Source organism: Pyrus communis, chromosome 2, assembly GCF_963583255.1.
Source record: "Pyrus communis chromosome 2, drPyrComm1.1, whole genome shotgun sequence".
Lineage (NCBI taxonomy): Eukaryota > Viridiplantae > Streptophyta > Magnoliopsida > Rosales > Rosaceae > Pyrus > Pyrus communis.
In genome coordinates, this window is record NC_084804.1 from 28,476,701 (window position 1) to 28,546,776 (window position 70,076).

At 36.4% G+C, this 70,076-nt stretch overlaps 5 protein-coding genes and 1 pseudogene across 6 annotated transcripts; 4 read left to right on the forward strand and 2 right to left on the reverse strand.

Moving 5' to 3' along the window:
• Positions 1 to 779: 779 nt before the first annotated feature.
• Positions 780 to 2,171, reverse strand: LOC137725003 (uncharacterized). Its single transcript, XM_068463622.1, has one exon. It carries the CDS (start codon positions 2,169 to 2,171, stop codon positions 780 to 782), a length of 1,392 nt encoding a protein of 463 aa, XP_068319723.1.
• An 11,522-nt stretch (positions 2,172 to 13,693) lies between these two features.
• On the forward strand, positions 13,694 to 21,429 carry LOC137725195 (fatty acid amide hydrolase). Its single transcript, XM_068463795.1, has 20 exons — positions 13,694 to 13,991; positions 14,115 to 14,224; positions 14,356 to 14,416; positions 14,540 to 14,730; positions 14,805 to 14,934; positions 15,039 to 15,116; positions 15,195 to 15,342; positions 15,697 to 15,809; positions 15,901 to 15,976; positions 16,394 to 16,465; positions 16,666 to 16,717; positions 17,114 to 17,194; positions 17,270 to 17,353; positions 17,476 to 17,579; positions 18,303 to 18,395; positions 19,130 to 19,198; positions 19,831 to 19,895; positions 20,194 to 20,255; positions 20,744 to 20,839; positions 20,973 to 21,429. The coding sequence occupies exons 1-20, from the start codon at positions 13,913 to 13,915 to the stop codon at positions 21,030 to 21,032; spliced, it is 1,824 nt and encodes a 607-aa protein (XP_068319896.1). The 5' UTR covers positions 13,694 to 13,912; the 3' UTR covers positions 21,033 to 21,429.
• A 130-nt stretch (positions 21,430 to 21,559) lies between these two features.
• LOC137725196 (phosphoglycerate mutase-like protein 1) lies at positions 21,560 to 26,724 on the reverse strand. Of its 2 annotated transcripts, none has more exons than XM_068463797.1 (10): positions 26,562 to 26,724; positions 24,922 to 24,989; positions 24,668 to 24,775; positions 24,436 to 24,515; positions 23,346 to 23,508; positions 22,812 to 22,886; positions 22,566 to 22,654; positions 22,227 to 22,346; positions 22,054 to 22,098; positions 21,560 to 21,971 (listed from the first exon to the last, which is right to left on the reverse strand). In XM_068463797.1, exons 2-10 carry the CDS (start codon positions 24,979 to 24,981, stop codon positions 21,854 to 21,856), a joined length of 858 nt encoding a protein of 285 aa, XP_068319898.1. In that variant the 5' UTR covers positions 24,982 to 24,989; positions 26,562 to 26,724; the 3' UTR covers positions 21,560 to 21,853. The 2 variants fall into 2 exon arrangements, with proteins under 2 accessions (XP_068319898.1, XP_068319897.1); XM_068463796.1 differs by having other exon boundaries at positions 21,563 to 21,971; positions 24,922 to 24,983.
• Positions 26,725 to 30,248: 3,524 nt separating this feature from the next.
• LOC137725004 (protein trichome birefringence-like 12) lies at positions 30,249 to 38,120 on the forward strand (annotated as a pseudogene).
• Positions 38,121 to 46,021: 7,901 nt separating this feature from the next.
• On the forward strand, positions 46,022 to 57,481 carry LOC137725282 (K(+) efflux antiporter 3, chloroplastic-like). The gene is made up of 19 exons (XM_068463917.1): positions 46,022 to 46,362; positions 46,800 to 47,183; positions 47,283 to 47,384; positions 48,327 to 48,407; positions 49,166 to 49,267; positions 50,181 to 50,258; positions 51,408 to 51,476; positions 51,651 to 51,701; positions 52,330 to 52,443; positions 52,523 to 52,624; positions 52,712 to 52,846; positions 53,330 to 53,511; positions 53,615 to 53,750; positions 54,074 to 54,145; positions 54,261 to 54,362; positions 55,081 to 55,242; positions 56,040 to 56,129; positions 56,232 to 56,390; positions 56,887 to 57,481. The coding sequence occupies exons 1-19, from the start codon at positions 46,327 to 46,329 to the stop codon at positions 57,163 to 57,165; spliced, it is 2,436 nt and encodes an 811-aa protein (XP_068320018.1). The 5' UTR covers positions 46,022 to 46,326; the 3' UTR covers positions 57,166 to 57,481.
• A 7,202-nt stretch (positions 57,482 to 64,683) lies between these two features.
• Positions 64,684 to 68,615, forward strand: LOC137726416 (putative disease resistance protein RGA1). Its single transcript, XM_068465343.1, has one exon. The coding sequence runs from the start codon at positions 64,791 to 64,793 to the stop codon at positions 68,319 to 68,321; it is 3,531 nt and encodes a 1,176-aa protein (XP_068321444.1). The 5' UTR covers positions 64,684 to 64,790; the 3' UTR covers positions 68,322 to 68,615.
• Positions 68,616 to 70,076: the final 1,461 nt, after the last annotated feature.

Genomic DNA, 70,076 nt, shown 5'->3' on the forward strand with positions numbered 1-70,076 from the left:
ATATGATTGTTACATCTTTCGTCTTTGTAGTAGATTTGTACTGGCGGTGCTTATTCTAATGTGTGTGCACTTGTGTAGCCAATTAGGAGATTATTATTACTGCTTGTTTTTGCGAATTATATCCAGATCAAAGATTTGGCACCGGAGATTGTACCCATTTGACAATTCTTGTAATTGTTATGGTTTAGTAATAGAAAATCGCTATCGTTTCTTGCCATAAAAAAAAAAAAGGAAAAGAAGAAGAAACTCTTAACAATAATATCGTTTGTTCAAAAAAAAAAAAAAAGCTATCATTTCGTTTCAAAAAATTAATAAAACTAAAAACTTAATAATTAAAGAGAGTTTAGCATTATATTTTCGCTTCTCAGATTTTCAAGATTGTAAATAATAGACTAGAGAGAGCTACAAAGTTGAAAAGGAACATGATCAATAACATTTTTCTACTAACTTCATTACCAAAGTTTTCATTGTCTCAAAAAAGAAAAAAGCTGTAATTTTCATAAACATGAGTACTTCGAATTCAAATTACTAACTAAAAATTAGACACGTAATAGTTTTTTTTTGTCAAAATTCGAAGATATCTCGAGTTCAAATTCTTTGAATTCAAAAGTAAACTTCTAAAGCTAATTACTGGCAACAAGACTTAAACAAACACACAAAGCATAAGGCCATTAATCTCTCTCTAGTAAAGCAAGAAATTAACTTTCAAATTTATGTCGTCATATATAATATCAAGATGATATTGTATATAATAAAAGAAGCTTCTAAATAATTAATAATCACACTGAAGCTTGAGGGAGCTTTGAACCCACCACCTTACCCTCCTGACCCAACGCGCCAGCCGCTCGCATTTCTCCGCCCACCGCTGCGGGGCCCACGGCTTGATACGCCTGCTGCTGTTGCTGCACAACCCCTCCCGGCGCACTATAGTATACCTGCCTCCCCGTCGTGCTATCGTACGCCACCTGTGCATACGGTGTTGTGTCGGCGTACGTCGCCACGTATTTTGGCGGCTGTGGTGGGAGAGTACTCGGCTGCTGCTGCTGCAGTTGTGGCACTACATTGTACCTCGGCGGCTGTTCCCGGTAAATTTCAGACCCCACTCGCTGCTGCACGTGATAGTACTCTTGACCCGGTGGCCCGTTTACCGGTCGTACCATCGGTGGCTGTGCGTGGTACACTGCCCCGCCTCCTGGAGCGGATGTAAACATGTACATCGGCTGTTCCGGAGCTCCTATCCCCGGAAACCCACCGCTAGTAATCTCCGGCCAGTAGCCAGCTGGCGGCGCAGCCGTCACCGGAGGAGCCTTCTCCGGCATCTTCTGTACGTAATAATCTCCAGAGCCGCTATAGCCTCCAACGAGATTGTCGTCGTTCTTTCTCCCGTACATAGCTTGCTGATCTTGTTCTCCGATTTGTAGCCTCTGCAATTGCCTTTGGAACTCCACCGGACTCACCACCGGATCCGATCCGATAACCCGTTCTGTGTGGCCCGATCTGACAAAGTCAGGCGGCGGCGCAACTTGTTGCGGTATCGGCTCTGGAGGAGGAGGAGGAGGCGCCACGGCAGCAGGGACGACACCCTTTTCCATGCCGCAGAGAAATTCCACATTATTTTGGACCGGAGGCTTGGAATTTAGGCAGGGCGCCTGGGTGGGACCCGAATTAAGAGCCTCGACGAACCGATCCTTATTGGACCTTCCATCATCCGACCCGAATCCACCGTTGGGGCTCGCATTAAAGAGGAACAATCTCATGCGGGCGGGCCTAGTGGAAGCCCGGTAGAGGCGATCGTACTCGTGCATCATGTGCTCCAAGTCGTCGTCGTTGGTAACGGAGATCAAGGCGTCGAGGTCTTCGCCGGGGAGTTGGTACTTGAACGACACGTCGTACTCGGAGAGGGAGGAGAGCTTGGAAATGATGGCGGCGAACTTGATGTTGCGATCGACGGAGAAAATCTTGGTCTCACCGCCGACGTAGCAGAGCTGGTTGTCGTGCGGGCGAGGGAGGATCTTTCCGCCGTAGCTGCACATGAACTTGGCCTTGTAGCTTTGGGTCTGAGAATTGGCTGCGTCGACCTCCCATGGCGGAGTGTTCTCGAAATCGATATCTCGGGACCGTGGGGACGAGTTACCGGACTCGGGATAGGAGTTGTATGAGTAGTTTTCCATTGTTATGGCGATAAGAGCTTGGGCCGCTAGAGAGGGGAGAGAGAGAGAGAGAGAGAGAGAGAGAGAGAGAGAGAGTGGGAGAGAGGTCACTTGGTTTCTGAGTCCATGAGGAGAAAGGGCCAAGGAGGTTGGAGACGACTTAGTAGATTTTTCCTTTTTTTTTTTTTTTTTTTTTTGTTTTTTTGTAAATAAAGAGACTTGCGTAAACTAATGAATAATAATGTTAGTAGATTAAACTAAAGAGTTAATTGTAGTTATAGTCCTTTAACTTTAACTCAATTGGAGCAATGATTTCTCAACTAAAAATCAATTATTATTGGTCCCTCAACTTATCAAAACGTGCAGATATGGTCCCTCAACTAAAAATTCATTACCATTGGTCCCTCAACTTTAATTCAACTAGAGAAATGATCCATTAACTTTAATACAATTGTAGCAATGGTCCTTCTAACATAACTCGTTTTGACAAAATTTTTGACGTAGTTGACAAAAAGGACCATAATTACACACTTTAATGAGTTGAGAGATCCTAATTATATAAATGATTATTTCAACATAACTTATTTTGACAAAATTTTGACGAAATTGATGAAAAAGACTATAGCTACACATTTTGATAAGTTGAGGGACCAATGGTAATGGATTTTTAGTTGAGGGACCATTGCTCCAATTTGATTAAAGTTAAGGGACCATTGCTACAATTTACTCTAAACTAAACTGTCATTTGTAAATTAAACGACATGTTATTAATAATAAGAAATGCACATGTTAATCAATACTTAATTAATAATTCAACACCGCCACTTAATACTACAGTCTAGTAGTATTAATCTTCACTTATAAGTGAGAGGTTTTAGGTTTGAGTCTCATCAAAGACGAAATAAAACCATATTATTGCTAGACTATTGTGAGACTTAACTCTCCACCCATTAGTATTGATAAGATCATTTGATCCAAAAAAATATATATATTAATAATAATAATTCATCACCACCATCATGTCTTTTAATATATAAAATTTAATCTTTCTAACTTGTCCAATAAAAATATTACAATAGTATTAATCTTGTAATACTATGGAATGATCTGACAGTCGCACGCTTAGAAGGAAAATTATTTGGAGTGCGGTGGTTGCAAGACTTATGAGGTTGGGGGTGGGGCCACTCAGCGTGGAGTTGGGAAGCCGAGATAGAGAAGGGATAGGAGAGTGATGGGTTGACTGGGATTGGATTAATAAATTTGCATATGCCAATTGAAGTGAAGTGAACCAGCAAAAACAAAAGAAACCACGACTCATTCTAAGCATTTTGTATCGCAGGTTGTTCTGAAATTTATTTTAATTTGTGCTTAGTTTATCTCATCTCTGTCTTTTATGTCTCGTTTTTCTTTAAATATCGATCATTATCGTGAATCCTCAACCATTTACTATTGTTGTTCATTTCATCGGATGTCTCATCCGAAGGCGCAGAGGTTGGTAACATTTGAAGTGCAATTTGCACTATTTGGTAGGATTATGAGAATGCTCTCAGCACGGGTAGCTTGCCTACTCCTATTTTTCGTTCATCCTTTTAGTTCTTTGGCCCTTCTTCCAGGTGGTGGCTACGGATTTGCGGTGGTGGTGCGGCTGATTTGGTGGAGGTGTCTGCTTTAAATTTTCATGTCTAAGTTTTTCAGTTTATAAGTTGCTATAGGTTGCTCACTTTGGGCCTATTTCATTGTAAATTTCTTTTGTAGAGCGGACTTTTACTTGGTTATCTTGGATTCTCTCTTTTAGTTCTTCTTACCTTATATTAACTTTTTCTTTCCATAAATTTTACTTTGATTGAAAAAAAAACCTCCAGTGATTGTTTGAGTAGGTGCAAAGTCATACTCAACGTACCCCAATTTATAAGGCAGGTGAAATCCAAAATTCAATTAAAAAATATGGTCTAAAAACGTAATGTGGCTAGCATTTTTCTTATTCAAATGTTGTTTTGTCAATTGTTGTTAAGCATAATTGGTTTAGTAATTACTTGGTACCAAATATGTCGAATGTTTTGGGAAGCGATTCCTACACAGTTTTTATTCTTCTATATACTTAATAATTTGAACTTTTAAATTAATGAAATTGAAAGAAATTCAAGAATGAAAATAAACAGGAGTTTGTAGAATGAGGAAAAATGTGTGTTGAAACCATTTTTCAATTTTGATATGATTAAACGTAAACCGTATATGTTGCAAAACTGTCAATAGCAACCACACATGTATAATATGGGTGTATCAATGTGAGACGAAAGAATTTAGAAGAGGCAGGACAATGATATGCTTTCAATTATTTTGGGTGCGTGTCCAAAATATGGGAAATTAAGTCGACAAAGGTACTACAATCTCCCACGCAAACGCAACTCTTCGACGTGACCGCTATATATATATAAACAAGCTTCCAAAATTCAAATTTTCATCACAATCTCTAACCATGTCTCGTTTCTCTTTAAAAATCGTTCCTTACCGTGAATCCTCAACCATCTACCCTTGCTACTCATTTCATTGGATACCTCCTTCAAAGGCGCACTTTGGTGGTTGGTAGCATTTGAATTGCAATTTGCCCTATTTAATAGGATTATGAGAGTGCTCTCAGCGCGAGTAGCTTGCGTACTCCCATTTTTCATTCATCCTTTTAGTTCTTTGGCCCTTCTTCCAGGTGGTGGCTACGGCTAATTTGGTGGAGGTGTCTGCTTTACATTTTCATGTCTAAGTTTTTCTGTTTATATGTTGCTATGGGTTGCTCAGTTTGGACCTATTTCATTGTAAATTTCTTTTGTGGAATAGGCTTTTACTTGGCTATCTTGAACTCTCTTTTTGAGTTCTCCTTACCTTATACTAGCTTTTTCTTTCAATAAATTTTACTTTGATTGATAAAAATAAAAATAAAAAATAAAAAAACCTCCAGTGATTATTGGGAAGCGAAAAAATAATATTTTAACGAAAAATCATATTTTTACATTAAACATTACCCTTTATTTTGTCTTTATCGTTAAAACTCAAAGTTTTTAAATCATTTTCATTAGTTTTCCTTAAAAAAATATGGTTTAAAAATGTAGTGTCGCTAGCATTTTTCTTATTTAAATATTGTTTTGTCAATTGTTGTTCAAGCATAATCGGTTTAGTAATTATTTGGTACCAAATATATCGAATGCTTTGGGAAGCGATTCCTACACAGTTTTTATTCTTCTATATACTTAATAATTTCAACTTTTAAATTGATGAAACTGAAAGAAATTCAAGAATAAAAATACACAGGAGTTTGTAGAATGAGAAAAAATATGTGCTGAAATCATTTTTTAATTTTGATCCAATTAAAGGTCAAGCATATATGTTGCAAAATTGTCAATAGCAACCACACATGTATATGCTTTCAATTCATCCTTTTAGAAGAGGCATAGTAATGATATGCTTTCAATTATTTTGTGTGTCCAAAATATGGGAAATTATTTCGACAAAGGTACTACAATCTCCCACGCAAAAGCAACTCTTGGACGTGACCACTATATTTATAAAAAACAAGCTTCCAAAATTCAAAATTTCATCACAATCTCTGACCATGTGGAGCCATGTTGTGGAACATTTTTTTTTTTTCAATTCAAAAGTGTTAGTAATAGCTTTCGAAATAATTAACTTGAGTTACTTCGTGTTCAGATTCATAACTATATTGGTCTAAGTTATATGAAGATGTATGAAAAATGAGAACAAAAGACGACCGCTCAAGTCAGCTGACAGATTTGACAGCTTTCTGGTACGAAGTTTCAAGCACATGAATGTCCAAGCGTCAACTCCAAACCACATGTTGATTATTAATATGACAAAAAAAAAAAAAAAAGTCTATGCAAGGGTATAAGTACCGTTAGGCCCAGCCCTCGGGTAAAGTATTTTTCAACCACAATTTAATGAGCGTAAGCGCTCGAAACACGTCAAACCTGTGAAATCATGCAATTAGCTCTATGTAAATGTTACTTCCTATCCACGTGTGGGGTGAATAATGGAGAAATAGCTTATAGATCGTATCTATGTGTTTGTCCCGTTGAATGATAGGATGGAGGGAAATAGCTTATGGGTCATACTTAATCTATATTCATATTCTTCCCATTCATTATGCATACGCTGTATTACTATACTAGCTACTTCAGAATCTATCTCACGTGTTTAAACTAAGGACCATAAAACATACAGTCAAAGGACCTACGTACATATATGTGTGTTTTTTTGGGTCAAATTTTTTCTGAATGCTAAGTATTTAGCCTCAAAAGTCTCCAGTCAGTAAGTAGAAAAACTTTGAAAGTTTTGAGAGAAGTACCAAATCTTCTTTCATTTGAAATTTTCTCTCTTTCACACACGCACACAATGCGAGCGTATCTAGTCCTATCGAGAAACATACTATCGTAAACCACAACAAGTGGTCCAATGATAAGGGTGCGGACTGCGGTTCTCCAATAAACAAAAAAATGCGGAAGGTTTCGGATTCGATACTTCGAGCTGGTGAGTCTACTTGACTTTGGTCATGAGCATGGTGAAATCCCTTATAGCCTCTTCGAACCCGAAATAAGTAAATAATCGTAACTTGACACCAGTTAGTCATATTTTTCTAAAGAAAAAAAAAAAAAAAAGAAACATACTATCGTACACCTTCAGTAATATGAGAAAAGAGAGAGACATTAGAAGTGCACGTTCACTATATGTAAGTTTTAATAAGTCCTAATATATGTCTAAATTTAATGCGCCAAGTCAACCCCACATTTAGGGTCAAGTCCATTCAAGAAGAAAAAGGCCGGCCAATTCTTATCTTAGTTTGCCAAGATTTCAAAGTGGGACAAGTGGAAGGAAATTTCTTTCAAACACATTTATTTATTTATAGAAAAAGACTTCATTAAAGAGAAAAGCCAATAGGCTAACTAATCTGGGTGCAATTTAAGAGGAAGGCCTGACGGGCTTTCAAAAGAAGAGTTCTATCCCAAACATGAAAATTAGTGACCGAATAACCCACACTAGTTATAGCATTTACCAGAACATTGGCTTCCCTAAAGACATGCTTCCAGCAAATATCCTCAAAAGAACCAGCAAGCTAGCGAATATCCTCCAGGATGAACTTCAATCTCCAAGGGGGATTATAGGCTCCACTGATAGATTCAATCACCAGCTTTGAATCACCCTTCACCACAATGCGAGCCTAGCCTTTGGCCTTAGCCATCCACAGGTCATCCCGCAACACTAGGCATTCCGTAACCGAAATAGTATTTTGACCAATACATCTAGTCCCCGCAACAATAGATTCTCCTTTCTTATTTCTAATCACAAACCCAGCAGCTGCACCTTGATTCACCACTAAGCCATCGAAGTTAAGTTTAACAAAACCAGCATTCACAGGAGACCACCGGATAGAAGATGGCGGGGAGGACCTGCTACCAGTGCAAACCACATGATTTATACCATTGGCATCTATGAACTCCTTTCCGAGATTGAGGGCAGACTTAACGATCGATGTAGGGTTTGGAACTTTATTTTGGAATACCACTAGATTCCTCTCCTTCCAAATTTGCCAACAAACTAGTAAAACTTTACTAAGATCACACAAACCTGCATCATTCTTAACAGTTAATTCATTGAGCCAATCATTAAAAGGGAGAGATTGATTTAATCTTATGTTGTTAGAGATAGCTTGACAATTCCAAACTAGCCTCGTAAAATTACAATTTATAAATAAGTGAGATCTGTTCTCATCCTCTAAATTACACATAGGGTAGGTGGACGGGATATTATTGACATATCTTGATAATCTGTCTCTTGTATGAAGCCTTCCAATTATGAGAATCCAACTAAAAATTGTAACTTTATTAGGGAGTTTAAGCTTCCACATTTTCTTAAGAAGCTCTCTTAATTCTCATTGTTATTATCGCTATTTTGTATCCAAGTTGCCGACTTAACTGAGAACTTACCATTAGCATTAGGCCCCCATTAGCATTACTACAAATTTTATTCACAATGTCTTCATCAACTAGCGATCGAAGATGATCTCTATCCCATTGTACATTAATAATGAATTGACTCACTTTTACGTTTAGATTGATATCATTAAGACTGGGAGAAATAAAGTTGGATGGGTCCAGAAGGGGATACTCTCCTCTCTCTTCAAATATTTATTCTTAACAATTTGTACCAACCAATTTTGGTTATCCGTTACGACTTTCCAAGCCAAGTTTTGCTAAACAAGCATTATTAAAGTGATCACTTTTCCTAATGCCCAATCCCCCATTTCCCTTAGAGCTGCAAACTCTATCTCAAGCCACAAGGACAAGTTTTGCTAAACAAGCATTATTAAAGTGATCACTTTTCCTAATGCCCAATCCCCCATTTTCCTTAGAGCTGCAAACTCTATCTCAAGCCACAAGGACAAGTTTGCAATCTTTTCCCCAAAAAAAATTTCCTACTTTCTCTATCTATAGTATTTGTGATTTTCTCAGGACACTTAAAACAAACACATAGTATGATTGAGGACACATATGAGGTTAGCCCTAATAAGAGTTAGTCTTCCAGCTTTAGAAAGGGAATTTGCCTTCCAACCAACTAGTTTATTTTTTATCTTGATAATTAGTTCCTTTGCATTAGTTTGATCCTTCCAGAAAATAATATTGTGTATGCCTAGATACCTACCAATGGTGGTTTTATGTTGGATAGCAAGAATATTAACAATATCAATTCAGGTATGGTTAGGAGTGTTCTACTTCCAAATACTTTGTGTGCAAGTATCAGGCTATCACCAATGGAGGATGGGAAACCAAAGAAAAAAATTCATAAAATTTGGGCCCAGAACCTCTATGAGAGGTGTATTTTATGGTGGAATATTTGGGATTGTTTCCCACTCCAGATGGGTAAGATTGCAAGTGTGTTGGGGGGGGGGGGGGGGGGGGGGGGGGGTGGGCACGTGAGACCAATAGCAGCAAGCCAACCCATGTGAAGACAACCCACATGGGCTTGTGCAAGTTAGCTGACTGGAAGATAGCAATTGGTTAGGGTGACTGCACCAGCATCACGGTTTCTACGATGCAGATTGGTGTGTCGTTGCCATCTAATGGTCATCGCGTCTCCTGGGTTTTGATCCAGTGTGGCGCTTACATCATTTTTAAATCCAACGACTCAAATTCCATTTAATCAATTTTAACAGTAATAAAAAAAAATCCAACGGCTCAAATTTAAATTCAACTGTCAAATGATACCAAACTCTATAAATACACATCCATTTGTTCGCTAATCCATACAAAAATTCAATTTTCTCAACAATTTTTTTGTTCAGAATTTGAATTTTTATTTACATAAAAATGTTCGCAAAAATAAAGCAAGATAGATTATACAAAAACTAATTCCAAAATTATTAGCACAAAAAAAAAAAAAATCAACGAAATACAAAAGTTTAAAAAAATAATAAAGTTGGTTGGGAATTCTATGTCCCTTACCATTGGAGGAAAAAGACGCCTAACCTCATACATATAGATAAATAGTGGAAAATACGGGACTAAATGTAAGATCCCAAATCGCCCATGAGAGTGATCCTTGTATGTATATTCTCATCCCTACCTAGCACAAGGCCTTTTGGGAGCCCACTAGCTTCAGATTCCGTGGGAACTCCAAAGTTAAGCGAGTAGCGCGCGATAGCACTCCCATTATGGGTGACCCACTGAGAAGTTCTTGTGTGAGTTCCTAGAAAGAAAACCATGAGGGCGTGGTCGGGGTCCAAAGTGGACAATATCGTGCTACGGTAGTGGAACAGACCCGGAATGTGACACTAAATATTGGAATTTGAGCCCTTTAGGTTAGAAATAGCCTAATTAAAAGGGATAAGTTGGTATAAATAAGAATAAGGTGGTACAAAAGAGTACAATTACGTACAATATTACCTCAAGTAATAATTCAACTAATTCAAATGGTTTAAACAAACTTAAGAAATTTTAAAATAGAATTAGGATCTAAGTTAAGTAGATCTACCTAGAACCTCAATGGTGTTGAATACAAACAAACTCTTTGATGATTTCTACAAAATATGATAGTACAAGGCGCATCACACAAACAAAATTTAATAAAGTAAATTTATGGGCCATTTGATAACTATTTTTTTAATTATTAATTACTAATTTTTATTTTATTGAAAGTATAAAACTTGTCTGATAACTATTTTTAGTTTTTAGAAGAAAAAAGAAACTAGAAACTAAAAACTAAAAGTTAAATTTTGAAATGACACATCTCGACCCGGATTGTCCACTAGGACTTCGAATCGAGTTCTGCTGGCCGACACCTGGAAAGTGACGAAGCCATAAAGTATAGTGATGTAGAATATGTGAATAAATTTAAACCTAAAAGTGCCTAAATACGAGAGTACGCTATGAGCGGAAATGAACTCATTTCACATGTGACGTCAGAACATAAGTAAAGTACAGTAGAGTGGATTGAAAATCATACATTCGAAGGTAATCTCCAATACCAAGATTTGCCACAAATCCTCGTTGATACAAAAACTCTATTACTAGAACATGGAGGGATAAAAAACAAGAGTGAGTAGGCCTGAAAATAACGCTTTAATAAAGACCTTCTAAACGTTATAGTCCCTCGCTGTGATACCTGTATAGTTTCCAGGAAATCATAATACGTATAAGTATGAAATCAAATGTAAATCAATAGTTAATCCAGGAATATTTCAAATCACTACATATCAGCAGCAGTATATAAAAAATCAAATGCTCATCAATCTATGATAACACACGATTTAGAGTTGCCTAACACAACCTGTATGACTCATAAATCAATCTATGATAACACATAAGTTGGAGTTATCTAATGCAACATGTATGACTTATAGGCAACTTGTACGACAGTGTCGGAGTTGCCTAGCATTGCAACCTGTACGACAGTGTCGGAGTTGCCTATTATTGCAACCTGTGTGACAGTGTCGAAGTTGCCTATCGCAACCTGTACTACAATGTCGGAGTTGCCTATTATTGCAACCTGTACTACAATGTCGGAGTTGCCTATTATTGCAACCTGTACTACAATGTCGGAGTTGCCTATTATTGCAACCTGTATGACAGTGTCAAAGTTGCCTATCGCAACATGTACTACAATGTCGAAGTTGTCTATTATTGCAACCTGTACGACAGTGTCGAAGTTGCCTATCGCAACCTATACGATAGTGTCGGAGTTGCATAAAACATAAATACAGTCAAGCCATAACTCAATCATTTCAAATAACACCATAAACTCACTTGAACTTGCATGCGCGTCCTGCGTTCACCTTAGCACCTCCAAGCATTCATAACAATTATATGCAGGTAATATGCATATGGATATGCCATGATGCAATCTAAAAAGGAAAAGACCCACTCACTTGAGGTCCGCGCCACGATTCCCTAGAACGAATATCGTGACGTCACGAATGATCATCACCTAGAACAAATATTCAATCACGTCTCAGAACTCTTATCAATAAAACACGTAACTTTCATAAAACACATCCCAAGGACGTTCTAGAATGATTTGAGACCCATTGACCAAAAGTCAACATTGTCGGTCAAATATCAATGTTAGGGTCCACAACCCTATGTAACTTGATCCGGAAGATCCATACCTAGGATTTCCGATCCGTAACTTCTAAAGATCCACATTATGCTTCTAGAACAACATCCTAAAGTTTCGAAACGATCCAACGGTTGGATCTCCGCTAATTGCTAAAATTAAGTGGTAGCTGATGTTTTATTTTACGAACTTACAAATTTGATTCGGAAAGATTCATACGTCAGATTCCCAATCCGTAAGTTCCTATGGTTTTCAAATATACGTACTATAAGGTACTAATGTTTGGTAACGATGCAACGATCAGATATCGTCAATTCATGCAAAGAGCCCGTGACGACCAACTAGGTGGTCAACTACAAAACTACATTAAAACATCGTAATTTCACTAAACAAATGTCAAATATAGAATTGGAGCATCCAAATTAGCCAAACATGGTTAGATGGGGTCTCGGCCCACGCGCCGCTGCACGCGGTGGTTGGTCGCCACTGTTCGCCGGAAAAATTCAACTATTTCTAAAAATTCTCAAATTTCACAAAAATGAAGATCTCAAAGAGAGGAACAACTTTCATACTGGCCACCAAGTCCAAAAGTGGACGGAAGATGGTCAATTTTGCCCACAAAGCGGGCGAGTGCCTAAAGCTTCCCGACGTCGATTCATCGTCTACAATGGTCCAACGGGGTCAAGGTTGGTTGGGATTTTCTCCTGGGATGATGGGCTACAAAGCCCAAGTGGTGGCATCGGCCATCGCCTTGCCGATTTGCCGAAAAATTGAAAAGAGTGGCCGGAGCACTATTGATTTTCGTCAACTTTAGTGGCCTCAAATCGCCACATACTGTGTAATCAAGGTGGTTCTTGAGTGGGTTTTGTAGAGGGGAATGAGAGCTTCAAGATGGTGGTGGTGGCGTCGAAAAACTCCACTGGAGTTGGCCGGAATCGGCCTTGGAAAATGGGAGGTCGAACTAGGTTATGTGGTGTGCACGGGTTGAAAGGGAAAGGGATGAGGTTTTCTCTCCTCTCCTTCCTGATTAGTTGATCTTTCTCTCTAATTTCTGATTGGTCCACCTTCTAACATATCTAATTGGTCACTTAAACAAAATAGCTGATTGGTCCCCTTATTCTTGCTTAAAATCTGATTGGTTTCTTTCCCACAAGATGGGAGTTCAATTTATTTCTAGCTAAACTTTAAATAATCAATTTCAAATGCCCGTAATTATAATGTTATAATCCGAAGTCGCAAATGGCTTTCGCCTATGTGTTCGTGGCAATGATTACTACGCAAATACTCCAAAAGAATGACTCATACATCTCTCTAAATAATGGCCAACGAAAGTCAAAATCCTTGCCTCTAGGGTATTTTCGTCAATTCATGCTTTTAAAATTTATAAAACGTAAAATTAGGGACGAATTATCACATGAAAACTCAAGAAAGCTAAACTTTTAATTTAAGGATTGTGCTATATGTGAGTAATAGATTGTACCATTGAGTTTGGGAAGTTAAACTAACTCAAACTTAAGTAAATTGAACTACAACAACAACATGACACTTGCATGAAAGTTGTTACATGTGTTCAAAGTATAACAGAGCAACACGAATCGCTTTGAAACGATTTAGACTTTGAAAGTATCATGCTCGAGGTTCAAAAACGAGCTTTTCAAATTGAAACTTGGTAATTGATTTTTAAGAGAAAGAATTTGGTTTGGATATTACGTCAACTGGCAATCATACTATAGAATTGTAGAACAATGAAAATCCAATTTGAATGTCTTGAAAAATGCTTCAAAACATTGTTAAGCTTGGTCCATACAATATTATTTCTTGAGTTGGACTTTTTTTTATTGATAGAACAATTTCAAACAATATCCTAAAATATTACTTTTTCTTGTTCGAATTGGTCTCTCAGAATTTTAAATGTATTTACTGGTTCTGGCGTACAATTCAATGCAGCAAGAGAAAAAGGGGTTATAATTTAGATGACCGAGTCCTGCATTACCTCATTACAATATCAGGGACGGCAGCACAAATTCAAAATCTAAAAAGTAGCTCGCTCTCTCTGTCTCCCAACCACCTTCACCGTCTCTCTCTCTACCACTGCTCAAACTACTCCAAATTTGTTTGACTTTCCGCCGAACTTGTTCCTGCCGGTAAAAATGGGGAAGAGGCGGGTGATGGTGGCCGCCGAGGACGTCGACTTGTCCGCCGTCAAATACGAGCAAGAAGAAATCAAGGGTCAGTCAGCCAATAGCAATACACGCACTCATATGATCATTTCGAATTATGAATTTATAGATGAATTCATTGATTGTTGTTGAGTTTGATGATTTGGGCTTTGTTGGGTTTTTGGATTGGCAGCTCCACATTTGACTGGCTTGATTTTCAAGCTGTCTGTGAGGATTGTTGAGGCCCCCATCGTAGGTTCTTTCATAGTCTCAGCTATGAAGAAGCAGAACAAGATGACTCAGGTCTTTCAAAATTCTGTGTTGCTTTCTTTTTTAGTAATTCAATTACTTGTTGAAATGTTCTACTGTGTTCGAGATTTTCGATTCGAATTAGAAGAGGCTGAAAATAAATTATCTGTTATTGCAATCCACAGTTGTTGAGGAATACACTGATACCAGAGGGACCCATGTTCAAACCTGAATTTCCCCCTCAAGGTTTTTTGGGTTTGATTTTTATTAATTTGGGTCTCAAAAGGTTTTATCTTTTGTTGTACTCCATTGTTTTAATGGAATTGGATGTAAGGATCACTGACCTGGTGAATGTGATGTGAAAATTAGAACTAGAAGCCGCGGTGGTTGTTCTTGATGAAGATGGAAAACCAGAAGACAGAGTTGAAGTGGCTTTGAAATGCCTTCCACAGTATGATCCTGCTAGCTGCTGGAATGGGAATTCAATTCAATCTTTTCGGTACTGGAAGATACGTGATTATGCTTATGCTTATCGTTCCAAGCTTGCAACCCCATCAATGGTAAGTTGATACTATCTTATGACTCGGTTCACCTCAAATTGATTTTTTTTATGAGTTTATTTTCTTATTCACAGGTCGCGGAGCATATAATTTCAGTTATAGATGAATTCAGTAATAAGAAACCGCCACAACCTCTGTTGATTACTTTCAACCCTGAAGATGTCAGGAGCCAAGCTGCAGCTTCGACAAAGAGGTTTGAGGAAGGTATTAATAGAAGGATAATTGGCTGTAATGATTGTCTTGGCAATTAACCTATGGTAGAGTGTCCCAGTAGTAAGCTTTGATGCCCTTTTGTTTTGGTTGTGTAGGGAATCCCTTATCTATCTTAGACGGGATTTTTGTGGCAATCAAGGATGATATAGACTGCTGTCCCCATCCATCTAAGGGTAAATAATCGTCACTATTGTGTTTAGAATATATGTTAAACATTTGACCCTACTTAACTAATCACTCTATGGTGACAGGTGGAACAACATGGATACATGAGGTTCGCACTGTCAAGAAGGATGCAGTTTGTGTTTCGAGATTACGTAGTTGTGGTGTGATTTTCATTGGGAAGGCAAATATGCATGAGTTGGGCATGGGTACAACCGGAAATAATTCGAACTATGGGTAAACAATCCTTTCTCAGCAACCATGTGATGGATTTTGTATGTGCAGTGTTTTTCATAGACACAATGCGTCTAACATGTCAAAGTCATAGTTGTACAATTTGATCCTTTGATTTAAATACGGTGCATTTTTCCTGTGTGCTTAGGTTTAAACTGTAAACTTGATAACCTCAAACGCTCAAGTTGTTAGGATGTGGGTCAACTACCACTCTTGTACTGTGACAAAACTTTATGCAGTATTTTTTTCCTATGTGAGAGATACATACAAGTAGAGTTTCTTTTGTTACACAATTAGCATGGTTTTCTCACTTGAGTCTTATATTACTGATTTTTTTCCCCAATTTTGTTTCATTAGAACAACAAGAAATCCCCATGCACCAGAAAGGTATACTGGTGGATCTTCCTCGGGCCCTGCGGCACTTGTAGCTTCTGGACTGTGCTCTGCAGCGCTTGGAACTGATGGTGGAGGTTGTGCAAAAAATAGTTATGAAAGGCTTAATATTGTTTCTTACTTTCCTTTATACTAATTTTGGATGCTTAAATCAATGTAAAAGGGCAGGTTCAGTCCGTATTCCTTCTTCTCTGTGTGGTGTAGTGGGCTTGAAGACAACATATGGACGGACAGATATAGGAGGGTGAGTTGGTACTTTGAAAGGGGGATCCTTTTCTTTCTAGGACCTACCACATTACTCTCAGTTTTTTAGAGAACTATATTAAAAGCATATAAATCATCTAAATAGGAAAAACAGCTTTGACTGTAGATTTTTCTCATGTAACACAAAATTTATTAATGGACAAGATTGTTTCATGTTTTAGTTTTAATATATGCTTGCTTTCTCTCTCTCTCTCTCTCTCTCTCTCTCTCTCTCTCTCTCTCTAACTTTTATAGGATGGCTTATACGTTTAACCCTATCGAAGGAGTATGATAATTGATAACTCATAAAATTTTGACACATGCAATCATGTAGACAAGCAACAAGCATCAGACTGGGATATTGTGACATGTGCTTCATGCCAAATTGATTTACAGTTTGTGCACTTTTACATCACAGATCATTATGTGAGGATGGGACTGTGGAAATTATTGGACCAATTGCTTCTACAGTGGAGGATGTCATGTTAGTGTAAGTAACTCATACTTGTGAACATGTATTCCATTACTTTTGCTGGTGTTTGCTTCCATCCTTCTCAGGATGTGCCATGTGACTCATGTGTGATCAACTTTTCCTACTTAAACCTAATTATTTTCAGTCTTATGTTTGGTGCATTGGCCAAAGACCTCCAGTATTTCTAATGTTTTCTGACCAAAATAATAATTTATCAGGTACTCGGCAATTTTGGGCACCTCTCTTGCAGATAGAATTAGTTTGAAACCGGTAAGCGTTTATTACTGGCTTAAATGGTACACCAAAATAGATTCATAATTCCCCTTTACTCTTATTCTATTTTCCTTCTTAAGTCATTTGAACAGAGATCTCGTTCTTGACCGGTAAAGGGAAGTCTATTTCCTGGAAGAAAGAAACTTAGTGCATGTAATATAATAAGATTGTTTTTTGATAGTGGATTAAAAAAATGTAATATCTTCTCTGTAGTTAAATTTTAAATGTAGTTATAAATTAATTTATTGCTGAGATGATTTGTTCAGTGTGTGTGAAATGGTAAGACGGGTGTTTGTTTCATTCAATTTTACAAGCAGTTTTACATATATAAGGTGTGAACCCTCTTAGTTTCTTCCATATCTGACACCTGTTTCTGTTCACTATTTTTTGTAGTCCCCACCTTCTGTGCCAAATTTGTCATTGTATGACAGTTTGAATACTCTGGGATCCTTGCGACTGGGGAAGTATACAGCGGTAATTACCCTTTCTATGGTCATTTCAATTAGATGTTACATGACTTCTTATGAATATACAAACGTTCTCCTGCAGTGGTTTAATGACGTACATTCGACTGATATCTCTGATATGTGTGAGGATGTTCTTAGTCTTCTATCGAAAACCCATGGTTGTGAAGTAAGTCATCATCATTGTCATGTACTTTGTATCTTTTTGAAACTCATTCTTGTTTCTTAAGTTGAGGAATAACTTCTTTGATGTTAGCTGAGACTCTGCATGTCCATGTCCATTTATCGTAGATGGTGGAGATTGTTGTACCTGAGCTCCATGAAATGCGTACTGCTCATCTCGTTTCAATTGGATCTGAGTTTCTCAATGCAATAAATCCATATTGTGAGGATGGGTATGTTTCTGTTTGGGTTATCTATACTGGCAGGGGGAGGAATATACTTTTAGGTGTTTTTTTTTTTTTTTTTTTGGGGGGGGGGGGGGGGGGGGCGGGGGGGGGGGGGTGTTTCAGCGAACTTATATAACGTAAAAGCGAAAGAAAACATAGACGTAATATGCACAAAAACTTCAATATCTTGAGAATATTTTTCTATATTATGTGTATAATTGTCTGTTGTTTCAAACTTTTGAAGTATCTCACTATAACTTCAATGCTAAAATCTTTAAATGTCTTCAATTTCCTTCAGTATTAAAAAGCTGCTACTAAGCACGTATAAAGGACTACGATTTTTGAATTGATCGAGTATCTACATTGGAAGTTTCTTTTTGAATGAACTTGAGTAAGGTGAATAAATTATGTTTTTTTTTTCCAAAGCAGGCAGCGTACGAGATCACTTGAAAAATTAGATCTGCTACAAAAGAAGCAACTCAAGTGTAATTCATACACTTAAATATAGGAGCAAAAGACACTCGAGATAAAGTTTAGAAAAAGAAAAAAAAACCAATTTTATTATTGAAAAAACAAAACCAGAGACTTTATTTATAGAAAATTCAAGAAATGGTGTGAAGTTGACATATGAAAGAATGTTCCTGTTCCTTTTATGATCCTATTTCTTTCGGTTTTCATTTATATCTGATGTTATTTTTATTGATTTTTTTTATCACTCTTTGTATGTAGATATGGTGCAAAATTGTCATATGACTCGCGCACTAGTGTGGCTCTTTTCCGATCATTTTCTGCGTCAGATTATATTGCTGCCCAATGTCTTAGGTGAGGCAAACTAATTATCGGAAAACAATTATATGGCTGAATTTTTTAATACCTTTTGCTGCACAATGGAGTGGGAAATTTCTTTTGGGATGTTTGGTAATGTCATAGATGTGTTTAAGTTCATCGTTATAGTGCAAGCTTCTAGGAACCATACAAGCATCCTATATCAATTGAAAACTGACTAAAGTGACTAAATATTTTTATGATATTTCATTAGGATTCTTTTTATTCCTGAGGAATTGGAATCGTTTTTTCTTTATAGGGACATTTTAGGTTCTGAAGCTTGTCAATATTGGTTTCTGTCATGCTCCCAATCCCAAATTTCAAGTGTTACCGTAATATTTATTTGGGGGATTCTCAAAAAAAATGCTCCAGTGCCTATTAAACTGTCGTTAGTTTCCAATTCTTTGTAACCTGAAATTTGGCACATAGATTGTGATCATTGTTAAAAGAAGTGATTCATGGATCATTACATTAATGACTTTTCTCTCATATTGAATTGCATTGTATTTAGAAATACTTGGTTTATCTCATTTGGAATGGCATGGTATGCAAATGTTTCAAAGATCTCTGAAAAAATACAGTAACTTCGTATGACAGGGTCATTAGTGCATTATTTTTTTAAGGGAACACGTAAATTTGGTGGATGAGATATTGACAAATATGTTTCCTTGTGAATCTGTAATCTTAAAATTTTCCATATGTATGCTTTAGTTTCGCTTAATTTATTTCAGGAGAAGGATTATGTACCATCATATGGAGATCTTCAAGAAGGTTGATGTCATAGTGACCCCCACAACAGGGTATGTAAAGCCTAACTGATAACAAAAGTAATGGGTGTGCACCTGTCTGCTCCTTATATGTAGTCTTATGAAATATATATATAGCTAAACTAGATGGTGTTACCGTCTCGGTCCCTAAAATGTTTCTCTTGTTTATTTATAGAAACATTGATGAGCAAGACCTGTTAATTATTTATTATATGTACTGTGAATTTTTCTTGTCGTTGAATAGTCACCGTGACATGTTATTTCCATTTCCTGGGCCTCTTTCGTTTACTTTTCTTAGATGTACCGTTTCAGAGTTATTGAAACAGATAAAGTTAAAAAAACTCGAAATACCTAATGAATTTTATACAAACTCTCTGGGAAAATTTTACAATGCCACTTTCAATTTGGGAAACATCTTCTGTTGAAAACTCTGCAAAACAGGTCTTAGTTATATTTTTGTGTGTTTGAAGATAGATGTCATCACTAGTCAGTGGTCTTACTCATTTTCCACCTCTATAAGTAGCGCGTTTTTTTGCTTTTCGAGTGTGGGTACCTTTGTCATGAATGACCACAATTTAAATCATGCATTTTTTGCTTTGGTAGAAACTCAGAATTGAACTGATATGCACACTTTTTCCCTTCTCTAATTATTTTGTGCAAAACAGCATGACAGCACCTATAATTCCACCAGCTGCTCTTAAAGATGGGGAGACGGATATGCGGGTCACAGGTCAGCTGTTCTACAATCTGAATTGAAGCTTGAGAAGATAATTATTTTTGTTCTTTAATTTCTCTCTCTGGAAAATTTTATAGCAATCTCCTGATGAATGTCAAAATCATTGAATTTAAAGTCGTTAGCCACACTGAGAATTTAGTATTACTTCGTTGTCGTTGGAAGAACTTGAAATGTGGTATTCTTGAAGTTTTTATCTCACACTCAAAAGACACTAGTGAACGAGAAAAAGAAATGTAATCCAGTTTTTGCAATCTTTCATACTTGCATTGATGCATGGCTTCATTGGTTTCAGGTTATCTCATGCGGTTTGTCATTGCGGGAAATCTTCTTGGCCTTCCTGCTATTTCTGTACCAGTGAGTAACTTTCTTTTTTCTTGGATTCATATTTCAAGCGCCCTAATTTGGTTATGGTTACTCTGGTAGAACAATTGTCCACTATATACTGTTGTGCTTTTGTTCGACAAATTATTCAAAGTACTCTAATGCTTGCATCAGACACAATACTTCTTAAAACCTCCAGTTTTGAGGCCATCTAATACTAACTTCATGGAATGGAAGCCATACTTTTGCAATTGCAAGTAATTATATCTTTGAAGTATCAAGGGCAGATTTCTTTTAGCTGTAGCTCAAGGGACCTTTTTGTTTTTGAGTTTTTTTTCAGCGACGTTCTACTTTTCTGTACTTGATTATGTCATGTTGTTATTCTCAAGCCTTCACCTATTTAGGTCAAAGGCGAAGCAAGATATTTCAAATGTTATTACGACCTTCCTCATGTCAACTGTTTTTTTTCCCTCTCTTTTTGGCTGACTTTCTACTTTTCTGTACTTGTTTACCATGTGCAGGTTGGCTACGACAAGCAAGGACTTCCAATCGGTTTGCAACTGATTGGCCGCCCATGGGGTGAATCTTCAATTTTGCGTTTGGCTTCTGCAATAGAGGTATCAACTTTTCAACTTTCAGTGAATGAAGAACAATTATATGATAGTGCTTAAAGTGTTTGGGCACTCTGCAAACCCGTTGGTAGAAGTAAAGAACAGTTTGAAACTAAAGCATTCTTATGATGTTTTTCAGGAACTCTGTACCAAGTCTAAGAAGAGGCCTGTACAATATTTTGATGTTCTGAAGTCTTAACTGAACAGCTGCTCGTGCTGGCTGAATTCACGTTTGGAAGACTAAAAATTATCAATATCGTATAATAATCGCTCCACAACATTTTCGTTCAACATGATACGTTGCTAAACGTTATTTAGTTTTAGGTTCTGTTGGTCTGCCGTTGCAGTGTCTAATAACGCAACCATCACCTGCGTCGGACGCATCTACAATCTCTCACTCAAATTGTCTTACCAAATGCCTCTACTCTTTTGTATGTCATTTGTCATGACCTATGAGCATGCTTGTAAGTTTTATTACTGAGGATGGAGAATTACAAGATGATTGGTGGATGATTGGGGTTTAAACAAAATTGATCCTGTATTTCCTTGAACCTATACTCGAAAGTCGAAAATCAAACCTAGAATCTTAACCTCCATACTATCTAATTCTCTACCGATTCGCCAAGCTCCCGACTACAAACTACCAACAGGTTCAGCTGTTTGTTTGCTGGACACCCGGTACCAACGTCTGAAATTGAAACAGGTCATTCACTACTGTCGACTGTTAAGCAACGAGGCCGAAAAACGCAAACAAAACATTGCAACCAGAATTACTCTTTTGTCTATAAAATGAGCAAACGCTCATAGTTCAAGGACTAAAACGCCGATGCCCGACCACAGGACACTGTTGTTTGTACTTGAAATAACCATTTACCATCATCAACCATACAGGTCTCATACAAAGCAACCCTGTGCTGTGATCTTTTTCATGGACAAACCAGACACTACCATTTTATGCAAGCACAATATCCGAATTTGTTCACAGCTTGTAGCATCTTCCTTTCTTTAGTGCAATTTACACTATGTTCGGACCTTTTCTTTCCCACTGTACTTCTCATCAGCAACATCACTAGGGAGATCCGGCCCCGAAGGAATCTTTCCTGTATAATCAGTTGTTGATGAATCGGACCCCGCCATACTGGAGAACGAACAGAAATCGTAAGAATCCTAATCAAACAGAAGGAATCCCCTTCGTAACTAACGAAAAATCACACGCTCACCTTCTGTCAACAATGATCATGGAGCGAAGCTCGCAATTTGAAAAGCTGCAATGACATAAAAGAATAAGAGTGTTAGCCTGATAACTCGGAAAACAAATGCCTAACAAGTTTGTTAACTTTAGTACTATTGAAACATCTACTAAGCTTGTGATCCTTGTATAGAGTGCACTTACGGTTTGGACATTTCTTTTTTCATCGAAGGATGACAATCATTTCCTAGTGCGTTTAGCGTGTGAGACAAGAACCCGTTATGAGTAACAATCGCTATTTCTTTCTCTTTCCTTGTCCACAACCTGTGAAGTGACAAGAAGAAGGCACCAAACCCGTATAAGTTTGATCATAAAAGAAAACGAATAATAAAAATGTATCGATCTTATGGAGGATGAGAGCATCAAAAGGGCTGATAAGCTTTAAAACTCGAAAGTTTATGAAACGACAAAAGATAGCAACACCAACGGAGCATGTGCTCCAGATGATAGCTTCTTGCTTCTGATGGTTACAAGATAAGCTACCAGTTCATGAATTCCAATCCCCTAGCTGCAACTTCCTCTGTCGTCTCCCTCACTTCGGCCTTCCACAATATATCCTCATCAGTTTCTATCTGTAAAAACTAAAGATATTAGCATATAACAATAAAAAAATTGAAAAATATTGTATAACAATCCAAATGTAAAGCCACCAAAAGATGAAAAGCACCATAAAGTAACTTAAAACCACTAATTCCTCCCCCAGTAATTGTTAGCTATCCAACTACTTGCCAGCGAAAAATCAACCGCAGGAAATAGCAACTGATAGTCGCTGATGTTCCTCCTGTTATCACAGGGATGAACGCCCTGCAACCAGAAATTGACAACATAAAATTTAAAGCCTAGAGCATCAAATCAATAAAACATCAAGACTACGCACCAACGCTACTAAGGACCAAGTTCACGATGAGTTCTAACAATTTGTTATTTAACATACAGAAATAAACAAAGAGGTTTTTTTGACATCTCTTCTGATCAATTTGATCAGAAAATTCTGACATTATAAAATACTTGGCAAAGACAAGCCAAGTTAAGCGACGCTACACCACAACAATGTAACTATCAAGGGACAAATCAAATAACCAAACTTGCCTAAGAAAACTTAGCTTTCTTCCATAGATATTGAAGATATACACTAGGTTAATAATGTTGAACAATTGAGGTTAAACTTGACCCACATTAAGTTGCATAGGATTCACTCACGTTCAGTTCAAATGAAAAATAAAATCAAAGAAGTCAAAATAATTTGGTTCTTAACTGACATACCAAATGTTCTCGACAAACCTCTACTGCAATGATTGGTGGGCAGTTGAGATTTGAAATTGATGGGCGTTCACTATTTCCTGCATTTGCCACCATTAGAGGCAGTACGTCCGTTCTATCCTTGTAACCCTCGCCTCCAAATACTCCGACAGCCGTTTGCAGAGTCCTAATCAGTCAAACCAACTTTAATTACAGCTTAACAGAATCTAAAAATGGAAATGTTTCTCCAGGGAGGAAGAATCTTCATGAACAGATTAAGCAAGTTCATCAATTGTAACTTGGCTATCACATTAACAACGAAATTTCCCGAAAAACCAAGCTTAATTACAAAGAAACAAGTGTAATATACTTCTTTTCTTTTCAGTATCTTGGAAGAAGAAGAAAATTTAAGATTTGGCTCAAATCCTATCATCTCTTCAACATAAAATAACAAAGAAAAGGTTCCGTTTGCGTAACCTCTACAACTCTAAGTACTAGTTATCATGTACTCTGTGAATTCCGAATCATAAATAAAACAAGTTATTTTCATACTTCTGTCATCTTGTAACTAGAACTCTGGGAGTTGCCATCACTGACTACCAGTATTCATGTCAGAAAGAATATAATACCCATGTCCAGGAATCATACAGCAAAAATTTCTCTGAAAAGAAATAGATATGTTAGACAACTCCGAAATTGTTTCTCTATGCTAACCAAAAACCTAATAAACAAAAAATCTCTTGACAGAAAATTACAGTTTAATTTCCAAATGACCCCCCAAATTACCATATTTTCAACTCCAAAAACATAGTGTTAAGACCAAGATTCTTGAATACAAGTACAACCCAACCTTTTTGTTTCATCTCTCCTCTCAAGCTCCTATATACACACAACTTAGTCCAACTAACCAGATTATGCCTTTACAGTTTTTCAATTTTTTTTTCCATGAGAAAGATTCACGAAATCGATCCTTTTCTACAGTTATTTGTTTGTTGCACTCAACCTTTCAAGCGGAAAATATTTCAACAAAATATAGAGAGATTAATAAAAAGCATTATCCATGAAAGAAAAAGACAGAGAGGTAGGCTAGATTCCAGAATTATGGCATAATTACCTTAGCAAAGGAGATGTAATGACTAACTCAATCCTCTTGGAAAGCCCACATTCATGAACATGCTTACGCAAATTATCAACCTGCCACCACAGTAAGAAAACAATTCATAAATTATCTTTGATGACAATGTCTTTTACTTGTAGAAGGAAAATATTCGTTACAGGCTTCGTAGTTCTCAAAGTTTTCGTAACATAGTATCTGTATAAGAAAAAGTTGTTGATTTTCTTCCCACCTGCTGCCAGCCTAATGGAGTAAGGCATGCATCAAAATATTCAGGTTTCATGTATGCTTCGTAGTTCTTAGCTCCCTCTACATTGTGGATTCCTTGTCCATGCCTCACCTGGATGAACAGATTTGTAAAATCATGTTTCGCGAGCAAAAACACAAGAACGAAGACAATCTTGAATGTCCCTCAAACCAAAGAAAAGTACAGCTTCAAAACAGCTACAAACTGTATGCAAATCCAAAATCAAAGTCGGTACCAACCAGGTGAAGAGTTTTGCATCGGTGCAGCGGAAACAAACTTGGACCAGAACCATTGTCCATATCTGCAGCTTAACCAGTAAAAGTTACTTTAACATTAGAACAGAATGAGAGTACAATCAAAATGAGGACTTCAATCCAGTATTTTTGAAAATTATAGACATAAGTATACAGCCGCAGTTCAAGAATTTGAAGCTTGGCAATGATGAAAATAGCATGTTAAAGAAGAAATTCATGTGCATCAGTACCTCTGGCCCATGAGAAGTCCAACCACAAAGTTAATAGATCTTACAATCAGCCATTACTACAGTATAAATTTTAGTAACACGGCATGTTACTGTTTCAAAATCTTCATCTGTTGTAGAACCCGATGAAGAAAGTTGAGGTACTTCTTATAAGCTCATGAAAGGTCCCTCCTCCCATCCAGGTGGGACTCATTCTCAACACGACAAGTCCCTCCTCCTATCAATGTGGGACTCATTCTCAACACGTCCCCTCATATGAAGCGAATTTTCGAGCCTAACAAGTGGACAACACAACAGGGTGACGTGGAGCACATGTGGCCGTTTAGCTTCACATGTGGGACAACCTGCTCTAATCATGGGACAACCTATTCTGATAGCATGAAGAAAGTTGAGGTTCCACCATAAAACCAATTGGCAATATGGGAAATAGCCCAACTTCTTATAAGCCCATGCAAGGTCCCTCCTCCCATCAATGTGGGACTCATTCTCAACAACACCCAAATCTCCCAGAACCATCTCTTTTCAAATTTATCGTTTTTTTATAGTGAAGACTTCGGGGAAAAAATTGTAGTTACTAGGATGCATTCATGACTTGACATATTCTTCCTAGGAGTAAATTACCTACAACAGAAGCCTGTCACAGTACAAGCAGAGTCTATGGAAGCGAAGTGCTATACAACAGTGTATTGTTAAGAATCAGTTATTAGCACCAACCAAAGTGCATTTTATCAGATATCATGATTCATGAACTAGTTCTGTACATTTTCAAGCATTGGGTGATATCACCATCCAAAGCGCAAACCATAAACTATCATCGGCAACTCAATCCACTGACAAACGCAGATGTTTATGCGAAAAACTTTGAAACTGTAATTTTGTCTGCCTCTATTATTGTGATTGGGTTAAAAATAATTGAACATAAAACAAATGAGAATGGACCTCTGGAAGCAATAGCAATCCATGTCTCTCAGTTGCTTAAACACTCGTGGGCACTGGATTTCAACCAGAAAAAAGAAAAAAGAAAGCAAATTTAAGAGTTTAACCCAGTTACTTAAAAAACAAAAAAGTGATCAGCATTCCCCAACGAGATGATCCAAAACCAAAATCATTCATGCAGTTTGATTGGAGCATTATAATACATAAAATGATAACACACTTGATGATGTAATTCTAATAAAGCCAGGATCTTACCACCAAATTCACAAATCAAAGATACCAAACGACCATCTAAGATGCTATTATCCAAATCATATTATAAATCCAAAAATGCAGGAAGTAAGAAATCTGAGATATTAAAACAAACCCATGTCGAAGAATTCACCAAAAATAAACTGCAAGTTAAGGAATTGTAAATATAAACTAAGAATATGAGCATAGTTTGGAGATGGAAGAGTTTACCAGGGCAGGGACAGACACAGAATATACGCAAACTGCAAAGGGATGGTGATATCCGGGCGGTGGGGGAAGGGAGGAATGTTAAAGAGGAGGAGCTGTGATGGTGATATATCTACTCCAAGTGAGAGACTGACTGACTGACCGTCTGGACCTCCCAATTTTTTGGTTTGACTTTTATGCATGTTTTCGTCTCTCGTGTAGATTGTGTGGACCATAAAACTGGAGGCTATTGTTTTTTTTTCTTTTTTCTTTTTGTATTTACGACGAGGCTTTCCGAAACACAAAATTATTCTTATCTGCTTCATAAATCTTAAATTGGTCATTGCAGCTCCTGAAATTCAAATTTAGTCTCATTTTTCCTCATACCATTTAAGTTCGTAAACAAATCAAAATTGTAAACATGGCATGAGGGAGTCCCACTTATGTTGTAGTTTTTAAATTTTTTGATCAAACATTCTTCTACTAATTATCAATGAAAAACTATGACTTTTCATTTCAATTTGCCAATTAATCACAAAACTCCTAAAATCTAGTAGATATGTCTTATAACATTTCTAAAAGAAATTCTCTCTCACATAGAAGTTTTTGAAATTCTAAAATCACAACAAACACTATTAACATATAATCATGAAACATGATATATGCATAGACCTGATATTCATGTCATGTTTATCATGTTCGTGTCGTTTTCGTGTTATACCTGATAGCTTAACCGATCATGTCGTGTAATACCTGTTAAAGTAAACGGGTAATATGATCCAATTCCAAAATCAACCCGTTAATATTATCAGGTAATATGATCTGACCCGTTATCTATTAAGAAAAATATATTTTAAATCAATAAAAATGAAAATGAAAAACATAATTTGACCCAAAAAAATGCAAAACATAATACTAAATTTCGGAGTGGACCCCTTCATGAAAGTTGTAAAGTTTGTCATTACTAGTGATTACATTTTTCACACTTCTGCAATAATTATTATTAATTTTGCACTCAAATAAAAACCACCGTTCATGAGATTTGGAGGGTTTTAAAAATCTAAATGACCATGTAACCATCATCTAAGTGTTGAGGATGCAATTATGAACGTTTATTATGCTTTCACATCTTTCAGACTTATACATTAATGATTATGAATTTTGTTTATTTTGAACTCCCTTAAAAATACCATTCATGAGAGTTTGTATGGTTTTAAAAATTCAAACGATCATATAACCATCCTCAAAGCATGGAGGATGCGACTACGAGCGTTTGCATATTTTTTCACATTTTTCGCACATGTAAATTAATTATTATAATTTTTTTAATGTGTTTGGTATTTTTAAATTACTTGATATTTTTATTTTTAATGTGTTTTATGATTTTTAATCTCAATCTTTGCCTATAATATCCTATAAAAATAAATAAATAAATAAAACTTAAAATTTAAAATTTATATACAATTATAATTAATAAACAATATATACATATTCATTATATGTATTGTATTTTATAGTAAGTTTTTTTAGTAGTTTAAAAAACTAAAATCATCAAAATAACTTTTTTCTTATTGTATCGAAATAGGATACTCGTGTGTCACTCTCGTGTAAACCTGTTAAGGATCCGTTATTAACAGGTTATTATTGTGTGACCCGATAATGATCTGGTTAGTTATCGTGTTGACCCGAAACCTGTTATTTTCGTGTTGTTTACGTGTCATGTTAATGGGTCGTGTAAGAAATTATCAGGTCTATATATGCATGCACATATACATTAAATATAACATTATTGGTACATTATGTATCTTAACTTGGGTACGTTATGTATCTTCACTTGGGTTCGTATTAGTATTTTAGTACACTAAAAGACAAATTGTGGTTCATTATGTATTTTTTTTATTTGATATATATCAAGCTACTTGTACGTTTTATTATCCTAATTTTGATATGTACAAAGCTAATAGTACGGATGTGTAACCCTAAGAATGGATATAACTTTTTCATATATAAAGAAATGTTCGGTTTTTCTACATTTAAGTAGGTCTATAGAGACGCCTTTGCACAAATGCGCTCTTTTGAAAGCCAATCTCTGTGGCAAGAACCTTTCCTCAACCAAAAGCCTTCAATAAAGGCCACTTGAGAAGTCTTGTTGTTTTTGTTATTATTTTTTTATTTTTAACAAATGAGTATTATCTACAAGAGGGGTGAGCTTAGCCTCACGATGAATTAACAATAATGTGGTTCAAACTCGTTTTTGGCGAGAATCAAACCTAAGACCTCTCTTACAAATGAAGAGTACTAAATGACTAGAAGCCTTGTTGTTGTATCTTTTTTTTTTCACTTCTTCGTCTAAAAAATAGAAACAAAGACAAGGGGTGGGAAAAAAAAATGGAATATTCCAATCCGAACCGAAAAAATACCAAACCGAAACTTCCGAAAATTTCAGTACCCAATACCAAACCGATCTTGAACTTTCGGTATGAGAATCAGTCTCACATTATATTTATTTCGGTAATCTCGAACCGAACCGAAATAAAAAAATATATTATTTAATTTTAAATATATATTTGGAATTGTAACAGCCGTCGAATTTGGTTGATGTTGAATACAAATCAAACCCTCAGAAACTCTGTCACTTTCTCTCTCCATCTCCTCACCACCCTCCTCGCCGATTTCTCTCTCCGTCTTTGAATCCGGCCACACCCATATCACACAAGTGACTCACCTCTCTCTCGACTGACCTATCACCTCTCTAATCTTTCTTTCTCGACTTCTCATCCTTTAAACCCTCATTGTTTAGGAGCCTTCCTTCACGGCACAGAGGCAAAGCCACGGCCACCAGCACCGCTTACCTCTCTGATCTTTCTCTCTTGACTTTTTCATCCAAATTCTAGTGCACTGTGCACTGATTCTCCTCCAAATCAAGTAAATTTTGGAATTAATTTAGGGTTTGAATTCTAGATTAGGGTTTGTGAAAATTAGCACTTGGAACTGATATGGAGGTAGAAGATATGTAATGGCTGAACAATAGTATTAGAAATTTTAGTGTTTCTACCCTCTAAGCATGTTTTTCTCACGAATGGTTTTTGTTTTCATAAGAAATAAAGTAATTTCCATTGGTTGTTGCCTCGAACATTTACACTTCATTCTTATTGTCTTTCATTTTGAATTTGTCACAAATTTGCTAGACGTTAGAGCTCATAAATAATCATTCTACCGTTCTTATAGGCCTTAGCTTTAGCAAAGAAAGCGTTGTTGGTTGAATGTTTTTCTCAACTAGTTTCTGGGGTCTTTAACATTGCCTCTGAGGATTTGGAGGTAAGCATTTTGCATTGCTTTATTAGTGGTGTTGTTGTTTTCAACTTTTCATATGTTGGTTTAGAAAGAATATGCAATTTCCTAGTCTTCTATGTTATTATAATTGCTTTGGCACTAACATGATGATGTTGTATAACAGTGGATGTCCACTCAAATAATTAAATAATGGGCAAGTTGCCCTTCCATTGTCTGCTGAAGCTTGCTTCATACGACTCCTGCTTTCTATATAAATACAACACCCCACACAACACAAATGAGATAGATAGAAGCCATAAGGCTCACAGAAGAGGAAGAGAGAAAAGAAAAGAAGAGCAAGAGAGATATGAATGAGAGGAGAAGAAGAGAGGGGATAATAGAGAAAGTTATTTTGTACTCTTATTATTCTAAATTATAATGGAAGCATCACTGCTGCTTCGAGAACGTACTTCAATCACACTGACTGTAGAGGAATCTCGTAAATTTTGTGTCTTATTTCTTTTATTCCACTGCACATATCATCGATTTTACAACACATTATCAGCACGAGAAGCTCGTGTCAGTGGAAAACACAACTTCCTGCGCCACCTACGACGGCTCCTTTTTCAAATCCCCAATCAAGTGGGAGGCCATGAGGCTTCTTATGTTCAATCTCTGTTCAATGGCTTCGGTGCATCACTGCATGGAGCTACTAATTCTCAGTCTCCAAATTTTCACCACCCTCAGGAAGGTCAGCTGCAAGCGTAGAACTACGGAGGTGTAAGGGCAGCGATGAACCAAGCTCCAAGTCAAGGTTCTGAGCATGATTAGATTGGGTGGTGCAGCTGTTGTTGTTGATATGTCCTCTGAGGACACCACGAAACGAGGAAGGCGAGATTGATGAGAAACAAAGAAAGTGCTCAACTTTCTAAGCGGAGGAAGAAGAAGTATTATGTGGAGGAGATGGAGGATAAGGCAAAAGCAATGAGACCTTTTGAAAACATAAAATAAATAAAAGTTGGTGCTTTGGCACCATGTGAAAAAAAAAAAAAAAAAGGTATAAAGCAAAGGAATTGTGCAACATGTGAGAAAAGGTTTTGAAACTTGGTGCCGACAGAAAAAAAAATTTAATTAACATATAAAAAGGACAAAAGGAAGTGAAAAAAATAATAATAAAAGGTTCTGATACTTTTTATGTGAATGGTGTTGGTTTAAAACACTTTCACAAGTTCTATTTACTTTAAAGCAATTTATTTATCATGGACGGTTTTACCGCCTACTGCTTTAAGTTTTGATTTATGTGAATAGTGCTAAATTAAAGCTCTTGTCACAAGCTTTATAATAATAATAAAAGGTTCTGATACTTTTTATGTGAATGGTGTTGGTTTAAAACACTTTCACAAGTTCTATTTACTTTAAAGCAATTTATTTATCATGGACGGTTTTACCGCCTACTGCTTTAAGTTTTGATTTATGTGAATAGTGCTAAATTAAAGCTCTTGTCACAAGCTTTATTTACTTAAATGCAATTTATTTACTATGGCTGAAATTACCGTCTATTGCTTTAATTTATTTATTGTACTTATCTTTTGATACGATGAGTATATATATGACCCGAAGTTCCTTGATCAAATCAAAACCTGCAGTTTCTTGATCCTCATCATATAAAAATGATTGGACCTGAAGTTCCATCATACAAAAAGATCGGGCATGAAGTCCCTTGATCCTCAAGATCAGGACATGAAATTCCTTGATGAGTACAGTAAGTTTGAAGTGCACAGTGCCGCAACTTAATTGTAATAAAAGCCATAAGAGTCTCAGTTTACAGACTATTAAATAAGGACTAGAAGTTCTTTATATCCATACTCAAAATGGTTTAGCAGAAATATTTATTAAGCGGATGAATTTGATTATCCGCGCTCTGCTCATGAACATGAAATTGCCAAGTTTCTACATAGAGACATGTCATTTTACATGATGTAATATTAATTCGATTGAGACCTGTTGCCAACCATCAATATTTCTCAGTACAACTCGTGTTTGGGCACTAGCCAAACATTACACATTTACGAGTTTTTGGTTGTATTATCTTTGTACCTATTGCACTGCCACAACGTACTGAAGTGAGGCATCATCGCGAATTGGGCATTGACGTTGGACACCATCTATCATTCAATATTTGGAACCGTTAACTGATGATATGTTTACCGCGTGGTTTGCAAATTGTCATTTTGATAAAAACAATTTTCCCGCCGTTAGGGGGAGAAAATAACTTCATTCTAGAAGAACGATGAGAAAATATCATTCCAGAAGAATGATGAGAAAAGACCATTCCAGAAGAACGTGTCTTATTTTGATTCAAGAAGCGATCGATGAGAAAATGAAGTAAGAATAATTGAATGATACCACGAAAGTGATGAAATCACATATACTTGCTGCAAATATGCCTACAAGAATTGATGTTCCTGTTGGACAAAATAATGATGCAGTAAATGACACTACTGAACTATTGCATCATTATTTTGTCCTTCGAAATGAACATTTTGAGTCTCAGAAGTGCAAGAAGGGGAAAATTTTTACAGGCATCAACTTTCTGAGCATACTCTTGAACACAATTGATGTCTGTATAAAAGAAAAGGCAACAGAGCCACTTGTTCAGAGATCAAAGAGGCATCGCTCTTCGAATTTCAAAAGCCAGATTTTCCTGAATAAAGTTCGTTGACATTTTTTAGAAGCAATCTCAGCTTTTCGGATATCGCGTGCAACTTTGTCAAAGATCTCTGACAAAGTTAAAAACGCGTAAATCTTACTGTTCTAATTACACCACAGTTGCTGACAAGAGTAAATTCATAGCACCACTACTTACTATTGAAAAGTCTCTATATATGTCGACCTTTGTTCTCCATAACAAGGCAGACTTGCAAGAATACCTAACTCTTCCTCATCTCCGAGAATGCATCTTCAACAAAGCATCTCGAAATACCCAGTTTTCTTCCTCTTCGAGAATACCTCTTCAAAACCAATCACACCAGAGCAAGATTATCTCATATCATCAAGGACGAGAGTAAGAGTATCTCATATCATGCAATCTCCCTGTCCTTTCCTTTGTCCTTGTTCTTACCTGCAAAGATAAAGATAAAGAAAGCAATATGTCGGAACTTCCACTCAAACTTTCGGTAAGGAACCAACTGCTTGGAACCTTTCATGATTGCTTACCTAGAATTGCTTTCGAGTACTCTTCTTCAGCTGTTCATGGAGCTGGGTCTCAAGTCATCAAGACTGCAGAATAATTGGCCCGTTGTTGGCTCTTTACACTAAAGCTGCCACGCATGGATGAGTTACCAAGAAGTGAATGGCCATTCAATGCAAGGTTTGTATTCCACTCCTGCATCAGTGAACAAATACTACAAGAGAATATGACACACATGCATAGGGGAAAACCAGGGAAAATACCACTTCTACAAGGGGAATAGATAAGGCAAGTGAAAACGATACATTGAAGCATATGGAGACAAGCGCAACAAACACGTGCTGATTCATCCCCGAGAAAGTCGAAGATCACTTGCCACATGAAGCTCCTTATGGTCCAACTTCATTCAAGATAGAGCCTAGATGACCCTTGAAGAAATCACAAGTCCGATTCAAGATCAAGTGTCCATCACCCTTGAATCAAATTTAGCTCCAAATAAAAGTAGTAAATTCAGATCTTTGGAGGAAGTCTAGCAGAAGGCCCTCCAACCCAGTTCAAGAACAAGCATGTGGAAAGTTAACAACAAGTAAAACACCTCTTTTGGCAACTCTTCTCGCTAAGAGACTAAAGCAAAATGATCAACTATCAGCCTAAATGATTTGAAATCAGGGGGAGATACTCATCAGGGGGAGCATCCACAAACAGATCAAGATTTTAACGAGTCACCGGAAGACTTGTGGCCATTCAAGGGGGAATGTTGTATAACAGTGGATGTCCATTCAAATAATTAAATAATGGGCAAGTTGCCCTTCCACTGTCTGCTGAAGCTTGCTTCATACGACTCCTGCTTTCTATATAAATACAACACCCCACATAACACAAATGAGATAGATAGAAGCCACAAGTCTCACAGAAGAGGAAGAGAGAAAAGCAAAAAAAAGAGGAAAAGAGATGAATGAGAGGAGAAGAAGAGGAAGACAGAAAAAAGAGGAAGATGAGATGGGATAATAGAGAGAGAGTTATTTTGAACTCTTATTATTCTAAATTATAATGGAAGCACCACTACTGCTTTGATGACGTACTCTAGTCACGCTGACTGTAGAGAAACCTCATAAATTTTGTGTCTTATTTCTTTTGTTCTACTGCACACAGCATCGATTTTACAACAGATGAGTCTTTTTAAGAACATTATCAAGCATGGATCTTTGATTTAGTGAGTGGAAACCATAATGGTTCATTTACCTTGATTTATGGTTGCTTTTAATCTTTGTAATGGACTTGAGATATAATATTTCTGTTTCTGGTGTATTCCTATTATATCTCTGTTTCTGGTGTATTCCTTCTCCACTGCTTGATGCATCTTATTCGTTTTGTGTTTAATAAAAAAGTTTGATTCTTTTCAAAACCTTCAAGATTTTGAACTTGGTAGCATTGTTTAAGAGCTTAATCAACCCTTGTTAATGTTGATGGAAATTGGAAACATAATGATCTATTATGGAAGTATTCTTTTACTAAACTGTTTGACACATAAAAATGCTCTCTTCTCACAATCACAGCTTTTGTTTTCTTAATAGAATGTATGGCAACATAAGCATTTTATGTTAAGAAAATATATATGAATCAAAACTATCGATGAAGTTAAGTCTTATCTGAATGTGTATTACAACTTCAATAGGGCAACATATAAATTTGACAAAAACACAATACACATGATCAAGTTTGCTACATAAACAAAAGATACGATAAAATTAGCTTAACGTCGATTGGGAAATGATTGCACATATTGGTATATATGAAGTTAAAGGCTCAAAATAAATTGCATTAGTGGCTCAAAATAGATTGCACAAACGCACATATGACATATTTGTATGTATGACAGATTGGTATTAATGAAATTGGGCTGACAATTTCAATATAAAAGGCTAAATTTTAGCCCATAAGCCCAATATGTCAAATTTTAGCCCAATAGCCCAAAAGCCCAAAACTATTTCAGGATTCCTAATTTGTCCTAAAATCCCGAAACTATTTATGGATTCTTGAAATTTGGGATTCCAGAAAATTTGGTTTGAGATCGGTCTTGAAATTAGGATTCCCAAAAACTTTGTTTTGGGAATTGAGACATGGTTTTTCGGTTTGGTTTCCATACCGAACCAACTTTACAACAGACAAATGCTTGTCCATAATAGCACCCAAGCTCCTCTCTCCCCTCTTCCCATGGCTCATTCTACTAACCCTATTCCTCTTTTTCCTCTACTCCTATTCCTCCCATTCCACACACCCTTTCCACCAACCTTTATCTCCAAAAGAATCCCCATTTTCCCTCCTGCAATTTCTTCAAAGGCCATTGAGTCCACGACCCCAACCGCAAACCCATGTATGATGAGACCTACTTGGGAACTGCCTAGGGAACAAGAGGGAAAACATGGGAATCATTAACTCTTGGAAATGGGTCCCTCAAGTTGCGTTTTGCATCAGATCAACCCGGCTCGATTTCTGGGTCGAATGAGGAACATGAATGCTGGGTTCGTCAGGGACTCACTGAATGAGAATTTTTTGGTGTCGTTTCTAAGCATTCTGAAAGTGGCTGATGTAGGTGCTAAGAAGTGGAAGAGGAAAAGGGTTTGGAGATGAGTTTATTTTCCTAACGTCAATTTTACGGTAAGGTATAATCGGGCAGTGCTGCTCACCAAATATGAGTAAGATTTCATGAGATTGTTTTGATTTTGCGATTTTGTTTGATTTATGAGCATGCATTACGCCCTGCATTTATCTTTTTAACTTTCTACGACTGTGAAATTTGATTGGATTGTGAATTTGTTATTGTAAACCAGATTGATGATTGGTCTAGTCTATGAGAAGAATGCAACTTTTGTGTTACATTACGCATTTTTGGACATTTGTTGGCACTGTTATTAAGAGTTTTCGGGATATAACTGTGAGCTACTTAATTTTGTATGTGGAACACATGCCAATGAAGTCATTGGAACTTTGATTTATTCTTGCTTGAGGGGAACCGGTGGTAGTTTTAGTATTTCCCTAAACTGGAAATTAATCTGGAATGCTGTTAACTGTCTCTTTTTTCTGAGTTTCATTTTCATGCAAGTGAGTTATGAAAATGGAAACCTCACATGCTCATAGTTGATTAAATCAAGGTGGTAGCCAAAACAGGTGGCATGTGGGGATCAAGATGGATTGAAAGGAATGTATTGAGTAGATGTTGATATTCCAGCCAATGATTGGGCCAACATTTCTGATTTTTGTGATGTCCTAGTTTTCAATACAGGGCACTGGTATTACTTTTCTCTTTCTGCTAAATCACCAAAGCTGTTGATTAACGAATTGATTGATTTATTTCTATCTTTTTTAAAGTTGTGGCATGTCTGAAGAGTTTTGACAATAAGGGTCTTAAGATCTAATTTCCCTAATGTCATGTTTTGTATGGTCCTCTTTAGTAGTCTATTTCATTGATGAAATGGCCCATTCGGTCCCTAATCATCAATGTGATTTTATTGATTAATCAATGACAGGAAAAGTTTGTGAACATGGAGATAAATTAATTTCTTTTTTTAACACACACACACACACACTCGGATAGAAAGAGAGGTTACAGTCTGGTTTTTGAAAGTAACAGAAATAATTAAAAGTAATTGAAAAACTTATCATAAAGCTCACTCTACAAGTATCCGACATTAATCCTTATTGGTGTACGTGGGAAGCATTTCCTCTATCACCTTGAAAGGACATCATATGGATTAAAAGGGTCGATCACCCTAAATTTACGATTCATTTGATATGGAACACACTAGTGTTACACTTAAATCTCTTGTTGAGTTTGTTACTTTGGTATGGCACGTCATTAGTTTGTTACATGTCTGGCCTCTGTTATCAGTTCATATTCTGCAGAAACCAGCTACTAAAGAATTTGTGCTTAACTAGGTGGAATACTAATAAATTTCCAAAAGAAAGTCCTCTAACTTTTTATCATGCGACCAAACCAATACTACAGCCCATTGATATGCCAGATAGATTTAAAGTTGTTCTTGAGAATATGGTATCATACGTACAAAACAAAGTTCCTCACAAGACACTCAAGATATGGTGTTTACAATCACCAAGGCATTTTTATGGAGGTGATTGGAATCAGAACGGCAGTTGCTTGTTCAATAAGCTCCTTGAGGAGCAGCAAGTATGATTTCATTATGGCTACCCTTATTCCATTGACCATGGTTTCATACACCTGTCCATTGCGAAATAAAACTATAAAAGTTTATGAGTTTCTTTTGATTTTGATATTTTCTAGAACATGTCACAAACAATTCATAATCAAGCAATGGCTTGAATGTGAAAGCAGATCTTGTAGTTGCATTTTTTTCTTACTTTAATTTTTGTTTAGTGTGTTTTCTCTAGAAAGTCATAGTAATGTCTCAACAGCTTGACTTGTGGTTTGACCCCAACAATAATGGACCGAACAAAGAAGAAAGACTGTTGAATCGTCTGATTGAAGGCACATTACAAGGAACCGATATTCAACTGCTTAACCTGACTCAACTGAGTGAGTTCAGAGCAGGTGCCCATCCAACGATTTGGTTGGGACAAAAGGATGTCGTTTTAGTATGGGCCAGAATTGCATACACTGGTGCTTACTTGGTGTACCGGATACATGGGTTGACATATTATTAGAATTGATTCACGTTGGGTTGGAGATAAGATGGTGAACAACACTAGGTACATCGATGAATGGAAATTGCATACAAGGATGACTTTTGTAGAAGCCGAGTTGAGCAGAATCATCATATTCTTTTTGTAACACAAGGCAGGCCAAGATAAAGTTAGGCATTGGGCGCATATAATCGCGTCACAAGTTTAATTGGAAATTTGTTGACATCTTTTGATGGAGGAAGGCGGCTATTTGTTCTCTTTGTTGTGAAGGAGAATGACAGGGTACATATTCAACTAAAGCATAACAAAATCGGACCACGAAGAAAAAAATTGTAACAAGTGAGTAGCATTATAATTCATCATTTTTTATTGAAATTATTTACGGAGTCAAAAAGGTAATTCCTAAATAGATCATGGTTTTCTCGGTCCTCTAGGTTAAAACAGAATTATGAAGCATTCAGGATGGGGTTTATGCATGTAATTTAAACTTTGCGTTGCTTAAAATGCTTGTTTTTAAACAATAGCTTTTACACCCAATTGTATAGGTATTCAAATTTTCGATCTTTTTCAGTTTGTGAGGAGATGTGAGAGTTGTCATACAAGTCCAATGAATTTAACAGGGCTAGGACTAGGGCCACAAGTAATATTAGCATGTGGGCTTTGGGCCAAAACTCAGTGTTTTCTACTTCCGAGTTCTCAACCTTAAAAACATGGGTATATTATCAATTTCCCCCCTGAACTTGTGACCATTAGCCAATTTCCCCCCTCAACTTTAATTTTGGCCAATTTCCCCCCTGAACTCTCATGATTAGTCAATTTCCCCCCTCAACTTTAATTTAGCCAATTTCCCCCCTCAACTCTTATAATTAGTCAATTTGCACCCTACTGTTAAATTTTTAATTTGATCATAATTAAACAAGTGTGTGTAAGAAACTAAATAAGATGTATGTTAATCATGTTCCTATATCTTTATCCTATTACAAATAGATTAAAATTTAGAATTTTACAATTTATCATGGAGTAATTTTATTTGATTTTTGACTATACAAAATTGATAACAAAAAGGATTGATGTGTAAATTTTTGTATGTGAATACAATTTTCTTTATAAAAGTGAAAGCTAAGTTCAAGTAAATTGCGGAGAATCGAGCTTTAGTAAAAAAACGGCTAGTCTATTCATAATTTTCGACTCCTTATTAAGAATAACCCATTTTATTGAAATAGGTTTGATCCATGAGTTTAGGATTATTATTTCTTTTTGTTATTATTTCTTCTTCTACATGCTTTAAACCCGATTCATAACTTTTTCTTATAATCAACCCATGTCACATACTAACTGTATTATGTTTTTGTACATTTTACCCTATATTATGCAGGTGAGTTTATGTTAATTTTAGTACTTTGTTGGAAGCTATTAGAAAGATTGAAAATTAAGAAAAGAATAGATGGAAAATTAAAATAAAAAAAAAATTAACAGTAGGGTGCAAATTGACTAATTTTGAGAGTTGAGGGGGGAAATTGGCTAAATTAAAGTTCAGGGGGGGAATTGACTAATTATGAGAGTTGAGGGGGGAAATTGGCCAAAATTAAAGTTCAGGGGGGAAATTGGCCAATGGTCACAAGTTCAGGGGGGAAATTGATAATATACCCTAAAAACATCGAGCAGCCTAAATTCCTCTGAAAATGGCGTTGAGAATCCATCTTCTTTCCCTAAAACGGCCCCACCAATTTCCAAACTTCCACACCAACAATGGACCCCTATCTCTGGATTCGTTCCACCTTGGCTCGAATCTTTTCTTCCAAAAACGATGTATCAGCTACAATGGATTCCATCAAGCTTCAAAATCAGTCATGCCCTACTTTCTCACTTCTAGCCTCATTTTCTCTTTTGATACTTGGATTCAGCGAAAGAAAACTAAAACGAAGGGTTAGATTGCAACATTTGTTTCTACTGTTTCAACATCTCCACCAGAGACAATTGACACTGTGATATTGAAGACAAACACTTTTCAACCTCTGAAGCCCTGATCATCTCTATATAAGCTCTAAACTTCAACATTTGTTGGCTAGCAACGCACCTTCAACATTTGTTGGCTAACAAGAAGCGATGAACGGTGATTATTTCTTCATATGGGTCATCCACTTTTATATCATATTTTTAATTATTAGAGGTATAAAAAGCAGTGTAAAAACGCTTGATGAATTTTAATATAAAAGTTATATAATTGTATATAATGAAAAAAATGGCATGGTAATGGGGCAGTGACAATGACAGCGGTGGCAAGAACAATGATGGTGATTATGGTGGTGGCGGTGGTAATGGTAGCAATAGTGATGGGGTATGGTTGTGTGCCAATATAGGAGTGTGGTGGTTGGGTTGTAGTGGTTACAGTGATGGTAAGGTCAGTGACAACGATGGTGGTGTACTGGTGTTTATGGTTGTGGTGGCCGTGGTGATGATTGTGGTATGTATAAAGAAGGATAATATAGGGTTTTTAGAGTGTTAAAACTTCGAACTCGGAAGAAGTGAACTTTGGAAAGAGAACCTGCTTGACGTTGTTGATTGAAAACACCTTTTTTTTCTTCTTCTTTTTGGATATACCATATATGAGCTTATAAACATAATTTGGTACCCCAATCAAATTTGGGCCCTAGACAAGTGCCCTATTAGTATTGGGTTAGGGCCAACCCTGTTTACTAAAGTAACGAAAATCAATCATGCCTATATATCATGGTGTGGGACCGATTTCTCTCCCACATAACAATTAACAATTTAATTCACTAGCGTTGTGAATTGACAATTGATGATTGAATTTTTTTTATTGAACAAACAACATTATGTACATTAAGGGGGAGATGGTGAGTTTAGCCTCACAATGAGCTAGTAATAACGTGGTCCAAGTATGCTCATTTCATTCCCTTAGCACATCCATGTATAACAAGCATGGTAGCTCAGGAGTTTGTTGATAATGTGTTTAAACACCATAGGATGCCTTCTACCATTGTGAGTGACCGAGACACCATTTTTATGAGTGGTTTTTGGAAAGAATTTTTTAAATTGCAAGGTTCCAAGTTATGTATAAGCTCGGGTTACCATCCACAGAGTGATGGCCAGACTGAGGTGGTGAATCGGTGCCTGGAACATACTTGCAATGCTTCACTAGTTGTCAACCTAAAAAGTGGCTCCACTGGCTTCCATGAGAAAAATGGAGCTATAACACTTGCTACCACACTTCTTCAAAATTCACCCCTTTCGAAGTGGTCTATGGTTATCCACCACCACACATCGCATCTTATGAGCTTGGCACCACTAAGTTGGATATCGTGGAGCAAGGGCTGCTAGCTAGGGACAAACTCTTAGCAATGCTCAGGACCAATTTGTAGGCAGCTCAGAATCGGATGAAAACACAAGCTGATAAGCATTGGAGTGAAAGGGTTTTTAAAGGAAGGAGATTTGGTGTATTTGAAATTGATTCCCTATTAATTGCAAGCCTTGGCATCTCATGCTTACCATAAGCTTCATCCCAGGTACTATGGTCCGTATGAGGTTTCGGAAAAGATTGGGAAGGTTGCCTGCCAGTTGAAACCACTTGAGGATTCAAAAATTCATCCAATCTTTCATGTTAGTTGCTTGAAGAAGCACTTGGGAGACAAAGTCACTGCAACTCCATTCTTGCCTACTGTCACTAATGATGGGTTGCTACCACTCGAACCACTTAAGGTTCTACAAAGAAGGGTCTAAGAAGGGCAAAGCTGCTAGAGTTTAGTTGTTAATCTAGTGGAAGGACAACAAAGAGGACGAAGTTACATGGGAGGATTATGATGAGTTTGCTGCCAGATTTCCTGAGTTCAGTGAGGACAAGGTTTATTTTGTAAGGGAGGGGTAGTGTTACGATTATAAAAGTGGTTAGAATAATAGTGGAATATTATTTAGCTAAATGTTGTTATTGTTAGTGGCCAATTGGCACTGTGAGAAGGATGGTTGTATAAGAACCAATTGTGGCGTTGTTCTGCCAACGGAATTGAATTAGAAAACAATATTACAAAAAATACTCCTCTCTCTCTCTCTCTCTCTCTCTCTCCCCCCCCCCCCCCCTCCCTCCCTCCCTCCCTCCCACCCTCCCTCCCACTTCACTGCCATTGCTCTCTGCTACTAGCAGGTTGAGATAGGGAATTTGGGAGTTGTGCCTTAACAGAGTAAGATGCACTTTTGCAGTTGTTAGTTTAGTTGCTTATTTATTTTGATTTAGACTTGCAGTATATTAATTATTGTTCTTCATCTCCTTATCCATCATATCTAATCTGCAGATCACATAAATACTAGCTTGGGTCTATGGAATTCTAAATGAAGTTCATCATGTCTAGTATAACAAAGATAGTTGCTTTTCACGAAATGAGCAAGTTCCAGTTTTTATCTAAATATAAGTGGCGAAAACAAGCATCATTAGGGTTGTTGTACCTCTGTCATATAAAATGTTATAAACATTGGCATGTTGATTGCCATGACCGCGACTTACTCGGGGAAAGTGGTTAATATGAGATGAGAGAGATGATATGAGTGGTATCCAAAAACCAAATAATTCAGATTCGGTACTGAAATGGGCGCAAAAAGGTCCATGCTCATAATGTATGACTGAGACTAAACTTGAATGTGATCCTACTGTAGACATTTCTCTCCTTGGGATCGATTAATATAGACTGAAGACATCAAACATTAAGCATTATACAAGTGGAGTTGCAATAGGGGATGCTGCTATATTTAAATTGCAACGGTTATATCTGTACACTTGCATAAAGATTCCAAGTATTAATCTGTGAGCAAATAGACCCACAATTTGTCGATCCCTCTTGAAATTTTAGGAAATGTGATATCAGATATGTCGTCTCTGACGTAGCAAGTGTTTAGTTAATGTCTGTAATTTCTATTTGGTTTCTTTGTTAATTTCAAGAGGACCCTTAGATTCATTCTAATTACTGAAACTCTGCGCGAGAAACTTGCGGGACTTATTTATTTTTCCTACTTCCAAATTCCAATTAAAACAGCAAAGGAAATCCACGATAGGCTTCCATCGAAATTGCTGTTGCAAGATCTTCAGAAATAACATGAATTGCTGCATTGAACATCTAAATTAATCTATCTTAAAACTTTCATTACAAAGGTGTAATGTAACATTCTAACATGCGTAATACTTCATGATGATATGTAAACACAAGAGTGAAGACTGACTTGTGATCTGAACATTATTTGATGCTATAAAGGTATCCGGGCACAGGAGAATATGACAAGTTCTTTGAGGAGGGAATCTATACCAGTGCAGGATGCGGGACTCCTCTCTACAGATCCACAACCAAATTTAACTCGGGTTGTGGCTGGCCAGCTTTTTGCTCCCATTCCTCCAGCTATCGCAGCTTATGTTCCGTCTGAGTTCTGATGTATAGGAATGGACTCATGTATCGTAGTTATGCTTTGCATTCTTGCTTTAACGGAAGATTTGTGCAAAAGGGTAACATGGTTTTGTTCGTTTGTCGTGGGGAAACCCTTATATGATGTCTATTGAGTAAAAAGAAAATCTTGTGTGCGTCCTCATTGTAAAGACTTCAGCCGCTGGTCGGGTTTATTGTTGTGAGAGGGTTGAAGTGATATACATACATTATGTGCGTGAATTTCTTTACGGACTGATAGCACGGTTGAATGGTTTCGTGCGTTAGAACTTGAAAGGATTTTGTAGAAAAACAATCTTCGGAATCAGGGTACACGAACTTGAACTAATAAGACATTAGCTAATAGCTAGTTAAGGTTTGATTTACAACTAAGACATGGATTAAGGACAACACTGCACAGCGAGCTTCAATATTTTACCTTGAATGCTATTGCTATTTGCTAATGACAGATTCCTCAAGTTTCTACTTTCTAGATGGATAAGAGCATCTCCAGTGAGGGGTTCTATATGGGGCCGGAAAAGTGGTGAATATAACCCATTTTAGAGTTCCGAGAAATCTTTGAATCTCTCACAATGAAGGGTCATTTCTTTCGGGCTCTAACTCCAACCCTGGTTCCTAGCCTATAACCTACTTCACCACCCACCCACCCCCCCCCCCCCCCCAAAAAAAAAAAAACACAAAAAAAAAACCAACCCAACCCAATTTTAAAATTAGACCTAAAACCTAAAATCTAAAACAAAACTAGAAATAGCCTAGGATTTAGCCCAGAAAATGGTGTGGGCACCACCAGCAGGACCCCACTCACGTGGGCATGTTCTTCAGGATTTATTGAATCCAACGGTTGAGATCGAATATAATTAAATCTAACGGTAACAAAAAAGATCTAAAAGCCCAAATTTAAATCCAACGGCTAAAATAATTAAAAAAATTATTTAACTCAAAATTCACCCAAATTTAGTGATTTTTCAATATTTATCAGAATCTAAATATTTTTAGGTTAAAATATTCATAAAATTAAATTATGATAGTGTACATAATTAAAAAAAATTACTTAAAAGAAAAAATTAGCCTAAATTTATTCTTTAATAATCTCGGGCTAAAAAATTTAGGTCATAAGGGCTAGGGCATAAAAACTGTTTCTAGATTAAAACCTAAATTTTATGGGCTAAAAATTTTAGGTTTTAGGTTAAGGGTTGGCGATGGTCTAAGGGGCTATAAATATTTATTTATATAGTAATTTGATTATTTGACCTTTTTTTTTGTGTGTTAACTTTTCTTAAGTAGATTTTTAGACGTGTTATCTTTTTTTTTTAATTTTTTTAATTTAAGAACCTTTCAACCTAAGAAGTTCAAATTATGATAGTTAGATTTCATCACTTATAAACTGTTTGTTGGATTAGATTCTCTTATCTCAATCTCATCCGTTAAAAGATATAAACCCTCACTTTGCGCTCAGAAATAATTTGATTTTTAGGTACAGCACAACAATTTACCTAGCACCAATTAGTAAATTAGTATCATACAATTTTCAAAAAATTTATTTGAAAATTTCACACAACAATGCTCAGGAACGTTAAATCAATTTGAAATTTTAATTCTTATGGAATTTAAAACAACCATTAATTAGCTAAATTGCAATAAATTACAAACACAACCAAATATTTCATCATATAACAAGGGGAATTTTAGGTTTAAAAATTTGTAATCTGAGTCATAAAGCAAATTTAATGAACATTTTTTTTTTTTTTTGTTAAAACCCAATAAACGAGTTTAAGTTAGGAAAAAATATATATGATGTGTTAAAGTTTTAAGGGGGAAATTTAAATTTTTAGACTAATAAAAATGAGCCTTTTTAGTAGAATAGCTTATATCATTTTATGTCTTAAGCGTTAAACATACAAAGAAAATGTAGGAGGATCTTTGGAAAAAAAATATGTAAGAAAAAGGAATTAAAAAAAATAGTAAAATGAGAGTATAAGTGTATTTGCAAATGAAGGGAGAGTGACTCACATAGATTTCTACTTTTCTTGTGGGACCCACTATTTTTTGGGGCTGGATGTAGCTCAATTTTATGCTACCCAAAAAAGGAAGTTGCTAGTCCAAATGGTGGATCTAACCCCATTTTCCGGCTCATTGGGGATGAAAATTCTCATAAGACTTTAAATATAGTAGCCTCATGAAGAATAAAACCTCCATTGGGAATGCTCTAACTGAGGATGATACCTTCTTTTGCTTGGTTTTGTGTAGACATTTTTTTTCGTATACAATTTCAAGTAGGTTTCCCAAGATGAGAAACCCAAAAAAAAAACAAGAAGTCATAATTGTACTACGAGAACCCAAGAGAGAAGAGTTGTTATTAGCACTTTGAAAAAAGTTATATGCACTCTAACCTCACTCATTGATCCCAACACCGATGATAAAGTTTGACAGTCGCGTCAAAAATGGGGAGGCTTTAAGCACACCCGATGGGAGCAGAAACACCGTGAATCTTGAGGTGCCCTACTACACTACTTTGAGAGCATATTCACTTATCACGTATGAAAATATGAATGGTACCATTAATTTTAGATACAAAAATTGAAAAATGAAAGTTGAAAGTATCCCGTTAACATACGGAGTTGTTTATTCCATACCCAATCGTTCACATCCTCGCCCGGTGCAATCCCTTATTCCTTCGTATTTCCATACCTATGCTGGTGGTAAAGCCAAGCCAATTTCACCAACGAAAAAGAAAACGTGCACAAACATTGGTGGTGATTACCGTGATTCTATCTTTTCTGCCTTATCTGCTAAAAGTTGTGTCAGATAATTACAAGTGGCAAGGTCTTTGCAGCCTATGGTAAATCGCCAGGTGGACAGACGCAGTATACGGAAAAATCATATCGGCTTTTGTCATTTAGTTGACGTTGAAACCCCTTTCTCGTTGCTCCTACGCCTGCCTCAGCCTGCCTTTCCTCCACAAACTGTCGAGTTGTCGACAGACGCAGTCGCATGCAATCCAAGCTTACCGGATTAAATCTCTCTCGTGTGCATTTTTCGTCCTCATCTTTTGTTTCTCGCTCTCTTTCTTTCTCATCTTTTACTCGGAAGAGTCAAATGACTTAGCTCTCTGTGTTTTCCTCAATATTTGCAAAAGTAAATTGTGGGTTTTGTAAGAAAAGCAAAATAAATTGGGGGTTTTTCTTTTCTTCAATGTGGGTTTTCTTCTGTCATCAGCCTCAGCACTATGTTGAAGTCGGTGGCTTATTTCGAAAGCTCTAAGGTAAATTGGCCCCTACCTCTTTTCCTTTTCTGTATATTTTCATGCCTACCAAATGATGAACTGAAAAGATGTTGTCTTTCTTTTGGTGACCATCACCATCAGTAGGGAACAGCTTAAAACAGTCTGGAGTTTTTTTTTTATAGAAGTATTCTGGCTCATCTTATCTGCGATGAAATGATGACTAATTTGTCAAATAATTCAAACTGTCATCTATGTGCTCAAATTTTTGCCAATTTTGCCCTAATATTATTATGTCAAGTTTTCAATCCTCCACAGGAAACCAGAACATGTAATCAGCCAAAGTTTCGGAATTTTTGTTTAAAATCGAAAGCTATTAAGTTTTCCATTCTTTTTTGCTCCTGCATTTTAATAGTGGAGTAAGCTAGTTAAATTGTTTAAGTTAATCTAGCCTATATCTTGTCTTCTCTTCCTTGCAGGGATACAACACTATCAAACAAAAGAGCCCATCTATGGCCTGCTCTCTATCCATATCACGGCTTTCTGGGCGTTCTTTTATTCCGTATTCCAGTAACCATCAAGTGCATCCATTATCATATGCCACTAATTACAACACAAGGCATCCCCCTTTTGCTGCAAGAAACTTTGTGGGAAATCCTTTACTAGCTTCCTCTGTCTGCGGATGGAGGGGACTTTATTTCTCAAACCACAGACCAGTCTATTCAAAAAGATTGCGAACGCATGCAGGACTTGATGTTGCGAGTGCTGTTGATGTCATTAATGACTTGGGATTTGATACTTTGACGTTCTTAGCTGTTACTGTCATTATCGTTCCGGCATTCAAGATCATTAAAGCTAGCCCTGTAAGACTATTGTTGGATCGTACCTATATTATTGTTACTTTTCTAAATTTACATGAAATCTCTTCTTAGATGAAATACAGTATACCCTATGGTTTTCAGATACTTGGTTTCTTTTTTGCGGGGATAGTACTCAATCAATTTGGCTTGATTCGGAATCTTACAGATGTGAAAGTTTTGTCTGAATGGGGGATTCTTTTCTTGGTAAGCATTCTTTGTTGATGTGTACTGTCGGAAAAGTTAATAATATCTGGCCTTCTATTCTTATGCTGTACCTGTACCATGTCTATGAATACTGCAAATTCATCACCTTGCTTTGTGAACCTGTGATAGTTCTTGGTGTTAGCTTGATATACATTATTGGTATATTTTCTGTCATATTCAACAACTGTCGTCTATGAGATTTGACTCAAGACCAAAGTGGAGACTAAATGCCATTATTCAAATGGTCATTGCCAATATACGTAGTTGTGTATTCCCCAACAACTTAACCTTTTGGGGTTCAATAGTTGTCTAACATGATATCATACCCTTGATCACATGAGGTCATGCCTAGAACCTCCTACTGGCATTCACCATCTTTTGCTGGTTAGGGAGGTGCAGGTGAGGAGGGAGGGTGTTGGCTCGATATGCATGCTTGGATCATTGTCTAACTTAAGTTTTTGAGGTCTAGTGGTTGCCTAACACTTGAGATAAGCCAAAAATTTCTTTTTCCATTACAAAGACAGAACATTTTCCTTTTCCTTAGGGCCACCCTTATGTACTTCATAGAAGGAATGAAAATAATTTGTTCTCGTGTGTACTTTTGATGCTCAAACATAAGTACATCCATCTTGGTTAATTACCGGATTTACCTAACTGTGACACTAAGAGGAAGAAGGATGATAAATATTTAGGGTTCACTGGCTGGACATATTGAGGATTATGGACAGGGAAAATACCTGGGAAGGTGTTTGGATGAAGTGTCCTCTGCTTTGCATAGTCTTCTTCGACGCTTGTGCCATTTTTCTTTCTGCAATTTGCATTCTCCCAAAAGTTAAAAGAATATGATTTTCTAAAGAAGCTTATATTCCTCTCATGGTGATATGTTGGTGCATACCTTTTACACTCTTTTCGTTTTGTTTGACTGTTATGTTTCCCCTTCAGCTGTTTGAGATGGGCTTGGAGCTTTCATTTTCGCGTCTAAAGGCTCTTGCAAAATATGCCTTCGGAATGGGATTAACTCAGGTAATTTGTAGACAAAAAGCAATACTTGGTGTTTCTAGTATCTATTGAGGATAATAATGAAGTTCAAACTGGAGTAGTTTGTCATCAGATATATATTTCATATAACTGAAAATTGTACTTTTTGAGGTTATTTCAGATTTCATGGTTAAGGCACCCAAAAAAAGAAAGAAAAAGATGATTCTTCATAAGGAATGGAATAAGATAGGAATTGAGTTGTTAATAAGAAGCAGGAAGAAATGGACGTTGCATTTCAATGTTTTGTTTGCTTAACAAATTAATTGCATGGAACCAAATAATTTAATTATATTTTTATATATCTCATTTTTGTGAAAAGTTATTTATATAAACAAATTACTTTTCAGTAACAAATATCATTTTTTTAGATCTCTCTCTCTCTCTCTCTCTCTCTGATCAATAAGGGTTGATAAATTATAATTAAAGTAAGTTCTGAACTTCTTATTGAATAGGCATAGGGGCATTTGCATTGCTTAAGGGCTAAGGTTCTTGCAACACCTTTGTTGTGGGAGAATTTCATGAAAGGTTATTTTCGTCGAGCTGGAAGCGTACTTAGTGCTGTTAATTATAATTTTAAACACCTTCGAATAGTACAATTGTCATTACGTAGTCCTATAATTGCTCTTTGCCCTGATCTTTTATGCTAAGCTTCTGTTTGCAGTTTTTGAATGCTGCACAAATTGCGTGGAAAAACACAAATAGTGCTGCTTGAAATTTTGACCCTTTTTTTTCCCCTCTTGAAGGTCGTATTATCTACTCTTGCTTTCACAGCCTTCGAACTTCCACCTAATGGTGCTGTTGGAACCCAAATTTTGACGTTCCTCTTTAACTCAAGGCCTGATTTGGTGAGAGCTCTGTTCCGTAGAACACTTTTAGCATTTGTTTCATCTATATGTAACACGATATCACCATTCATCTGCTCTTGTTATGTTTTGAATCTTTTGACTTAGTTACTTGTTTGATTCCACTTTATATAGTTTTCAGGCTTGCATCCACATTTGGTGCAGTGTTTACAGTTTTCTTCTATAATTCTCTTCTTTTGATTTCAACTTATGCGAACCATACTTTCTAACTTGATTACGATTTGAGCTAATGGGCATGGTTACTAAGCTAGTGGCTAGTTGCACATATTCTTATATTATTCTTATCTGTCCTTTGTATCCATAAATTCAGGATGGTTATGGTTACTAAGCTAGTGGCTAGTTGCACATATCAGGTCTTATATTATTCTTATCTGTCCTTTGTATCCATAAATTCAGGATGGTATTACTTCTATGTTCTTTGTTTTATATCTTATTGGTCTTTGGTTCATTGGAAGGGTTCAAGCTTATTCTTAATCCATTATCCCACCCTCCCTCACAACTAACCTGAGGAGTATAATTTTGTTTTTAGCCCAAGTGTCCTTTATACATTGAAGGGGTTCAAGCTCTGAACCCATCCTAATCCTAACCCATTACTCCACCCTCCCTCACATCTTGGGCTAACTCTACGAGTATAATTTAGTTTTCGTAAAGATTTGACAACTAATTTAGTTATAGTGGAAATCCAATTTTCTTTATTATCTTTATCCAAGTGCTTGTCCTGGTAAAATATTCAAGTATGATATATTTGTTTCGTTAAGTTAGTAAGCCTTCTTGATGTTTAAAATCGCTATTGGTTTGTCTTTCAGTGTCACCAACTGGAGTGTGATACAGACAGACCTCTGTCCTTATCCAAGCCATTTTAAATTTTTATTTTATGTTCTTCCTTTCGTAATAGGTCAACATCAGAAGCATTGATGAAGCCGTAGTGATTGGTGCTGCTCTCTCTCTGTCTTCTTCAGCTTTTGTACTTCAGGTAATTTAAATAGGGAACTGCAGAATTTTTCAAATGAAGAAATCTGTTTCATTTAGCTGCTATTAATGATTGGTGCTAGAAAATGGTTAGTTATATTCAAGAAAAAAAGTGATCATTTTCTTTCTCTCTTCCCCCTTGCTAAGCTAAAGTCACGTGCTTTATATATTTCATTTTCTTTTCCTATTCTTTTGCTTTCTAAGTTTTAGTAAGAACGCTTTGATGATAGTTTACTTCTTACCAGGGGTAATAGGCAATCTATATAGTTGCAGATCGCACCATGACATTTCAGTTGTTGGGTTAAAGTTAAACTGACCAGGAACTTAGCTGTACTGGCTTTAAACTTAAAAGTCCTTTTCACAGTTAAGGATGCTTTGTTGTCAAGCTTTAAAACCATGCTGTTAAGCTAGTTACTCAAAATCTCAATCACCATACATATTGTATGAACTATGAAATGTAGTACTTGTATGCTGTCTATTACATATCTTCTTTATAACAAATGTTTTCACATATTTAAATCGAAGCTGAACATTAACCTAAAAAGGAGATTAACTGGTTTTGATGAATTGTCATAGACACCTGAACGTTAACAATATAAAATAGTTGTCTAAGGAAGTGTAGGAAGAGTTTTCTGTTTTATTGTTGGTATTAATGGTGCTTGTATGACTTGACTATAGCACCTCACCAGCAAATAGAGCATAATAATTTAGTAAGAATTGACAATAAGTATGCATGTGTGTATCATCCGCTTACCAGCATATCATATCTTTTATCCAAATTTTGGTCCCTTGAATGCCTGACCCCACAACATTTGGGGAGCGAGAAACTGTAGTATTTGCTAGGTGGTACCATGGGAGAGAGTCGAACCCCAGACCACTTGGGAGCAAACCAAGGACCTGACCGCTAGACCAACAACTCTTAAGTTAATCCATGTAACACATCTAAGATCCTAGTTTGGGGAATTCAGTGTCTTAGATGGTTTTGACAGTATCCATTGTTTCAATTTCATTAACGTTTTACCTTTACAAGTTCTAAAATGGACAACAATGCAGAATGTCTGCTTTATTCCTCGTACCAAAAAAATTTCTGTTAATTTATATGTAATAGATTAATGACCATTTAATATCGCTGCTTACATAGAATAATGTATAGCTACTTGCAGAGAAAGGTGAACTCCCGACAAGATTTGGGTCCGCAACTCTAGGGATACTTCTTCTACAGGTTCTATTCCAAGCCACGCTGGTTTGTTTTGATTTGTTGAATTGAATGGAATAAGTAATGGTGTTGCAGTTTCTTTTACTTCCCATTCTGGATTTTGATAAGATCGCCATGCAAAATATACAACAAGAGTATGATGTCAATAACTTTTGGTCCCCCACTACTTGATATTTGCAGGACATAGCAGTTGTACCTCTCTTAGTCATACTTCCAGTGCTGGAAAGTCAGGTATACGAGAAATTCAACTAATATTTCTCAACGGTTGTAGTTGAATGTACAATTTTGTTAATGTCATTAGGATTACTGAATATTGATGGTAGAACATAAAATCATTGTCTCCTATATATAATAAAAAAAAAAGAATTAATCGTATGGCTGTGAGTACTGGGTGGTAGTAGACCACTGTTTATCTCATTATGTGATCTGTGCAATGTCTTTTGTGAAGAGTGTGGAGCATGGAAGAAAGAAATTCCAGTGAAAACCCAACGTAAAGCTCAAACTGATTTGGAAATTTTCAATTCTAATTTCTAGGTCCAATCCAAAGTATATCATCAGTGAAGGATACTTAATACTGGAAAATATCACTCTATATTTGTAGGGATTTTTATTTTTGGATGAAGCTTCTAGCCTTCTATTATATTAAATTATTAACACAGGAAACCTGTTTTTATTATCAACGCCTTCATGTTTTGAGGGAATTTTATTTTATCATCCATCCCTGATTTGTGTCGTCACTTTTTACACCTTTTATCTTGACTATGATGTTTTATTTCTTTTCGTTTTCTTTTTAAACTTTTTACCTGCTTTCAGATACTAGTCACTTATTCAGCATTCCTTCATTTTTATTTTTCTTCAGAACCTAGCAGAGGAAAGTATATGGCCAACGCTTCTGAAGGAAAGTCTAAAAGCCTTAGGTGGACTTGGTATTCTTTCTCTTGGAGGAAAATTCCTTCTTAGACGAGTTTTTGAGGTGGGCATGGCAAACAGAACAGCTTAAACTCTTTTTGTATATTTTGTTTCTGGCCACTAAATTAAGTTTGTAAAATCAGTTTGTGGCAGAAGCAAGGAGCTCTGAGGCTTTTGTTGCACTTTGCTTATTGACAGTTGCAGGGACCTCACTTCTCACCCAGAAGTTGGGTTTCAGTGATACGGTTTGACATTCCTTCTCATAGATGGAGAATATCTGAGATTATCACGTCCTCTATCCATGTAATAGTTGAGTTTCACTGTATATGCAGCTTGGAGCTTTTTTGGCTGGAGCACTGTTAGCGGAAACAAATTTCCGGACACAAATTGAAGCTGATATAAGGCCATTTCGAGGCTTACTTCTTGGATTATTTTTTGTAACTACAGGGACATCCATTGACATGCCGGTACAGAAGTACTGTTTAGTTTCAAACATCAATTTATGTTTCTGGATTCAAGCTTGTTTTCTAAACTTTTCTTCTCTGAAAGCAATTTTTGGAAACTTGTTTGGCTGCCTGCTTGTTTTGACACGGTTCTCTTTGTTTAATGTTTCGGTGACAGAATACTGTTAGTGAACCCAGGCACCAAATAATTTATTTTTTGTATGAAAAAAGTTAACTTGGTTATGACTATGCATTTTATTCTGTTTCCTTTAACTGTTTTATTGATCTGGTAAGTGGTCCTAATGTCTTGAAAAATAAACCAATAAAGATGAAATTTAAGGTCCTTATTTCTTTGCCGTATGTGACGTGAACTTATCTCTCTGTGTTCGGTTCTCATATAAAACATTTACAGATGCACCAATAATAGAAAAAGCAGAATAATCATTAATCATCCATAATTTAGCCTGCCTTTTCTCTTACACAAGTCATATTTTCTTTTATATGCAGCTTTTGTTCCGAGAGTGGCCGAATGTGCTTACACTCTTGGCAGGTTTGATTGTCATCAAGACACTGATAATAACAGCCATAGGCCCTCGTGTTGGACTTACCTTACAGGAAAGTGTAAGAATAGGGCTGCTTCTATCTCAGGGAGGCGAGTTTGGATTTGTTGTTTTTTCGCTTGCAAATAGGTGAGTTATAAACTCATAACTCGTTATATCAAACAGAAAATAGTATGACTTAACATTTCAGGATTTCTATCTGTTTAAATAACTTCCTGCCTTGTCGAAACAGGCTTGGTGTGCTGCCACTCGAGCTTAACAAGTTGCTTATAATTGTTGTTGTCTTGTCAATGGCATTGACCCCATTGCTTAATGAAGCTGGAAGAAGGGCTGCTGAATTGATTGACGACAAATTTGGTGCCGAGGATGTGAGTTCCTACATCATGTAGGAATTGATTGATGAAAAGTCTGGAATTGATGTGTCTGGATTGATTTTATATATCAACCTTTTAAGTTACAGCTCAAGGCTATAACATTTATCATTTAACGTTTTATCAGAAACTGAACGTAATCATTTGAATGTTCTTCACTCTAATCAATTTTTTTTTCTCCTTTTCTTTTTAATAATTTATTTATGATAAATCATCAAGTAGTATAACCATCCAGTGTTTTCTAAATTAGTTTTTGATTTATAATACTCCCATATCTTCGATTTAAGTTTAGTGCCTGAATTTTAAACAAATTTGTACAGAAAGCTACTGAGGTGGTGAACTTTGATTCAAGTGAACCTGTTGTTATTCTTGGATTTGGACAAATGGGCCAGGTAAGTTTAACTTATGTTGTTCTGCAGTATTATAATTGCAAGTGAGCTGCGGGTCTCAGATCCAATCGTAATTGCTCTCTCTTTCTCTCTCTCTCTCTCTCTCTCTCACGTCCAGGTCCTTGCCAATTTCTTGTCCACTCCATTGGCATCTGGGATAGATAGCGATAATCTGGGATTGCCGTTTGTAGCTTTTGATATGGATCCTTCTGTGGTGAAGGTCATTGAATTTTCTTTTCGTTGCTTTCTATGTTAAAAGGGATTTTATATGAATGACTGCTAGCTCAGTCCGAAATATCTGGACTTCTTGTTTAGTCTGAAATAGTTGATAACTTGTAATAAAGCAGGTGAAATCTTCTTAATTGCCATAATTAATTGAGGAAGTCTGGATTTAACAATTACAACAGAAGTGAATTTTGAATTGTCAGTTATAAAGTACTATATAATTTTACACACCATTAGAATGAAATGATTGCCACCCACCAAATTGGTTTTTGTATAGTTGTAATATTTTCTGATAGCATGAAAACACTAAGGATCTCATCACCAATGCAGTAATCTTGATATCATAAACGTTATATTTAACAAGCCTCAAGAGCTAAACTATGGTAGAAACACCTAATCTAGATATCATATGCTGTTTGGGGACTCTAATTGCATAATTGCATTAGAAGCTGGGAATCAGTGATGAAAGAGTGAAATATGCTTAATATGCAGATTGGAATTTGCTACCCAGATAAAGTTTATTATTGTTTCCATTTAATTCTCCTTAAACCTTATTAGTTTTGTTTTTGACACTTGGAGGAAGTTTGACATCTTTAACAAATGAAAAATCTATATATTTATTGCAGTTCTATATTATTATTTTTTAAAAGTATGTTAAAGATAAATTGATACTTGGTGATGACATTAAATTCCTTTCACCATTCCATTTACAGGCGTCCAGGAAACTTGGTTTTCCAATTCTGTATGGGGATGGATCACGTCCAGCAGTTTTGCAATCTGCTGGCATCTCTTCCCCCAAAGCCGTCATGGTTTTGTACACTGCAAGGAGTAGAACTACTGAGGCCGTTCAAAGGCTTCGACTTGCTTTCCCAGCGGTAATGCTCTCGCTCTCTCTCTTGTCAATCCATTATAAGAACATAGGATGCAATCACGCTAAGTAGACAGAAACTTTATTTGGGTTCACTAGAAACCACAGCAAAGGGAAAAAATTTGTTCTCAGGAGCTTGTGAAGCTTTAGTACCTGTCATAGAAACATTGTCCCTTATTAAACATGTTTTGTCCATGTCATCCAATCTTGGGCTAAAAGCACAAGTTTCAAATTTGCTATTGCTGCATGAATTATCCTTGAATTGAGCTTCTCTTGTTTTGGATTTCAACTCAATGTAGGACATTCAGTGGTTTTCAACCCATTTTCATATGAAACCTGAAACTTTTTTTGTTTTCATCTTCTTTATACGGTTTTCCACTGACTTTGTTACATTTCTGTGTGCACGCGAGTGGGGATGGGGTTCTCATATGCATTATCTTCATTCCAGCTTTTCTAAATTCATCTGGACCCTGACGTGGTTTAGTTTACAGCTTACAATCATAGAAGTTCAAGAGTAAGAAATATTACGTATTTATACACACAGAGTGACATCGTACAATTTGTGCCTCAAAGGAGTTTCCCATTGAACTCTGATTTGAAGGGCATTGTAGAAACCTTTAAATTTGATATTGACATCCAATTCAATTTGAGAGTCCGTCTTTTTTGGCTATACATTGATTGCACCAGCTCAAGTAGTACGAAGGCTAAATTCCTGCCAATGTCATTTCCTGTCTATCGGATTTTAAACCCTTTTGTATACTTCTCCACTGTGGTCTGAATATGGTAAGAATTCTGTATCGGCAGATCCCTATTTATGCCCGAGCTCTGGATCTCAAGCACCTTTTAGAACTGAAGAAATCAGGTGCAACAGATGCTATCCTGGAAAGTGCAGAGGTATCAAGTTAACTCATTGTTATTGTTTGTGTTATTGAATACATTAACTAGCAAGTCTTTTTATTACAACTTGACACCTAATTAATATTTTAATTCTTGCAGACGAGTTTGCAGCTGGGCTCCAAGCTTTTGAAAGGGTTTGGAGTTAGGTCTGATGACGTGAACTTTCTTCGTCAACTCACTCGGGATTCTATGGAGCTGCAAGCTCAAGGAGTGAGTGAGACTGATGAGAAAGAACTTAATGATCTGCAGCCTATGCAGGTACTTGCAAATATCCTACACTGAAACTGATTTAGACTTGATTTACAGCATTGTGGCCACGCCATGCATTTTAATTGGTTGATAATTTTTTATTCCTGTTTCAAGTTAAGATGTTTGTGGTAATTTGATCTTTCAAGAATGACACTGGCATTTAAAATGGACACGATGGTTTGTCGAACCAAAGATACCTCAAACATTATGAGAAAGTTATAGTATTCAGTTTCGCTGAGGCATTTTTCTGAGTTTGATAGGGTTCCTGAACTAATGTAAACTGTCCATTTGCTTCTGCTAACATGCATTCCTCCTCCCCTCCCCACCTCCTCCCATTTTCATTGTTTCTTATATAATCATGCGACCTTGGATAATTTCGTGACATTTTGAAGAAGCAAAATTTATAGCAACATCAAGTTGAGCTACTAGAATTATTATGTAAAGCTTATTGATGCAATGCAGTAGAATGATCTATGTATAATAATGAATGGGTTTGGTTGACAAGGTGAGAGTTGCGGACTTAATTGATGACGCTGTACCCCTTTCGCCAACTCCATCAGAAGACAAATCATGGGGGTTAAACGAGGAAGATGCTTCTGATAGCTTGACATTTGAGGGGGATGTGGATGCAGCAAAGCATGACAGTGAGCTCCACCAGTCAGAGCATACAGAAGAAAATGAAGAAGTTTCACACCGTGGCTTTGATACAGAGAATGGTTTTGCAATGAAATCACAAGACGTTGAGGGATCTACCTCTTCCGTAACAACAAAGGATGAACCGTAAGAAAGGCAGGAAAATAGTTTATAAGCTTGACTTTCGGTCCATTGAAATCATAATTCCTTGATGAAGGTGTCGAAAACTAGTCTGTTTTGCTTGAGACTAGCAATGCGCACTGGAACAAACTAAATTCTCCGATACCAATATTCTTTGTTTCAGGAAACAGAGTGAGGAGTGATAATCCTTTTTATCAAACCACATGCTTGTATATTTTTTTCAATTCTTTTTTCCTGAAAATGTCGACCCCATTTAGTGCAGGTAAGGCTTTATTGTTGTTTCCTGACAATGCTCGAAAAATATAAGATAGAATGTTTTAGTTTTAGTGGTTTTTTCTTTTGTTCCTATGTCTTAAATCATGTGGTTTTTACTTCCACCAAACCAAAAACAAAGGTGCACTTGGGAAAAAAAAAATGAAAAAAAGAAAAGAAAAAGAGAAATGATATACACACGCTATACAGCTTCATACACACTTGTGGTTAATCTTGTTCAATCTCATCATTTGGTTTATTCAATCGAATGGTCATAATTAAAGAAGGGTGTGTGGACAATTAAAAATGGTGTGCATGAGACTTACATGCAACATTATAAATCCGACGGTCCCAAAAAGTTCTTCTCCTATCCACCCACAAAATTGAAAGAAACAGTAGAATTTTCTAAACATTTCCCATGAAGGGGAGTGTTGGAATTAAATAGAATTTGGTTTTGATTGGATACTTGAGAAGGAAGAAACCAACTGTTAGTTTGAATTAAGTCTCCAATTGCTAGTTTTTAGTTTGCTGCTTTATAATTAAGGCCATCTCCAACCGAAGGGTACAAAGGGTTAGAGGGTCGAAAATAGTCCGAAAATTGTCTCCAACAGAGGGCTAGGCAAGAGGGCTCGTGAGCCCCACAAAATCTGAAAGGACCAAAGGGCCAACCGGCTAGACCAATCCAACCAGCTAGCCAACCTTGACCCTATCAGTTATATCTAACTGGAAATCTAGGCCAAATTTCAAATGCAACGACTAGCTGACGACAGCTAGCCGTTATTTTTGAATTTTTTTTTTTTGCAGTTTTTTTTTTTTATTTTTTTTATTTTTTTTTGCACAATTTTTTCCTATAACTTCTTCTTTTTTTTATAACTTCCTGTAACTTCTATTTTACAAAATTTGTCTTATATTTTTTTTCTAAATTATATATTTTTTTCCTATAACTTCTATTTTACAAAATTTGTTTCATATTTTTTTTAAATTCTATTTTTTTTCCTATAACTTTTATTTTGCAAAATTTGTTTCATATATTTTTTAAATTCTATTTTTTTCTTATAACTTCCTAAGCCATTATACAACATTAAATTAAATTAAGTAACATGGCGTCACTTAGTCGTCACTTAGCTGTTGGATTTGAAATTAAGTAACATAACTTCTATTTTTTTCACTTGTGTTTCATGCTAACGTCATTTAGCCGTTGGATTTGAATTTAAGTTGTAGTTTTTAAATAATAAATTATGTTTGGCCCTATGACCCTTTAGCCCTCGGTTGGAGACAATTTTTTTGTGACAGGGCTAAAACGAGCCATATGGCCCTTTGGCCCTCGGTTGGAGATGGAGGCAAATACTATTCATTAAAATATTAATATCTTGGAGGGCCAGAGAGCTAAAACGAGCCATCTGGCCAGCCTTCGGTTGGAGATGGCCTAAGTGAATGCTTGGTCTCATACAACAAGTGTATGCTTCAGATTACTGTTTTAAATCAAAGGCCTAATATTGCTTAGTCTAGTGAAGGACACATATTAGGTCATCTTCAACCGAATGAGATATGTTTAGCCCTGTCCAAATTATAGCCCTGTAAAAAATTATTTTTTAATGAACAGTGCCAAACCATATTTATATACCATCTCCAACTGAAGGGAGCCTAATTATTTTAAATTTGTTCTTTAATTTTATTGGTTAATTGAATTAAACTGCCATATTAAAATAAATTTTCTGGACATATTTAAAGTGTCACTTGTGGCTAAATATTATTTTAAGTTTCATGTTGTTTAAGTTTCATGATTAGACTCATGGTCAAACTCCAAGAGACCTTTGCTCTGCTCCCTAGATTAGACTCATGGTCAAACTATAAGGCCCTTGCTGAAAAAGAATCTGATTAATTTAACACAGCAATCCAACAAGAACAAGTAATTTCCTTCCTTTGCTTAACTTTGAATTTCCATATCTTCCAACAAATTAAAACGGTCCATCTCTAGGTTTTATAGTTTTTTTGGTTGCGCATCTATCGTATTCACTTTATTTGATCATTTTAAGATTTTCATAACTATTATTTTAATTTACATTTTTGTTTCACTAAATGTTATTCCTAAACGTGGACCTATTGATCCTACTTGATCGGATTGGTGGTGTTCACTTCAAAGCGTTACTGGATTATATTCATACACATGTAAATAAGTTAGTACAACACAACAAATTTCATTGAAGGGAATTAGCAAAAGAAAAGAAAAGTAAGTTAGTACAACACGACAAGTTTTATTTACTGGAATTAGCAAAAGAAAAGAAAAACAAGTCAACTTCAACATCTTATTAAGATTTGATTATTGCATTGCTATGAGATGTCCAAAGACTTCCATGCCCTTTCTTGGGTTGAACTGACACAACCGGCAACTTCCGTCTTTACCCCTATAATTATTTTGTTACACATTTTGTATTCTACTTGAATTTTCACTTTCGCCCCCATAATTATTTTGTTGCATACTTTGTTCAAATCCGTCAACTATGACACAATTTTGAATTAAAAACTTGTTGAACTTCAAATCCGTCAACTAAGTTGATTTTTTCCATCCACTTTTGAAAAGAAAATGTAGAAATTCAAAATGAATCTGTAGAAAAGGTAAGAAGTTACGGAAAGATGCATGGTAAAAATTTACGAGTGGTATAACTGGTAGGGTACCTTTTGTCGGACAGAGACGGTTGGGTCCTTTTGCAGCTGCTGAGGCCCAGAAAACGGGCTGGGTACCAAGCCAACTTTGACCAACCCAGTAGCCCTTCGGTCATGTTTTGGATTGTGGGTTTCACTAATTTTTGGTCCAGTAATCGGTTGAAGATAGATTTTGTCCAAATCAGGTCATATTTTAGCTCTATAGCCCTTTAGTTATTTCCATTAGAGATGGCCTTAGGATAAGCTTGTATGAGGATATCCAATGTTAGGCTTGGTCGTGTTGAGTGAATCACAATTATCAATGTGAGTGATTCCGTTGTCTCTGGTTGAGTGGTTTTCAAGTTCTATCCCTGGAGCAACCCCGAGTGAATCTGTTGCTCCTGGTTGAGTGATTCGTAGGTCTCTATCCCTCGTTTCCTTGAGACTCCCTTGGTCATCTACTGTGTCAAGTGGTATCAAAGTAGGTTTTCCGCTATTCGTCGTCCAGTAACAACAGTCGCCTTTTTTATTGGTACTGTAGTAGCCCTTTGGTTGGGTATTGGAGGTGCTCAACCTCCAGGAACTGTTCATGATATTTCAACAAGGACGGGGGTTTTTACAAAACTTTGCCCTAGTCAACAAATAAAATTCAATTAATGAAATAAATTTAAAAAATTGATGATTTGTATATAGCCTTGTATAACCTTTTTGTTTCTTTGCTATTACCTCTTTTGTTCTATTTATATCATACTAAATTTATTAATGTTACTATAGAAGAGTGTCTTTTATAACAACAAAAAATATCGTATGTGAGATTTTTCATCCATTCGAATATGAAATGGTTGAAAAGATTAGATTGGTTGATTGGAACTCCCCACCAATTTATGATGAGTACGTAGATGATGACGACTTTACAATTTATGTGGGAAGCCAAGAGTCTTCTCGGAAGCTTCGAGGTGACCATTTTTCACTTCGTTATTCACCTCAAAGCTACCATGATTGTGATGTTTATGATGCTGCCAAGTATTTGGATGGAGTGATTAATCAAGGACCCCATTTGAAGTGGAGTGTGTTTTGTGGGTTTAATATCTTTAACAACCCTGAATTTTCTTTTGGTATGGATGCTGGGATAGATTTGAAATGTCATCCAAAAGATCGAGGAAAAAAGAACGATTCGACCTCGAGGACGAGTTCTTTCCGAGGAGAGGGTATGATGCAGCCCAAGACAACTAATACGGTCTATGTATTAAACATGTTGTTAGTGGCTTTTCATCTTTCAAAGCCATGTTTTAATTAGATGTCTAGAAACTATAAGTTTTAGTATTAAATATGAGAAGTATTATTGGCGCTTCAAAAATCTCATTCTACACTCCTCGTACGTGTATTTTTCTTTCCAAATATAGAAAGTTTGGAGTGTAGAATGAGATTTTTGGAGTGCCAATAACAATTCCCTTAAATATTTATCTTATCAATGTATTGTAATCTCCCTATTTAAAGGGCTCCATATGTAAGATTAAGTAGCCAATTAACGAATTAAAAAAAAAGTAATCTAAGAAGAGAGTGATTTTCTCCTTCCTAAACAAGCATTTGGCTGGATCGTGTCGAGCAAATCTACGATTAGTGACGCGAGTGATTCTGTTGCTCCTGTTGAATGATTCCCGGGTATCTAGCCCCGTCGTCCCCAGAGATTCCTTGGTTTTTCCTGCGTCAATATTCTTCTTTGTTTTCCTAGTCGATCATGGTGTTTTCTAAGGCTCTAATCAATAACATGGACACTTTTCTCTTTTTTATTTATCTATTTTATTGTTGATAAGAAACAATTGTATTAAAGAAGAATAAACACAAATAGGACAGGATTTGGGTCCTCTTCACTACCAGTTAGTAAAAAAAGGGGACCCAATATTTGAGTGCAAGAAAGAAAAAAAAGAACAGAGTTGGAACCGAGTGCTAGTGAGAAGGGAGCGGATGTGGGTGGGGGAAGTCGAGGGGAAAATGATAAAACTGGGTTTAGGCTAGATTGACTAGGATTATAAAAACTAATTTAGATTCATTGCTGCAACAGGTACTCATCGCTGCAATTTGTAAGTGTGTTTCTAGAAAAGCTTACAAAAATCTGAAAACGCGTTTGCCGGAGACTATTACAGGTTGGAAGAATACGCTGTACGCCAATGGAACAATTCAAAAGCATGATTTGGAAAGCTTTTAGTATTAAATATTAGTATTAAATATGAGAAGTATTATTGGCACTTCAAAAATCTCATTCTACACTCCTCGTACGTGTATTTTTCTTTCCAAATATAGAAAGTTTGGAGTGTAGAATGAGATTTTTGAAGTGCCAATAACAATTCCCTTAAATATTTATCTTATCAATGTATTGTAATCTCCCTATTTAAAGGGCTCCATACGTAAGATTAAGTAGCCAATTAGCGAATTAAAAAAAAGTGATCTAAGAAGAGAGTGATTTTCTCCTTCCTAAACAAGCATTTGGCTTGATCGTGTCAAGCAAATCTACGATTAGCGACGCGAGTGATTCTGTTGCTCCTGTTGAATGATTCCCGGGTATCTAGCCCCATCGTCCCCAGAGACTCCTTGGTCTATCCTACGTCAATATTCTTCTTTGTTTTCCTAGTCGATCATGGTGTTTTCTAAGGCTCTAATCAATAAAAAGGGGACCCAATATTTGAGTGCAAGAAAGAAAAAAAAGAACAGAGTTGGAACCGAGTGCTAGTGAGAAGGGAGCGGATGTGGGTGGGGGAAGTCGAGGGGAAAATGATAAAACTTGGGTTTAGGCTAGATTGACTAGGATTATAAAAACTAATTTAGATTCATTGCTGCAACAGGTACTCATCGCTGCAATTTGTAAGTGTGTTTCTAGGAAAGCTTACAAAAATCTGAAAACGCGTTTGCCAGAGACTATTACAGGTTGGAAGAATACGCTGTACGCCAATGGAACAATTCAAAAGCATGATTTGGAAAGCTTTGAGCAGGAAATACACTCAAAAAGAAGACCAACATGGGGTCAGCAACAACACTTTCAACCTCTAAAGTGAGGTTTTTTAAATCATATTCTTTTTCATGACATCACACTATTCCACTTAACTCGCAATATTCATACGACCTCACTTAAAAAGTATGTTATTCTATCATCTCATATATATTTTTAAGTTAACAACCTAATTCTGTTATATTTATTTTATGAAAAGAATGAAGTTGCATGATTTTTCATGCAATTTTCAATTGTGCAGCAACGTGTGGTTTGAAATTTTTGATTACTCATTAAGGGCTCGTTAATTTGGTGGGTGATATTGGATTGGAGTGGGTAAATAGTAACAAACTAGATTCAATGTGCATTGAAGTAAGAAAAGGATATTAACTTCCAATTCTTATCCTTCCACCTTGGAAGGAAATTTTCTTTTTTTTCCTTTTTTTTTTTTTTTTTTTTTTTAGAAGAAGCAAATTTGTAGTGCAAAGAAACAATAAAATTACAAGTCCTCTAACCAATAACAGGGACACTTTTTTCTTTTTTATTTATCTATTTTATTGTTCAGAAATAAACAATTGTATTAAGACCAACACTAACCCTTGAAGTAAGTTCTAAATTTTCCCTTCTATTCCCCCTCTATTTTTCTCCAATCCGTGTTCTAAAATTGGATTAAGTATTAGAACCTAAAAAAAAACTCAAATTCCCCTTAAGATTTAGCCCAAAAAACTTAGTGGAGCCCAAAGAATATGGCCCACCCACATGGGACTATCTACCCTGATGTCTGATGGGTAACTGAGCCCAACGGTCCACATTCAAACTTTTTTTTTAGTTTTATATTTATACATTTATTGAATTCAATGGTTGAGATCGAATATAATCAAATCTAACTGTAAAAAAAAAGACCTAAATACTCAAATTTAAATCCAACGGGCTAAAATAATTTTAAAAAAAATTATGTAACTCAAAATTCACCCAAAAACTCTATAAATACCTATGTATTTGTTCAAACATCCACACAAAACTCATTTTTCTCCTACAATTCTTCCAATTTTTCTTTCTATCATCTTCCAAAACCATTTCTTCCCATTTACAATTCTTCCAATCTCTATCATGTGTCTCATATTCTTCCATAGTGCTTCATGAGTTTCATGTGTCGATTTAGTAATTTTTCAATATTTATCGGAATTTAAATATTTTTAGGACAAAAAGTTCATAAAATTAATTTAAAATAGCCTAAATATATATATATATATATATTTTTTAAATTAGCCTAAATTTATTCTTTAATAATCTGGGGCTAAAATTTTAGGTCAGAAAGATTATAGCAAAAAAGTTGTTTATGTGGTAAAACCTAAATTTTTTGAGCTAAAAATGTTAGGTTTTACTCTAAGAGTTGGAGATAGTCCTCTTCTCGACCAATTAGTAAAAAGAAGGGACCCAATATTTGAGTGGAAAAAGAAAAAAAAAATCAGAAGAGTTTAAACCGACAACCGAGTACTAGTGAGAAAGGAGCTGATGTGGGTGGTGGGGAAGTCAAGGGGAGAATGGTCCAAAGATAGGAACACACATCTACCTCACTAGCCACCAATGAATTAGCAATAATGCTATCCTTGCTAAACATGCCAAAGTTGCATGCTAGTTTTGACTTTTGAGATTTTTAGTTGAAACTTGAGGTTGAAGTTATCAAATTGTTCGGTTTGACATTGTTTCTCATCTGATCCTCGTTTTGGCTTAGCTGGTTTTCTTTGCCCCTGGATATGGATGCCACTGTAGGCATCATTTTGTCCCCGGCTCTGCAGGTTCTTTTTGACAGACTGGCATCCCCAGTCCTACAAGGGCTTGCTGATATCCTGGGTTTCAATTTTGACATCTTCCAAAGTTTGCAGCATGCACTGGTGCGGGCTCAAGCTACTCTTGAAGATGCAGAAGTGCAACAATTCACCAACAAAACTGTCAGACTCTGGCTGGCTGATCTCAAGAATACAGTTTGTGATGCTGAGGATCTTCTCGACGTCTTTACTGTTAAACAAACTGCCATGATTGACCAAGACTTTGGTAAGCAGACAGTAGAAAGCTATACAGTTCTTACCGATAAAGTCAGGAAAATACTCCAGAAGCTAGAAGTGATTGTAGCTGAAGGATCTTCTAAGTTGAAGATTAGAGAGCCTACTCAGCCAAGGTCAGATCGACAATCGGACAAAAGGGAGACTAGCTCTTTCATCGACTCAAGGATATATGGAAGAGATGATGACAAAGAGACGTTAGTCCAACTGTTGATGTCTTCTTATATTGTTTACCATGAGGGATATACATATGCATCGTGTATTCCCATCATCGGTATTGGAGGAATTGGTAAGACCACTCTTGCTCAATTAGCATACAATGATAAGGTGATTATTCAACACTTTGATGTTAAGATGTGGATTTTTGTCTCTTCTGATTTCAATGTCAAGAAGATCATGAAGACAATTATTGCGTCTATAACGAATGATGAATGCAAGTTGTCGGAGATTGAACTACTTCAGTCTCGAATTTGGCAATTATTGCAGAACAAAAGATATCTTATCGTTTTGGATGATGTTTGGACTGAAGACCAGGATGATTGGGACAAACTAAGACCCTTGTTTAGAGAGGGTGTTGATGGATGCAAAATCATTGTCACTACCCGCAGTAAAAAGATCCCATTCATGATGGACTTCCCAAATTCCCCAATGTATTTGAGTGGTTTGACGGATGATGACTGTTGGGCTTTGTTCAAGCAACGCGCTTTTGGACGAGGAGAAGAAGAGAATTATCCGAACCTTTCGCTGATTGGGAAACAGATTGTCAGAAAATGTGGAGGTGTGCCATTAGCAGCAAAAAGTTTGGGAAGTTCAATGCGCTTGAAAAGAGACGAAAAGCAATGGTTGTCTATGCGAGATTGCGAACTTTGGAAATTAGATGAAAAGCAGCATAAAGTTTTGCCCGCCCTCATGCTGAGCTATCATCATCTACCATCACATCTCAGAGAATGCTTTTCGTTTTGCTCAATTTTTCCAAAAAATTATGAATTCAAGAAGGAGAAATTAATTCATATGTGGATGGCATCAAGCTTAATTCTACAAGATGGGAGCCGGCGGCCAGAGGACATTGCTGATGAATACTTTGCCGGTTTGTTGTGGTTGTCTTTCTTTCAAGAAGTAAAGGGTGATGGTGGGGCCTTAGTTGGATACAAGATGAATGATGTTATTCATGATCTTGCACAATATGTAGCAGGAAACGAATCTTTGATGCTTGAACATAGTGCAGCACAAATTCGCCATGCATCTGTTATTTACAAGTACAAGGCAATTGGAATTCCAAAGGACCTACTTGAAGCAAAACATTTACGAACTCTCTTATTGATTGGGGAATCCGGCTTGTTAAATAACAGAAGTAAAATGTTTTCAAGTTTTGGGTACTTACGTCTACTAGACCTGAGCAGTTGTGGTGTTTCTGATTTGCCAGAATCATTAAGTGGCTTGATATGCTTGAGGTATCTTGACCTATCATACACACCTATTTTTGAGTTACCTCACAGCACAAGGAATCTCTGCTCTTTGCAGACTTTGAACCTATTTGGTTGTCGGAATCTTATACGGTTGCCAAGCTTGGTAAAGATGATCAGCCTAAGACATCTCAATCTAATTGGATGTGTAAGTTTGGCTTCCATGCCTCTTGAGATTGGAAAATTACGGAAACTTCAAACACTGCCATTGTTTGTGGTTAACAGGATTCCAATGGCCCTTGGTGCGCTGAAACGTTTAAATCTTTATGGAAAGTTGAATGTTACCCGCTTGGAGAATGCAAGATATGGAGCCGATGCAGAGTCAGCTGGATTGAAGTTGAAAGAAAATCTTGAGTCATTAGGGTTATATTGGGGACCATGTAGTGGATTTGAAGACAGTCAAGAATCATTTGGGAAACCTGAAGCCCGACATGAAGAATTTTCTTTCGGATATCAGACCATGACAGGACAACGTGACACTGTGGAAAAAATTCTTGAAGGCCTGGAACCTCACCAAAATCTGAAAAAGCTGATTATAAATGGCTACCCAGGAATCAGATTTCCTCAGTGGGCTCTCCCAAATCTTGTTGCCATCAATTTCACCAACTGTACAAATTGTGAGCATCTTCCTGCCCTTGGGAATCTTCTGCTACTCAAGACTCTTTCTCTGCATAGAATGCATGGTGTGAAGAGAATTGGTGTAGAGTTATATGGTGATGGTATGGACGTATGGTTTCCATCACTCGAAGAACTATTAATAAGTGATTTTCCCAACTTGGAAGAGTGGTCAAATGCAAATGGTGGAAGTGCATTCTCTAGATTGAAGAAATTAACTGTCAAAAGGTGTCCCAAGTTAGCACATATGCCATTACCTCAGTTCCTTGAGCATTTGGAGCTACGGGACTGTAATCCAACGATGACGTCCATATCAAGTTTAAGTTTGCTTTCTGTGCTTGTTCTAGAAAAAATTCCAAACTTGTTCTCTTTGCCAGAAGGGCTCTTTGCATCAGCTAGTCTGTCTTCTTTAAAGATCTTATCGTGCCCCAAGCTTCGTTCAGTGCCTTTGGAGATTGGAACCCTCACTGCTTTGAAATCACTGACCATTAGTTGGTGTGATGAGTTGTCCTATCTGCCACAGAGTTTGCAGAACCTCAAGAGTCTGGAGTCACTGGAGATTAGTGACTGTCATAGTCTAATATCCATGCCAAATGGTGGAATTGCAAGTCTAAGTTCTCTTCGAACTTTGTCCATTGAGAACTGCAGCAATCTGACTTTTTTGTCATCGAGTTTGGAGCATCTCAAATTTCTCGAGCACTTGACAATAATGTATTGTCCAAAGCTTGGTTCTTTTCCAGAGGGCGTGCAACACCTCTCTTCACTTCGAAGTTTCACTATCTTGAACTGTCCTTGGTTTGATACTCTACCTATTGGATTAATGAATCTTCAAACGCTGCACTGCTTGGAAATTAGTAGCTGCCCTAACCTAGATGCTTTGCCAGACTGGTTGGAGAATCTTGCTTCACTTAGATCACTAACCATATCAGACTGTCCTAATTCAAGAGTTCTGCCACCAGGCCTCAAGTATCTCAAAGAACTCCAACACCTCTCCATTCAAGAATGTCCCGAGCTAGAGGAAAGATGTAAACAAGGTAGTGGTGAGGACTGGTTGAAAATAGCTCATGTCCCACACAAGTACATTGGCTCACCTGATCAAGCCATGCAGTCTGACAAAGCAAGCACATCCAGCAGCTCTTCTTTTTGAACATCTGTGCAGTAAACAAAACTTGTGTTTCATCATCATCAATGTGCTATCATCGTTATAATCGTCATTCCTCCCGGTGGGATAAGGCTCTGTTGTTATTGTTGTTGTTGTTGTTGTTGTGTTTGTTTCCCGTACGTTTTTGTTTATATGGATGAAGTTGTCAACAGGGAATAAGAACTTTCTTGTTTATCAACTTGCTACTTTGTTGAAATTGTCGCCATTTTACATTTCATGTTGAGGGTTTAAACCTCGTTTGGAGTATCCGATAGGCATTAACCTTCAAACTAGAAACTAAACTTGAAACTTTGCACCTAAATGGAATTAGGTAAATTAAAGGATGTTGCTCTTAGTTAATTACACTTTGTTGCATAAGGTAAATTTTGCTAAGATACAATCAGTGTTTATTATGATCTAGTACAACCTAAAATTATGATTACAGAAAACTTACAAAATTAAACACCAAATTGATGTAATTTCAAATTTAAGCCTCGTTTAATATATGAAGATGACTATTCGCTATATTGAAGACAGTCTGAAGGGAGAAATGCATACAACTTTCCTATTTTGTCTAAGTTTAATATTACTCATTATGAAAAGTTGTCTCTTTTAATTCTGCCATTCTTGTGGTGACTATTTCTATATGCGTATCCTTTGATTTGGACAAAATATAAAAATTATCATCGATCATTTTCCTCCTTCAAAAATGCCTTCAATGTAATGAATAGTTCTATCCAAACTAGTTCTCCCTATCGAATGAGGCATAAAGTCCTAAAAACCTAGCATAAAACATTAACGAAAATAAAATAAAATTACTTAGGGTACACGCAAAAACAAAAAGAATTTTCCCTGGATTTTCTATTTATTTACAGGGTAAAAAGTTGCAAAAGGAAACTGACCTTTGCTTTTACAGAGGGTGCAACCTTTTTTTTTCTTTTCCCTATAACATCTTTCTTTTGGTTTTTACTCAAATTTTCATCAAAGTTTGGAAAGACATTGGTATCCAGAAATTCTACAATTGAAACTTAAAGATAATATTCTCAAACGCTTTTTTCTTCGCCTTCTTTTCTCAAGAAGAAGAAGAAGATGGTTTCATGGTTTGAGAGAACCAGTGAAATTTTCCAGGTCTTTATATCCGAAAGGAAAAAAATGAGGAAGCAAGAAAGAAAGAGAGATAAAAAAAATACTAATTTAAATCTATTTTTATTTATTTATAATTATATTTGGTAGTTGGAGTTGGGATCAGGATCCTTTCTGGATCTAAGGATTCTGAGCCTGGGAATTAATTGATCCGGTTCGTTGAAATTTGATTCAACAGTTATAATTATTATAACTTTTAGTGGGATCCCCTGTTTATAGCTGTTGGATTAAATTTCAATGGGTCAGATCAATTGATCCCTAGGCTCAGGATCCTTAGATCCGGAGAGGATTTGGATCCTTGGAGTTGGACCCAAATAACTGTTAAAAAAATTAGAGATTTTTTAGCATACTGTGAACGGATAATAATAGGGAGACTAAATTTATAAATCACATGATATGGTTATTGATGATTAGATTATTACTTAAGCATTGATTAATGTAATTATTTTCTATTGGTGACATTAAGATTTAAAATTTTGATCTCCCTAGCATTACCAACCATGAACGGATTTCACTCGTCTAACTCCTTGTACTTTTTTTGAATGGATTTCAAGAAGTCATTTGCCATTGATGTCTCTGGAAAATCATCACGCACCACGTCGATCATTGATCTCTTAA

Bases quoted from the DNA above. Each gene is read 5' to 3' on its own strand.
- LOC137725282 (XM_068463917.1), top strand. From the start codon at position 46,327: ATGTTGAAGTCGGTGGCTTATTTCGAAAGCTCTAAG. The intron at 49,268-50,180 runs GTGAGAGCTCTG...CTTTCGTAATAG, and splicing joins TTAACTCAAGGCCTGATTTG to GTCAACATCAGAAGCATTGA. The intron at 52,625-52,711 runs GTTTGACATTCC...CTGTATATGCAG, and splicing joins AGTTGGGTTTCAGTGATACG to CTTGGAGCTTTTTTGGCTGG.
- LOC137725196 (XM_068463797.1), bottom strand. From the start codon at position 24,981: ATGGACAATGGTTCTGGTCCAAGTTTGTTTCCGCTGCACCGATGCAAA. The intron at 23,509-24,435 runs GTAATTATGCCA...TTGACTGATTAG, and splicing joins ATTACATCTCCTTTGCTAAG to GACTCTGCAAACGGCTGTCG. The intron at 22,655-22,811 runs GCAAGTAGTTGG...TAGTTTTTACAG, and splicing joins CTGCGGTTGATTTTTCGCTG to ATAGAAACTGATGAGGATAT.
- LOC137725003 (XM_068463622.1), bottom strand. From the start codon at position 2,171: ATGGAAAACTACTCATACAACTCCTATCCCGAGTCCGGTAACTCGTCC.
- LOC137725195 (XM_068463795.1), top strand. From the start codon at position 13,913: ATGGGGAAGAGGCGGGTGATGGTGGCCGCCGAGGACGTCGACTTGTCC. The intron at 14,225-14,355 runs GTCTTTCAAAAT...TGCAATCCACAG, and splicing joins AGCAGAACAAGATGACTCAG to TTGTTGAGGAATACACTGAT. The intron at 15,343-15,696 runs GTAAACAATCCT...TTGTTTCATTAG, and splicing joins GGAAATAATTCGAACTATGG to AACAACAAGAAATCCCCATG.
- LOC137726416 (XM_068465343.1), top strand. From the start codon at position 64,791: ATGGATGCCACTGTAGGCATCATTTTGTCCCCGGCTCTGCAGGTTCTT.